Below are 72,089 nucleotides of genomic sequence, written 5' to 3' on the forward strand. Positions count from 1 at the left end.
CTGTTTGTACACAGTATGTGTATGTCATTCATAATGTCTATGACTTAAATAATGGACATGAGATGGCCTAACAGACAGCCCTGATGTATGGACCTGATAACTGGACCTGACATATAAGTCACTTCACACATATCAGCATGTTCACATGCCACGTATGTAATCCACTGGTCTACCCACTTGGTGATTTAGGTGTTTATGGCCACATATGACAGTGTTGAGTGAATACCTCAGCATGGATTTGTGTCACATGACTTGGCCTGGTCAAACTGCACAGGATGATTGTGTTGTCATCATTTATTACCTCAATGGCCTCTTTGAGGACATCTAACAGATGTAACAGGCATAGATGTAGCATTAACAACTCACACATGTATGTTGCCCACAGCTGGGATATTACTAGTGTCCATTTAGAAAATGTCCATGATGACATGTTGGTCTACCTCACAGATGAGTTGAGTCAGAATATGTCTATACATGTATGCATCAGGTGCTGTCCCCCACAACTCAGATGGATGCATTTTGATGTACATCCTTCTAAGCAAACATAGTTTGTGTGGAGGGTGTGTTGATGCCTGTATTTAACTTTGTCAGGAAGGTGTATATGTTGAGTCACACTATAGGCACTCTGTGATGTTGTCACAGCTCATTGATTCTGTGTGATAGGTCTGGACGAAGGTAAGACAGTGCATACTGCCATTCTTAATATGGCCTAGGGTTTTGACACAATCCTCCACTCAGATATCATTAAGAAACTCTCACAGCTGGGGATTAACCCTTGTGTCACTAGATGCTTATCCAATTGACTCACCGACAGAATACATACTGTGAAAGTTGATGAATCAACCTCTAGCAGTAGAGCTCTCACTACTGGTGTACTCCATGGATCTGTCCTTGGCCCATTATGTTTTGGAATATATTTTGCAACAGTCCAGGCTAACTTATACTGCCTTTGGCTTACCAACTATGCTTATTCTTGCATACTGGGTGCAATTACTGAGTCCACCAATGATGGTGACAAAATACAGGAGGGGCTAACACAGATAAATGATTGGTGCCAAAGCCTCACATTCTACAAATAAATGCAAAAATGTGCATTTATTTTGGCCTTCTGCAAAGTGGAACTCCCTTCTAATTACAGCATTGAGAACACTCCCTTATGCTGACACCCAGTCATGCAAGACCTGGGAACACACATAGATAGCAATATGAACTTCAACCACCATGTGTCCACAGTGGTATGGAAAGGCTATCATATTCAAGGCTGAAGATTATATAACTGCACTGTACTCAAATTATCAGAATACTAATATACTAATATGCTTCCTTTGGCATGTACATTACCAGATACCTGCAGCAGCTGGAGTGACCACAGGAATTTCTCACTAAGAAAATACAGGGCCTACAAACCATGCCATGATCTATGTGGATAGACTGAATACCTGGTCACTGTCATCTGTATTGTGTAGGATTAGATGACTTGTGTCCGGCCTGCAGGCCAGTCTCTGACCCTGCCCTGGTGGAAATACTGCACATCCCCAAATCAGCTACAGAGGATGACTTCGGCAGAGTCTGATGAGATGAAAATGCTAATAGCAGTGTCCCACATGCTGGTGTAAAATAAACTCTGTAATGCCAAGCAAGGACACAAATACACACACACACCATTGACTGAAGTGAAAACAGAACCCCTACCTAAGTACACCAACTATAGGTCTCGGTATTTAAGGCAAGCACCACAGCTCAAGTCTGATTTGAAGAGTGTCTGACAACACTTTATAGGGGATGATATTAGCAGAGTCTGGTGAGAAGAAAATGCTAATAACCGTGTCCCACATGCTGATGCAAAATGCACTCTGTAATGTCAAGCAAGGGCACAAACACACATGCACACCAAAAATGACTGAAGTGAGAACAGAACCCTTGCCTATCTGAGTACACCAACAGAGAACTCTATATTTAAGATAAACACCACAGCTCAAGTCTGACTTGACAATGTCATACAACACTTTATAGCAGATGACATCAACAGAACTCTGGTGAGGAGAAAATGCTTATAGCAGTGCTCCACATGCTGGTGTAAAATGCACTCTGTAATGTCAAGTAAGGAAAAAATACACACACACACACACACACACACACACACACACACACACACACACACACACACACACACACACACACACACACATCAGATGACTGCAGTGAGAACAGAACCCCTACCTAAGTTGTGCAGACTAGAGAACACAGTAGTTTAAGCAAGCACCACAGCACAAGTCTGACTTTTGTAATGGCTGCAGGACAACTTATGATGGATGACATCAGCACTAGATTTTTGAGAGAAGATGTTGTGACATCTGCATGAAACAGATGTGTAGGCTTGTGCAAATGTCAAAATGTTGTCAATGCATGGAAATGGAGTGGTAACTGTCAAACACACACTTATTTTCTTCTAGCTAGATAGACATACACAGGCACACACCCCAGTTGACTGGACTGACAACAGAACCCCTACCTATGGAAGTACACAGACGACAGAACACAGTACTTTAAGCAAGTTCCACAGCACAAGTCTGACTCTTGCAAGGCTGCAGCACAACTTATGCTGGATCACATCAGCAATGGATGTTAGAGAGGAGATGTTGGCATGCCTGCATGACATGGATGTGCAGTCTTGGTGCAAATGTCAAAATACTGTCAATCCATGGAATTGGAGTGGTTACTGTCAGATGCACACTTATGCTGTTCTTGCTAGATAGGCACACACACACACACACATACACACCCCCTGTTGACTGCAGGACTGCAGATAAAATCTCTATCTATTTCAGTACACATACTAGAGAATACAGTACTCTAAACAAGCACCATGGCACAATTTGATTCATACCAGGCTGCAGAACAATGTATGGTGGATGACTTTAGCACTGGATTTTGGAGTGAAGATGTTTGGAGTCCTGCATGAAATGGAAGGGTAGGCATATGCAAGTGTCAATATAGTTCAAGTTCTGCATATTACCTCAATGACTGTGCAATGAGTAGTATTTGGTGGTTGCATTTCAATGTGCAGGTATAGTTTAAGAAACAGCTTTACAAACTATATGCAAACAGGTGTCCACATTACTACAACTATTTAAAAATCTGAATGTGTATTATCATAATAAAGATGTGCATGGTATATCACACAACATTTCTTATTAATTTATGTAGTGCAGTTGATATATTTGTGAACAAGTATTTAGAGACCTGGGCTGCACTGCATGGCGGAGGTAACACATGGCTGCATTGCAAATATCTTACATATTTTTAAATAGGGCCTTCATTTTTGTTATGTTTCCACAGATAAGTCCATGCCATGATGACTAAGTGCACAGTAAACATAACTAATACATGCTAATATTTAGTTTGCATAGCACAACAGTGAGCAGCAGGTTTGTGCCATGGCTGGCAAAGTGTTTGTGCATATGTGCTAGATAGTTCTACTACTTTCACTGTGCATAGTTAAGCAATGTGCAAATGAGATGCTCATTGCTAAAATTCTGAGAGTTAGTATTGAGTGTATGAAACACACCTACTGCTTACCTGACTCTGTGGCAGCAGGTGTAAATCCATTGACACATTTCTTTTTGAGCACAGATGATACTGGGTGTCTGTAATACTTTTAAAGAAGTAGTGATAATGCAATGTAATTATTGTTATACTATATTCACAGTTTGTTATTATTTAAGTAATTAGTGATAATGCAATGAAACTATTCCTATACTGCATTCACCTTGTGTTACTATGTTTTGCTTTAGTGCAGCATGTTGAAGTGGCAATGCACAAAAGTAAACCATACCACAGAAGAGCCGTTTACCATTGTTTGACATTGGTGCACACTGACCAACTCCCTGCAGCCATATAGGCAGGAAAGTAAACTGTTCCAATGCTTTTTTTTTGGTACTTCTGTGTGTTGTGTGTGATTCTATTTTTTGACCAGATTATAGCTGCTGAAATGGGATAGATAATAATGTGGTGAAGTGGGAAGCAAGCAGGGGGAAGAACAAATGGAAAGAAATACAGGAATGTGCAGGGGGGAGGTAGAAATGAACCTACTTAGAATCTTAGCTACAGGTACCTTTCACAGTCCAACAGGGGGCATGCTGGGGGAGTCACAGGCATCAGAATCTAGGATCCTCCATCAATTCTTGAATGCTATGCTTCAACATGCCAGTCACAATATATATTTTCCCCTGTACTCCTGAGATATGGCCAGAAATATGCAGGAGTTCTACCCTGTAGCACACTACCCTGAAATACTGGGTGTCATAGACTGCACAGATATAGAAATTAAGGCACCACATGGGGAACAGGGAAGGCTGTTCATAACTAGAAAGGGGTTCCACACTGCTAACTGCCTAGTCATGTGTAATGCCAAGGGAAGCATCTTGATGTGTGCTGGCAACTCTGGCAGAGACCATAACTCACATATCTGGCACACCTCCCAATTGTATCAGATGTTTGCTAAGGGGAATATCCCACAGGGGCATTCACTGTGGGAGGGGGTGAAGGTTATGCACTAGAAAAATGACTGATGACACGCATCAGAAATACACACACACACAAACACACACACACACACACACACACACACACACACACACACACACACACACAATGAATAATGCCATAATGAGACATATTTTCAAACTAGAAATATTAAAGATCATGTGTTTGGACTGCTTAAGTCGTGGTTCCCGTGTCTAGATACATCACGGGGAGCCTTGCAGTACACTCCACAGACATGTACTGAAATATTCACAGTCTATGCTATGCTATTCAATATCATACTGAGAAAACAGCTTCAGCAGGATCAACAAGGGAAAGTGGCACACATCCCACCACCAATGCTAAGGTCACCACAGCCACATGCATATAAAGAGTCAGAGAGGCAACCGGCAGCTGCTGTGGGTATAGGCAGATGTGGGTATGCTCAATATGCATGTGCAATGTGTGCAATGGCTAAGAGGGAACACATAGAACACTGCCTCACTACCTAAGGGTATAAAACCTTCCTTCTATGCACATACATTTAGTAACATCGATGCCAGACAACTCTTACAATATTTACCTCCCAGTGAGTTGGCTGTATACTACTTGCATCAGACAGAATCAGCTCTGAACTAAAACTGTTGCAACTGTTGGAATTACAATGTAAGTGTTAAACCTGGAATGTATTGTGTAATAATATGAATGACTGGCATATCCTTGCATTTTGTTATTTGGTAGTGCAAGCAAGTAAAAGGTGGGAGATTTGTACGATAATTACCTTAACATGTGTCAGCAGAGACTTATTTGACTTATATGTGTCCATTATTAAGTATTAGGTCTCAGGCATCAAAGATTCAAAAAGTCATACATCTCAAAATTAATGATGGTCACTGTATGCCCTCAGTTTAGCAGCATACTTTTGTACTGGAAATCATTTAAGAGTGAAGTTAGAAAGTAATGATGCACATATCAGTTTCAGATTTCACAACCCTCACAAGATCATTCATAATAAAGCTGGAAATGTTGATGCTATCAACTGTCTAACTTTCTAAGACCAATATAAGTCAAAGGTACAATTACCAGTTCAACATCACAAATGCAGATAGATAGGCACTATATCAGCTACGCACCTTTATCATCAGACACAAAACTTATGTATTCCTGAATCCAAAGGATACAAAACATGGCTATGGCACCATTATCATCACTTGCACAGGGTGTTGTGTGCAGAGCATAAGAAACCTAGGCTGACATAAAATGTCAGTGAGAGTGAGTGACTAAAAAAAAAAGCAGACAGACATTTGGATAAACCAGCAAATGGACATTGTATGCAAAATAAGTTTTAACCAGCTTCCTGAACCATGTAACTGTTGTGTATGTGTGTATGTAGGGGTTCTCCAGGTGAGAATGGTGCGTGAGTGTCTGCATGAACACAGACAACTTCTGTGCTAGCTCCACATCAGTATGTCAGACAGGTATGAGCTGTGCATGGTAGAGGTGGCAGTTCATCATTGTCATCCCCAACCACAAGAACTAGATCTGTCAGGTGTTGCACTGACACATTCAGGCCCATATTCAGATGCACTGTTATTTCCTGAACATGACTGATGTCTGCAGGATGCGCTCCTGTCATGAGAATGCTTATGACCAGAACCCCATGGCCTGCCACATTTGGGTGTGGGCTAGTCACCAACTAATGGAGCATTGAAAGTACTGCCACTATTCAAGCATGACTGGACATTGCCATGTTGGCTAACAGCAGATGATGTGGCTGATCTAAACCTATGAGGATGCTGTCTCTCTCTCCCAGCAGACTTTCCATCACAGACACCACTCATCCCAAAGTGCCATTCATCTGATCCATTGAACTGGCAACATGTTGGAGTTAGTCACGCATGTCAGCCTGTGCAACATCTATAACCCTAAGCATTTCTCTGGAGCACCTAGGGAAATTTACCTGTGCCTCCATGATGGCTCTAAATATATGTTGACTGGCATGGGAAGAGACACCTGGATTAGGTAGAAGATGGGCAGCAGGCCTCCTCTGAGCACCCCTAACAACCTTCTTGTGTGGCATCTCACCTACACTTTCACTATGTGCAATCATGGAAAGTATTGGAAATGTGTATTTCACATGCACAAAAACTTTGCCAACCATTGTGCAAGCCCACTGCTTGCCATGCTTTCAAAAAGTAGATATTATTATGTATTACTGCCTTTTTACTGTCCATTTCCTGTCTATGACATGAAATTACTGTGGAAACATAACAGACTGAAGGCCCTAACAATATGTCACATATTTACAATACAGCCATATGTTGCCTCCTCCCAGGCACTGTAACCCTGGTATCTTAGTACTTTTTCCACACATATATCCCCTACACTACAGAAATTAATATCATATGTATGATAATGCAATGCACACCAGTTTGGTAACATGAAGAAGTAGAAATATTGACCCATATGCCTAAAAATCCTTATCTGCAAGGTTAGGGAAGGAACCAGTATGAACCTTATCCACAGGGACATAGCTGACATTCAACACACTTGACCCAATCCATTTTGGTTTTGTTAATTGTAGATCTTGCTTATTAAACATTTTGGACTTCTATGATAATATTCTCAAAAACCTGGATGAGGAATAACAGGGCATACCACTCTGTTGATTTAGCCAAGGCCTTTGACACTATCCCCATTCAGGTATCATAGAGAAAATCTCCCATCTGGGGATTAACCTATACATTAATAAATGGATACCTAACTGGCTCACCAATAAAACACACACTGTCAAAGTTGACGACAGCACCTTCACCACTAGACCACTTACCTGTGGAATACCACAAGGATCTGTGCACTCTTCTAAGCTCAAATACTGTGTTGTGAAACTTGGAAACAGGTGCTGATAGCAATCTACACTTCAAAAACTATGTGTCCATAATGTTGAGACACACATTCTACATTGCACACCTCCTAAATAAGGCCATCACATCCAAGACCAGGGAAGTCATGTAGACCACTAATTGAGTAAAATGCTCTCTTGTCTCTGTACCTCACCAGATAACTGCAGCAAATGGGGAAAACACAGAGGTTTATGACTGGGAGAATCCAGGGCCACCAAAACATGACATACATGAAAAGACTGGAAGATCTGTTACTGTACTCAGTATCATGCAGACTGCTGAGAGTTGACCTATGCCTGGCTTGCACAACAGTCTCAGGTCCTGTCTTACTAGAAATTCTAGACATCTGCAAATCAGATGTGACATAAATAACTTGCTCCAGGGATCTCAACCTAGCCTGTGATACAAAAAGCACATGCTGGGGAGACAGACATATCTCCCAATAATTGCCACTCCTCTATAATAGGCTCCCACTGCATTTGAAGCGGTGTTGTTCAATGACCCTATTTAAGTGCAACTTTGACAACTGGATGGTGATTGTAAATTCATCCCTGAGAACCACCTATGTCCTTCATGGACAAGGCCAGTTAGGGCTGATCATAAACTTGCTGTGCTAACAATGACCATCTAACTATGCTCAATAAGGGTACTTATGTTTTAACATGCCTAGGCTTGTAAACACCCTAGGGTCATTAGGCTAGAAATCTCCTATGAACTTGTGAAGTTATGAACCTATGCAGACCTCCCAGCATCTTCTCTCCAATGTGTCCTGCTGATGTCATCCACTATAAGTTGACCTGCAGTCTCAGGAAAAGTCAGACTTCTGCTATGGCACTTGCATAAGTACTGAGTTCTGTAGTCTGTATATTTTGAGAGATAGGGGTTTTGTTCTCACTGCAGTCAACTGTGTATATTTGTGTGTGTCTCAACAGAAGAGCAGAAGTGTGTATCCTACAGTAACTACTCCAATCCCATGGTTTGGCGGTATTTTGATACTTGCACATGTCTACATATTCATTTCATGCAGGTCTCCCAACATCTTCTCTCCAGCATACCCTACTGATGTCATCCACTATAAGTTGACCTGCAGTCTTGTAAAAGTCAAGTTTGTACCATGGCGCTTGCATAAAATACTCAGTTCTGTAGTCTGTGTACTTAGATAGGTAGGGGTTGTATACTCACTATCGTTGACTGTGTGCGTTTGCGTGTGTGTGTGTGTGTGTGTGTGTGTGTGTGTGTGTGTGTGTGTGTGTGTGCTTTTTTTTTGACATTACAGAGAGCCTTTACATCAGTATGTGGGGCACTGTTATTACTATATTCTCCTCAACAGACACTGCTGATGTCGTCATCTATGTCTAATCTGTGGATGCACACTATTCCCACACATACAGATACAGATTACAGTGGCATAGATTTCAGTCTATCAACATGCCTCATGGCATGGTTTGTAGGCCCTGTGTTTTCTTTGTGAGAAACCCTTGTAGTGTTTCCAGCTGCTGCATGGGTTTAGTGAAATACACACAAAATAATGCATTATACTCTGTTAGTGTTCTGATGAGGTTCGAGTACAGTGCTGTCATACAATTCTAAGATCTAAATGTGATGGTGTGACTTATGATTTGCAGAACATAGGTTTTCAATACCAGTGTGGACACTTAGTGGTTGAAGTTCAGATTGCTATCTACGTGGGTTTCAAAAGAGCAGGACTGTTGTCAATGCTGTAATTAGCATGGAATTCTACTTTTCAAAAAACAACATAAAGACACATTTCTGCATTTATTTGCAGATCATGTGGCTTTGTCACCAATCATTTGTCTGTGTTAGCCTCTGCTGTAGTTAGTTATCATCATAGGTGGACTCAATTATTACATGCAGTATGCAAGAATGAGCAAACATGGTAAGCCAAATGCCATATACTTTAGCCTGAACTATTGAGAAATAAATTCCAGACAGTAAGGGGACAAGCACAGGTCAATGGCATATGTCAATGGAGGCATCCTTCCTGATAGAGGGTGATTCATCAGCTCACACAGTATGTGTTCTGTTGGTGAGCAATTGGTTACCTATCTAGTGACTACTAAACCTCTCTAAAGCCTTTGATACTATCTCCCACAATTTACTACTAACTAAACTCTCCAAGCTTAACTTGTCACCCTCTTCTCTGAAATGGTTCAGTAGCTACTTATCCAATAGATATCAAGCAGTAAGATGGAAAAAAGCCACCTCCCCTTTCATCAACACCCCAACCGGTGTTCCCCAAGGATCTATACTGGGTCCCCTTCTTTTCAATATATTCATAAACGATTTCCACAACTCTATCCCTTTAACTAAAATTATCCAATACGCAGATGATTCGACTATTATCTGTTCTGCTACCTCCATCCCCACACTGCTAAAGCTTACTCAAGATGCATTCTCAACCACCGAACAATGGATGAAATCAAATCACCTTGTACTCAATGCCTCCAAAACCAAAGTAATGGTATTCACCCTCTCTAAAGCTACCTTTTTCAATCCAAGTAATTTCACTATTACTAGTCACAGCAATACACCCTAGAACTGGTATCTGAGGCCAAATTACTTGGGGTCCAAATTGATAGTCAGCTTAAATTCAATTCCCATCTTCAACTAAATATAAAAAAAAACACCAAAAACTTGGCATGTTCTACAGACAGAATCATTATCTTACACCCTCCACCAAACTCACCCTATCTACCACATTTCTCATCCTATCCCTCCTCTATGGAGCCCCACTTCTAACTAACCTACAATCTTCTCTCAAAACACAACTCTCCTGTTGCTATAACAAAATTGCCAAGTTTGCTACCTCTGATAAGTCCTCCTCACACCACTCTTCGGCTCTCCACAAACTAAAATGGTTAGAACTACCCAATCACCTCACCTATGTCCAACTGACTCTTGCACACAAGCTCATCTTCAATCCCTCCCTCTGCCCATCCCTTTCTTCTAACTTCAAAATGCACCTCCCTGATAGAATTCTAAGATCTAACAACCAAAACCTAATTGAACAGTATAAACCAATTCGTCCCCCTGGAAAAAATCTCTTATCCTACAGTCTTGCTCGTATCTGGAACTTCGTACCATCACAAATCACTTCTCATTCAAAAAATCCCTTCACTCACACCTAATTTCCCAGTGGGAATGCTCCTGCTCCCATCCAACATAATCTCCTCATACTGGGAATTTCCACTTATCCTCCCCTATTCATAATGGGAATTTCTACTTACTCTCCTAAACTCATAGATCTTGCTCTTGCTTGTAATAAGCTTTTTCTGAATACTTAAAGATACCTAAGTGTAAATATACCCTAAGATGGAAAAGGTTCTCTGTTTCTATATTGAAAAGGTTCTGTGTCAGCTCATATACCTTTCTCTTGCTTGTATTAAGCTACTCATCCTGAATGTATGAAAGATACCTCCAGTGTAACCCACCCTAAGTTATAAAATCTTCTCAGTTTCTATATTGTAAATTGTTTGCAGCTATACAAGATTGTAATATTTGTATATATTTGTACACTAGTCTACTGTATTTTCAGCTCCATAGTAATTGTATAATTGAAACTAAATACCTTATTGTAACCTTGCTAATTGTTTTGGAGCTTTTCACCCCAGGACTCCATTGAAAACAGGTTATTTTGGCCCAGTGGACTATCCTGGTAAACCAACTGCAAATAAATAAATAAATAAAATAAATAAAATAAAATGATGTAAGGGATAATCCACAGCAGGGAGAGTTTAACAATGATATTTAGGGGACTGTGTCAAAACCCTAGGCCAGATCAGAATAGGCAGTGTGCACTGTCTTACCTTTATTCAGGCCTATCACACAGAATCAATGGGCCGTGACAACATCATAGATTTTATATTGTGTGACTCAGCACATACACCTTCCTGATATAGTTAAATACACACTTAAGCACACCCTCCATGTGGGCTATGTTCCAATAGAAAGGTGTGCATCAACATGCACTCATTTGAGTTGGGGGGGTCAAAACCTGATACATGCATGCATGTATAGACACATCCTGACTCTCCTCAACTGTGAGGTAAACCAACATGTCCTTGTGGTTCTTTTCTAAATGGACATTAGCAATATCCCAGTTGTGTGCAACAGACCTGTGTGAGTTTTTAATGCTACATCATGTCTGTTTCATCTGATACATGTCCTCATAGAGGTTATTGAGGGAATGCATGATGGCAACACTATCATCATGTGGAACAGCTAGGCCAAGGCATTTGACACTAATTCAAACTGAGGTATTCAATCAGTGCTGTCATATGTGGCCATAAACAGCTATATCACCAAGTGGGTAGACCCGTGTATCACATATGTGGCATCTCACTATGTTAAAATATGAGAAGTGACTTATATGTCAGGTCCAATGATCATGTCCATATATCAAGGCTGTCTGTTAGGGCCTTTGCTATCCATTATTTAAGTGATGGACAACACAGGTGACATACACATCCTGTGTAAACAGCTGCCTGAAGGACTACAGATTGTGGGAAATCACTGTTTCCAACTGTGATATTAGTATAATACAGACAGTATCAACACAAACCAAAGATTGCTGCCACAGCCATAACAACACCTGCAATGATAAGAAAATATGGGGAGATTTGTTACATTATGAAAACAAACACACACAACCCAAGTATAATGTAAACATCATACCCTATAATCTGACCAATAGGTATGTGAGCTTTGTCCTGGGGAAGATGGTAAGTGGAACATTCACCAGCATATGGTCACAGTGCTGACTACTCCCTTGTATGTAACACAAGTACTGAGTATGTGAAGGACATCCACATCAGAGGCCATAACACACTAAAGTTCCCAGCCTTCATCACACCAATAACTGAGTACAATGCACCCTTCCTCATGTAAATCCTTACACATTTTCTACTGATGTGTAACTGAAGTGTACCAACTTTGTCACAGTGAGCTGTCACATAGCTTATTGGGCATACCTAGCTATTCATTCTGTTATATAAACATTATTATCTGATGGTACGGAGCCCCTATTAAGTTGTTACACCAGGTGCATGTGTGCTATGCACAGTAGTCAGCACTGTTGCCAGCCACAAAACCTCATGTATTTACGTTTAAATAAGGTGCGAGGCATGAATATGCAATGATCACTTCTGCTCACCAAGCATCACCATGAACACATGTAAACTCCATGTAGTATTTGCATGAAGCCTACATGGTGTTTATTGAATCCATGAAATTGTGTTTATCTGTTTCCCTTGTTTGCTCTAAGCTGCTGACCACACAAACACTGGCATAAAAATAAATAAATAAATAAACAAACAAACAAATAAATAAATAAAAATGTAATATTAGTTGAAATGAAGAAAAGCAATTTATGAAAAAAACACTACAAAATGTTGGTACACATGAAACATGTTTACACTGGTCTAAATTTAAACTATCACTCTAATGAACCTTCAGAACAGCTTAAGGGTGTCTTATCCCTCTTTGCCACACAAACAACTTTGCAGCAGAAAATTGAAATAAATCTGCATACAACCAATTGCAACATTATCCACAGTACTAACAAACCATATGACAATTGTTTGTACAGGCATTACTTTCAAATGTAGTGCACTGAGTGCGCAAACAACAATTTATAACTATTCATTGCACAAATGCAGCTTTGTCTTATCTCTCTGTGTTTGTTGTTATGTCTTGTCTTATTTGAACAGTAATCTGAGGCATGCAGTCTGTAAGGTGTTCTGTATCCATCTCCTTAAAATGTGTGAGGATATTAAATGGCAATAACATACAGTTGTCGAGAAATGAAGGGGAGGTTGGATGTTACTGATGGAAACTGTGAAATGTGTGCTTCTTACTTACATTTAAAACCCTAATACAGTTAATTCTACATTTTGTAAGCCAACCTGACTGACACAGCAACTGAAGGTATGGAAGTCTGCAGTGCTGTTGTGTTTTCCTTCTCCCTAGCAGTAATCCTTCACAGTTGCAATCCATTAGCAACAAACACTGAGGGAGTGTCTGCACTATATTTATATCTGTCACATGGAGCCAAGTAATTGGGATTCAGCAATTCAAATGAGTTCACACCTTATTGGCATCTTCACCATGCATATAGCCCTAAATCTATATCATAAAAAGGGAACTGTGTTGTTAGGGAAACTGAAGATGAGGAGACTTGTTTATATGGATAACATAGAAGAGGATACTACTTTTAGATATATCTGCACAGAAGACTATTGACCTTGAGAAAGCATGCTTGCAGTTTTCAGCTATATACTGCATATGCTGAAATGTCATCAAAAAATCTTTTAATATACATTTGTATTAGCAAATGATACGTTTATCTGTATGCATTTCTTAGAAGTGAAATGATGGCATGGGCATATTTGTCAGGGCATTTCACTTTCTTAGATGCACTGTCAAATTAACTGCTACAACTTTTTTACAGTGTACAGTCTTCTATTGTTATTTCTGTGAAATGGTAAATGTCCTATATTCTCAAGGACAAAGGGGTGTTAGCCTTCTAGGATGGACCATACACACCTCTAGCGGAGTGCTGGCCATGGGTGCACATGATTGGCAATAACTTAAAATGGAATGTTCTGTGTTAAATCTATAGACATTTTCAGGGACAATTCATCTCATAGCAGGTTTAGCATTTCACTGATAGTTTGTTAGCAAATTGTGTCATGTTCTTGTTCTTTTGGGGGTATAAAGATTGTTTTGGCACAAACAAGGATATGCTGCTATTGTTACTCTCCTTGTTTAGCATCCAACCTTGCTTTGTGTGTGAATGTAATATGTTACACCCAGACAAATCCTTTTTTTATATTTCAGTATCTTGACTGTTTTATATTTCTCCTGTGGGCAATAGTGAAATTCTACCTTTTATGTGTTATCTGGAAGCAGGACTTTTAGTTATATGATGCTTATGTGTATAAGGAGAGCAGCTGCAGTTGCCCATGATTGGATGGGTACCAGGGGGCTGCTACACAGTCACCACTAACAGCAAATGAGGAGTTTCTGTCCACTGCCAGGTCCCTGGAAAGTGCAGAAGATCATGTCTATGACATTGGTGATGCTGTTCCAGGGAGAATAAGTATGTCTCAAAAGGAACTTCCCAGGTAGGCTTTTGTATCTCAGTTGCTGCATACTCTTGTATAGTAATGTATTGATAGCAATACATAAGTTCTGTTTAACAATGAATTTGTTGGGGGGGGTACTTGTAGATTGCTACAGTTAAGAACACATTTTAATTGATTACACATGGGTTTAGGCTGGACTTGTTTTTCAAGTTCTTGTTAAAAGTATCGTTCATGGAGAAATAAAGGGCAAAATGTTTTAACCACTATGTTACTGTTAATTGTGATGATGTTGTCTTTACCTTTTATTTAACTTCTTCACAGACATTCATCCATGGGAAGCATAGCAACAACTGCACATGGTAAGCCAAATATTTTTTTGTCAGTAATGATGAGCAGTTCAAAGAATGTATTTATTTTCCCCATTTGTGTGATGTAAGTATCAGAACTGTTATGTGAATTGCTGCACTGTCTGTAGTACTGGCACCACTGTTAGTTTGTTAGCATACACTTGACTATAGTAGTGTATCTATTAATACCTTTCCTGTGTTTGTTGATTATTATCACAAATGATCCTGGCAGTGGAAGTGTAGGACTACTCTTACCACCTGATGACAGAGGATTGGCAGACTCTGATGATGATGGTGGCCAAACAGAGGCACAGTCATGGGTGCAGAGGTTGACTATGACACTGTGGTTGACTTTCTGCCATCCTCTGTAATTTCATCAGACACAGACCGTAGGCATATGCCAACCCATTCCAGTAAGCCCTCAGATATTGGACAGGTGGAGGGTGAAATACTCTATCAGGGAAGTGTGGTTAGTGTGGCTTCAGTGCCTGTTTACTCTGGCCATAACCAAAGTGCAAGTGAGGTGCCACAGAGGATGGTTGTTAGGAGTGATTGGAGGAGGCTTGCTGTCCATCCTCCACCTGATCCAGGTATGTCTTTCTGTGCCACTCCACATGTGTTTTGGGCCATCATGGAGGCACAAGCACATTTCACATGGGTCCTACAGTGAAATGCTTAGATTTGTAGATCTAGCACAGGCTGATATGCATGACTGCCTTCACCATGTTGCCAATTCAGTGGATCAGATGAAAGACACTTTGGAACAGGCAGTGTCTGTGATGACACATCTGCTGGAAGGGAGACAGCATCCTCATGGGCATAGGTCAGCCACATCGTCTGCTGTTAGCCAAAATGGTTGTGCCTGATCACACTGCCATAGTGGTAGTACTCACACTGCTCCATCAGTGGTTGAGGCGTCCACAACCAGATGTGGCAGGCCATGGAATTATCATCCTGAGTATCCTCATGAAGGGATCTCATCCGGCAGACATCAGCCATGTTCATGTAGCAGCAGTGCATCTGACAATGGGTGCAGATGTACCAATGCTACTCCTAGTTGTGCCAGTTCTTGTGGTCGGGTAAGACAATGAAGAACTGTAAATTCTACCATGCATGGCTCACTCCTGTCCAACATACCAAGATGTAGAGCCAGCATGGAGCTTGACTGTGTTCATGAAGACACTCACATAATAATTTCACCTGGGGGACACACACGGATTCACGCACAAATATTACATGGTTCAGCCATGAAGCTTAAAAGTCATTTTGTCTCACTGGCCATTTGTTACTTTATCAAAATGTCTTACTGTTTGTCTTTCTTGCTCACACACACTCACCAACCTTTTGTGTCAGCTTAGGCTCCTGTAACCCCCCCCAGCCCCCCCCCCCCACACACACACACACACACACACACACACACACACACACACACACACACACACACACACACACACACACACACACACACACACACACACACACAACACCCTGTGCAAGTGATGATAACTGTGCCATATCCTTGTTTTCTATATTTTGGATTTAGGGATACCTAACATTTGTATCTGATGCTCAGGGTGTACAGCTGACTCAGTGCTTAGCATATCTGCATTTGGATGTTGTTTTGCTAATTGTACCTTTGACATATTTTGGTCTTAGAATCAAACTTTTTTGCATGATTATTGTTAATGATCTTGTGAGGGTGGTGAAGCCTGAAACTGAAATATGTCTCATTACTTTCTAACTTCTCTCTTTAATATTTTTCCAGTCCAAAAGTATGATGCTAAACTGAGAACATTTGGTGACCATCAGTACTTTTGAGAGATATGAATGTTTAATGCCTGAGGCCTACTACTTGATAGAGGACAAATGTAGTCACATCAGTCTCTGTACAAATCACCCACCTTTTACATGCGTGCATTACCATGTAACAACATGCAAGGATATGGCATTAATTCATATAATTACACAAAGTACTCCAGGTTCAACACTTAACTTATAAATCCAGCAGTAGCAACATATTTAGTTCAGGGCTAACTCTGTCTGATGCTAGCAGTGCACAGCCATTACATGGGTAGGTAAAGGTTGTGAGCATTGCCTGGCATCAATGTTAGTATATGTATGTACATAGGAGGAAGGGTTTAGCCCTTTAGGTGGTGAGTTAGTGTGCAATGCATTGCCTCTTAGCCAATGTGAGAGCATATTGAGCATGTTACATCTGTCTGCAGACACAGCAGCTGTTGAATCACTCTCTGGTTCCTTTTAAGAGATAGGATGAAGGAGCATATCTATCATATGACGATATAGGATGAGGGAGCATATCTATCATATGAAGAGAGGTACATTGCACAATGCTCTAGCCAAACATATTACATTAAACAACAATGAACATTATTTTTTATTCAAGGTGCTAGAAGTTATTTTTCCTAATGCAAGGGGAGGTGATATCAGAACCTATACAGAAAGTAAGGAAATGCAATGGATTATTTCATTAAGGGCTGACAAAGGTTTTGGCCTGAATGAGAGAGCCTCTATAAGACCAAAACTAAAACAACGTAGAAATAATGTCAAATGAATTGTTATGCACTGATTATATACAGATGTATTTACTTTTTAATTTGTACATAGTTTTGTGTTTCTTAATATAATTCAGTCAATCACAATATTCTGAGCAATACGTTTGTAATTTGATGCTTAGCCATTACTTATCTTTCAGCAATGCATTTTATGAAGCTTTTATATCTTCTTTTTTATTTATCATTTTAAACATCATCTATATCTTTAAAAATGATGGGCAGTACCTTGTTTGCTAATTAACCATGAGTATGAGTCATCATCTGCAGGTATATAAGCATGCAATTAACACTTGGATTTTTGTATGGATCTGATGAAGCTACTTGCGAAAGCGCTTATCCTGTCTTATATATTTTTGTATTAAAAGTGGAGATTTTAATTAATTTTTGCATCGTTTGACTTCCTCACTGTCGCTCAGTTCCTGGCTTTATTTATTGATTTTAAACTTTTTTCTGTGAACCGGAGCGTTTACCTGTCCCATTGGATTTACTTTGCTACATTATTATTCTTTTTCACTTCCGTGGGCAGGAGTGAGTTTTTTATAGTGATTTTACACTTGATACACTCATGGCGAATATTGAACTGGATTATAACCCAAGAAGTGATGACTGTGGCATTCCAAGAGGTGAAGACCGTGGTTATGATGCCTTACAGTTAAGGTTTCAACAGCATTTGAAAGGAGCGACTAGTTCTTTCTGGTTTTTTGAGAGTGAGTCAGTCACTGATGATGTAACTGGAGCGACTGCCGATTCAGACAAACTACACACGCTCCTTGAGGGTATTGAGAAAAGCTTTATGAAGTTAGAGTGTCTTCAAACGCAGAGGATGCATTTCCAATTTTGTTTAGAAAAGAATATAATTCCACGTGGTTTGCGTGTTTTCACAATGCCAAGTCAGGGCAGAGATTATCCTGAACTGCTGGCACAGTGGCAGCAACTGAATATAGAGGTAAGTCGCAAATACTTACAGCTCCTTATAGACTTCTTCCTTCCGGAGGAAGCCAAAATAATAGACAATATTAACATGCAACAACAGACCTTGTTTAATGACTTTTCAATGCCATTTGTACAGTCATCGTTTGATAATCTGTTGGACAGTGTCTCTGCTTTTGAGCGCAAACTGTTGCAACAGAAACGACATAAAGTCATCAGGGATATCAACGATTTTAAGCAAGGCCATGTCTTTATGTGGCCGAGGCATGTCCAAGGACAAAATGAAATGGTACAACGACCAGCTAATCACAATAATAATGATAATAACTTTTTAAATAAGCGATCTGATTTGGAAAATGTAAGTCATAGAAATGTTACAGTGAATGAAACGCATATAGAAACGTGCATGAGAAGTGACATTTCTGGCTCTAAATACAATGATAAAGCCTGTAGCAATAATGACGCTCCTAATCTAAGCATTACTGACATGTGTATTGCCAGTAAAACCAGGAGCGTTGTTACTAGTGATTCACGTGGAATTGACTCCACTATGGACAATCATAACGACACTGTAGATGTCATACATATTGTCCATCCCAGCATGGGTTCTGATACGAACTTATACCCAGAAGTACATATTGTTAAAAATAAACCTACTTTTACTGACACTAATGGGGAGGTTGTTGTCAGACCTAGAGATGCCAACATGAATAGGTCTTTCACTAATGCTCTGTCTTTTCCCTTACCTGTTCAAATGGAGAAAGGCCCGCCAAGAGGATGCTCCTTAAGCAGAGGGAGACAGAAGAGGAAACTCTCAGAAGAGTTTGCAACACAAAAAACTCTCAAAAAAATATGGACCAACAAGCGTTAGTCTATAATCTATCTGACATTATACTCACCTCTGAGGACATTCAGCTTCTGAGTAAAGGCCTGAACTTTATTCCTAAAAATCAGAGTAGATTAGTTGATACTATTGTTAATTTAAGAATCTTTTGTAGACATGTCATGCTAAAGCTTCTTTACAAGGATACTAACGCTAGTGCTACACAGGATAATAAATTTGTTTTTAAGAATTTGAGTGATTTTACACCATTACACCACCCCCTTCTGGAAGCCTATCTTAAATTAACAGAAGATGAATTGTATAATTATTATGGTGGTAGAGACACTAGACAAATATTTAAAACCAGAGATAATCTCTCACATAAAGAAAGGCTTTGTTTGAATAAACTACAGAATGACTTTAGCATCATTATTAGACCTGCCGACAAGGGCGGTAAAATAGTCATTTTAAACATGTCTGACTACACTAACAGCATGACCACTATGCTGCAAGATAATTTCTATGAAACTGTCTCTCTAGAAAGTGTACATACAGTGACCAACCATGTGAAACAATCTCTACATGATATTTTTAAAAGTAAACTAATAGACAAGAACCTTTATGAATATTTGAATATTCTACATCCAGTCATTCCGACTATCAATGGCTTGCCCAAAATACATAAAGACCCTTATGATCCACCGATGAGACCTATAGTCTCAGGTCGTGGTTGGCTAACTGAACACCTCTCTGTATTTATTGAAAAGCATTTGAAACAAGTTTTATCTGATAGTATCACAGTATTAAAAGACTCTAGGCAATTTCTTATTGACCTTTATGAATGTATTAAGCATCTTGGTACAACTACTGGCTATTTATTCGTCACCTTAGATGTACAATCTTTGTTCACTGTCATTCCCAATGACTTAGAGCTGACTTATGTAACGGAATATCTAAAAGAACATAGTAATTATTCTATGGTTTTAATAGATTTGATGTATTTTCTGGAGTTGGTCTAGAGAATAATTTCTTTATGTTCATGACCACTGTTTATAGACAGAAGGAAGGCGTAGCAATGGGCACACCATGTGCCAACAGCTACGCAAATATGTTTCTTGCATATTGGGAAGAACATGTGCTTTTTCGTGAGGAGATGTTCAGGCAACATGTAGTGTTTTATCGAAGTTTCGTCGACAACCTTTTCATTTTATGGGATGGCACTATTGAACAACTAGAATCCATGCATTTCATGATGAATAACCTTACGACTTGCCTTAAGTTTACCATGCAACATTCCTCACGTAGGATAGAGTTCCTAGATTTATTTATTGAGAGATTACCGAATGACATAATCAATACAGGTGTACATCGTAAGGCCTGTTATAGTAATACCTTACTTTCTAGATCCAGTATGCACCCCCCTTATGTTTTTAAAAATATTATAAGAGGACAGGCTATCAGGGCCTCAAGATTAAACCCTATGAATGATGGCTTTGAAACGGAGTTAACTAGCCTGAAAAACAGATTGGTCAATAGGGGTTATACCCCAACTGAAATCAACTCCCATATGGATGATATATATGAACTGCATTGCACTAGAGCAGCACCTTATTTTGGTCCTAGGGAATTTGATAATTCTTTAGGTATTAACTGTAATAACCACAGTATTAGATTTTCAACACAATTTTCTTCTGACTACTTCAAAATCAAGGAAGTTATTAATAGGCATTGGGGTATCTTACATGTTGACAGTGATTTAAAACGGATCGTGGGTGAGACACCCACCTTCCTTTATAGGAATAAACATAATTTAAAAAGGATACTTTGTTACCCTAAAACTATAAAAAGTGATAATAAGGGTGGTTGTATGAAGCCATGTGGGCATTGCAATTTTTGCCCTTTTATTGACAGTAACACTCAGTTTTTTTCAATCAGACTTACAGAAAGTATTTATGATACAAGCAGATGCAAACTGTATGACATCAGATGTGGTTTATTTGGCTACTTGTCAATCCTGCCCGTCATTCTACGTAGGCAAGACTAATCGCCCATTAAGAGATAGGATGAGGGAGCATATCTATCATATGAAGAGAGGTACATTGCACAATGCTCTAGCCAAACATATTACATTAAACAACAATGAACATTATTTTTTATTCAAGGTGCTAGAAGTTATTTCCCCTAATGTAAGGGGAGGTGATATCAGAACCTACACAGAAAGTAAGGAAATGCAATGGATTATTTCATTAAGGGCTGACAAAGGTTTTGGCCTGAATGAGAGAGCCTCTATAAGACCAAAACTAAAACAACGTAGAAATGTCAAATGAATTGTTATACACTGATTATATACAGATGTATTTACTTTTTAATTTATACATATTTTTTTGTTTCTTAATATAATTCAGTCAGTCACAATATTCTGAGCAATACGTTTGTAATTTGATGCTTAGCCATTATTTATCTTTCAGCAATGCATTTTATGAAGCTTTTATATATTCTTTTTTATTTATCATTTTAAACATCATCTATATCTTTAAAAATGATGGGCAGTACCTTGTTTGCTAATTAACCATGAGTATGAGTCATCATCTGCAGGTATACAAGCATGCAATTAACACTTGGATTTTTGTATGGATCTGATGAAGCTACTTGCGAAAGCGCTTATCCTGTCTTATATATTTTTGTATTAAAAGTGGAGATTTTAATAAATTTTTGCATCGTTTGACTTCCTCACTGTCGCTCAGTTCCTGGCTTTATTTATTGATTTTAAACTTTTTTCCTGTGAACCGGAGCGTTTACCTGTCCCATTGGATTTACTTTGCTACATTATTATTTAAGTCAGCCTTTTTTATCAGATTGTTGGTGGTGTTGGTTAGGTTTCTTGTTGGGATTGAATATTTTTTATAAAGGTTAATGACAGCTTTTATTGTCTTAAAAATAAAAGGAATTAGTGTATTCACCTCTATGTTTGCACAATGGCTCAGTCATGAGCTGTTTACAAGCTGCTTACCACAGTCAATTGTTTTATTCCCTAGGTTCCAATTTGCCTGCTGTGTGTCTCTGAGCAAGACACTTAACCAGATGAAGCTACAGGGTCAGAAAAAAGGTTCAAGTGTATACCTCTCAATTGTCCAGATTTTTACAGAATGTACAGATTTTTGCATAATATTTTTGTCTGTCCCTCATAACATTTGTGATTTATGAGTATACCATTGAGGATTTAAGTCATTAAAAGGGTTCCCTTCAGAATCTCGGAATACTGAAATCCCGAATTTCAGTAGCCCGAGACCAGAAAGGGGAAAGTGCGGAATACCGAAACCCCAGAAGTGCGAAATTCAAAATCCCGAAGTTCGGAGATTTTGAATTAGCGGTTCTGCTGTTGCAGTGTGTGAATGGATGGTTGGAGATGTAGGTAAATGTTTGTGTTTTATGGGTTTTGAGTAGGGGCTTTAGTGTGTGTCCATGTGTTTTGTTAGTGTGGTGTGTGTGTGCGAGGGGAACGTAGCTTGCGTAGTGGTTTTTTTTGAGTGTTTGTCTGTGTAGTGTGACCTCTGAGCTAGTATATTTAAGTAGGGGGGGTGTGGGTGCAGCCCTCACATGGGGGGAGGCTTGCCCCCCTGCTTGCATGTCGGGTAGGTGTTTGCGTTTGTGTATGTGTAGGGAGGTGTGTGTTTGTTTCTGTGTGTGCGGTATGTTTAGTATAGAAGTCGCAATTTTAAATTTTCACTTTTAGGGTTTCAGCTTTATGGATTTTTGGCTTCATGGCTCGAGATACTGAAATTCGAGATTTCAGTATTTCAAGATTATGAAGTAAATCCCATTAAATAGATACACAATTGAGAGTCATACTTCATACCCTTAAAAATGCACACAAAGGCAACGCCTGTCATTTGATCAATGTTTGAAGTTTATAAGAGGAATATTTAAAAATTGTCCTTATTTTTGGGCCTATGCTTTCCCATTATTTCTGGCTTTGTCCAGCTTTCTTGTGCTAAAAAGTCAAGAGGTATATTCAAGTGGATTTATGAGAGTTAAATAATAAAACTAAATATGTACATGGCTACCGAGCTACACAAATAAGTGCTATATAAGCAATGCACTTGATGAAAAATAACAGGAAAAGGAATGCAATGTGTGTGTGTGTGTGTGTGTGTGTGTGTGTGTGTGTGTGTGTGTGTGTGTGTGTGTGTGTGTGTGAGACAGAGAAAGGGAGAGAGTAGAGACAGAAGGAGATAGAGTGAGAGCATATAGAAATGTATTTTTATCAATACCTTGGCAACAGTTGTATGTATGCATGCAGCTTATAAAAAATAAAATTTCTGCTGTGATACAGTGTAATAAATGTAATAATGTACAGTTCAAGAAATAGAAGTTTGTGAGAGCCATTGTTATTAATGTTCAGCCCTAAAGCTTATATGATACAATGTGAAGCATTTGAGAAATACTGACTTTGTATCTAACACATATCTGATCACACATATTCTATATTTTGGAAGGGATGAAGAGTCTTTCCCCAGGGTTTAAAAAAATTCATGTAGGCATCATGTAAAGCCTACATGGAATGTATCCATGTACATGGCCACAGCCCCCCACCCCCCTTCGGCAGCGTGCCATACATATTAATGATGGTTCACTACTGAGGAAGTGCATAGGAACAGGGCTATTAAATTGGTGTAGGGAGAAGTGTAGAGTCTATCTGTGGTTGTGGATGCATACAGAGAGAGGCACCCTGTACTGCTCCCCGCTACTGCTGAAATGATGGGAATTGGTTCAAATGTGTAATATTTTATTTTATTTTTTTTCCATTATTGTATGTTTGCGAGGTGCAGTGCAGAGAGAGCAATTCCAAGCTGTGCCCACATATCGGCAGCTGACACCTGCCAGAGATCTAAAAATAGAAACTGGATGTCATTAACATAATTACATATTTTTCTTATTTCAATATTTTTTCTTGTTTTTTTTTTTTTTTTAATTGTTTGCTTGGTGCAGTGCAGAGCACGACACAGCCCAGTGGCACTAATACATACATAGCCAACAGTTGCTAGACATCTAAAAATAGAAACTGGATGTAATTAATTATTTATGTCTGGGTCTCTTTATGTGCCCCGGTGCTTAGCAATGCTAACAGATAGCTCAGTAGTATATGGGAAGATATAGTTGGTTTCATGATATCCAAGTAGCTACATGGGTAGAGATGCAGCCTAATGCTTAGTAGATCCTGGGTCCGAGTCCATAGCAGTGATAACATGTCTGTAATTTAATTTATTATATATGTTTAATTTTAAAAACAAATCTGTGAAATATGGCACTACTGCACTGTGCTGAACACTACTTAAATATACTAATGACTACTTTTGTATGCATGATGCTAAGCTTAGCTAAAACCTTGGTAGTGGGAGTTTTTGTGCTGCTTAGCTCTGCGTAGCTGGTTTTCATGCTGCTAAGCAATGCAGAGCTTTTTTTAATGTTGCCCAATGACATGTAAGGGTGGGAAAACAGCCTATATTGGGCACAATAGGCAGGAATTCTGCAACAGTCTTTGGAGTCTGATCAACTGGTGATATGGCAACTGGTGCTGGTGAAGGTGCACACTTTTGGGCACAGAGATGGGGTGTTCAGGAGTCCAGGTTCTTTGTTTGGCTCTGGTAAAAAAATCATGAACACAGGCTGCTGCAGGGTGGTTTCCAGGGCTTGGATTGTAAGGCAGATGCATGGGACAGGTTGGCCAGGAACTCACCAGTGTTATTGGTATCTCCCACATAGGTGAATAGTGTTGTCACCATTATGATGACCTGAAGAGGAGAAAGAGCGGAACCTTGGAAACCTGGGTCCAAGAAGCCAGAGCTGGGAATGCCCCACAAATATATAAGTATGTTTTCCACAGTTTTACCAATATGCAATCTGAATGTCTACAAAACAGGTATGCATAGTGGTGTGCATACCGTTATGCATAATGGTGTGCCTCTCTCTCAACAGCTGCAGCTGAGATGGCTTGCTATGTCGAGTCCCATGCCAGGCGCCTGGCCAGGTTGCACCATGAGTGTGGTATGTATGCATTTATTATGATAACTGTAGTGCAATAAGCAAGAAAGAGTAAAACGTTTACTGCAATAAAGTATACACAATAAAAACTGTAGTGCAATAAAAGGGCAATTAGAGCTGTAGTGTAATAAAAGAACAATAACAACTGTATTGCAATAAACAATACCAATAACAGTAAGCAAAATGGAGTACAGCAGAACTGTGTTGTCATAACCATTGCAGAAGAGTTGTATGCATTTCTTGTCTATGGTAAGGTTGTTGCAGTCAGGTGTAACACTGTCATAGCTGTAGAATGAAAAACTATTGGCCTGTAAACTGCATTGTTTAACTCATAGTACAGTCCAATGCTGTCACCAGGCCAATATTGGTGACATAATGTTCTCTGTTTCTCCTACTTCAGGTAATAAAGGTATATGGGTGAGGTAGCCCACTCTATAAGCAGATATTGTGTGGACTTCACAGACATTTATCAGCAATACCAATAAAGTGTTAAACAGCATTGTCAAATCGATTCCTACAGAAATCTGTTTTAATAAACGCAGTATGGCCATATCCAATGGACATGTGCTCTACTGTCACTGCAGTCAAGGATAGCATGGTAATAATTCTAGAATGCAAAGCAAATTCAGCTGCATAATGCTCTTTTTTTCCCACTGCAGGAACAAATGGTATATGGTTGAGGTAGCCCATATTATAAACAGATATGATTGTGGTTACATTTCACAGACACTTATCAGCAACACCAATAAAGTGTTAAGCAACATTGTTGATTCCAAAATACACCTGTCTACATATTCCCAGAATGGCTGTATTCCTTGCATGTCTGTACTAAACTGCTAAAGTCAATGTTACATTGTTTGCAAATGTCCCCTGTAGTCACAGCTATTGGGTTCTATTCCAATACCTGCCAGCTAAGGCATGATGGATGCCTAGTTTATGTGCTGTACACAAACATGCCTCTCAAGTGTCACAATTTCTTGTATTGTAATTAAAACTGTCTAATCCATCTATCACAAGATTACCAAAAAACATTATTACCTGAATGCAATGTATTAGCAAATCCAGTTATAGAACACCTTGGTAGTTATAGAAGTCCAAATAATCAGCCACAGAATTCCAATGTATGTATTTATTTATTTATTTATTTATTTATTTATTTATTTATTTATGTATTTATGTATGTTTATTTGTTTGTTTACCAGGAAATTCCAACTGGACACAGGTCCTTTTTCAGTAGACGCCTGGGGGGAAAAGCTCCACAGAACAATAAATGAGCAGCAGAGTACATGAAGAACAATTGAATATACATACAATAGCAAATAATACATACTTCAGCAAGCATTAGCTATACATACAATATGAAACATAGTAATGAACAAATATACCAATATCTAGCTAAAGGCTAGAAAGGTAGGATTTATGTACAGATAGTACTAAGCTCAAACAGATACTGTTCTAAACTCATAAACCAAACTCTTATATACAAATATTGCACTAAACTCAAGCAGGTATAAAGTAGAAGCTCCACATGAAGGTGGAACAAGCTAGAAGGGCTAATGGGATGGAAGGTGAAGATAGAAGAGTAAGAGAGGAGACTGAGTGGGTAGTATACATGGTAGTGAGAAGAAGCTAGGTGTATGTCAGTTGGATATGTATTTGGGGTTGAGATGAAGTGAGGAAGTTAAGCATTTAAAAACAGGTTTGAGAGATTGAGTGAGGAGGGGAAGGGGAGGGTAAGAGGGTGTTCCAGAGCCTGCAGAGGAAGGAATGCAATGATCATATGGTGTGAGGCAGGGTGGGTAGGGGAGGGGAGAGGAAAGGGAGGAAAAAGGAGGGTCACTAGTCAGGACTGGTGGATGGGCATAACCAGAGACTTTTTAAGTGATTTTTTTTAGTGCAGTCCTGAAGTGATTGGAAGAAGGTAGTGTGGTTATAGAGGGAGGAGATTGTTTTATAATCTGGATATGATGCAGGGAAATAGTGCTTCTCCCGCGGAGTTTTTGGGTTTGTTCAGTAGAAATAGATTTTTGCTGGAGCATAGAGGTCTAGTGGAGCAGTAGGGCTGGATAAGGTTTTGAAGGGATGGGATGTTAAGAGGATGGTTTACTAATGTGTGGGCAAGGGAGAGTTGATTCAGGTGATGAAGTTAAGGGAGTTCAAGCCAGTCAAGTTCTCTAAGTGAGATACAGCGGTGGCTGCGATAAGATGCACAAGTGACAAACTTAGCAATTTTATTGTACAAGCCTTGAGCTTGTTTAGGTCTGTTTGTCTAAGGTAGGGAAGTATAGAAAAGGCATAGAGTAAAGTGGAAATTATGTGTGAATTGTCAGCAGAAATTTTGTCTGTCTTGGTGAGGAATTGCTTGTTTTTGTACAATGCACCTATTTTTTTGTGAAAATAGCAGATACATTGAGCCAACAAAACACCAGGTTTATTTTATATCTACAGAGCTTTCGGGTGATACCCTTCTTCAGCATGTAAAAAAAAAACATTCTGATAAAACTTAGTGCAATTTATACAAGACACAGCCCACTCAGAATCAATTACTAACTGAACTATCAATTATAGTTCAAAGTCATACTGTAAAATAATGCACATATTCAAAGCATATAAAATACAACATGTTGACAAATATATAAAAAAACAACATATAAACAGATATATAAAATATGTATAAAAACATATAAAACTATTTCAACATCTGTTGTTTTTGTTTAAGTACTGGTTTAATACTTATTGCTGTATTCAGGCCAGTTTTCTTATCTGCATCCAGTACTGTTATCCACTATATTCACATAAATCAAGAGCATTGTTTAAATCACAATCCCTTCTGTTCTTAACCAAAATATCTATGACCCTAAATAAAAACTTATGCTCCTGTCTTTTCTCTTCTATATGTTTAGCTAAGGTATTTGGACTAATTTGTCTTCTAATCTCTGATTTATGTTCAATAATTCTGTCTTTGAATTTTTTGTTACATTTACCTATATAATATGCAGAGCATGACAGGCAGTTAGCCAAATAAACAACATTTAAAGTATTACATGTTGCAAATGTTTTAAAAATAGATTTCTTTCCTGTGACAGGGTGTGTAAATGTATTACTTCTATTTATGTCATTGCAGCAAGTATAGTTATGGCAGGCAAAAGTGCCTACCCTATTGCTTATTTCCTCTACTTTATCATGTTTCATATCTTTATAACATAACCTTGATTTCAGGCTAGAACATTTTCTGTATCACCTAAAATCTTTTTGATTTTTGGCATTGTCATAAGGATACCCCAGTTTTTCATATGCACCTAGGTAACCACATATGTATACTGTCGTACATTACTAATGTCATTTTTCTGCTGTGCTACCATGCCATCCTGTGCCACTGTATTGCAGATAAGTCTCCATAGCTTAGCCACACAGACTCCTGGAACAGAAACATACACAGGTCTGTGAGACACCTGTCATTCTGTAACACTACTGCCAGTCTAACATCATGCAACAAAGATACACAATGTTTGCTGTGTAGTCATGACACTTGCCAGCATACAGCACCTGTCATGGCCCACAACACCTGCCATGGCATAACAATACCAGACTATACAAGTACATGTAAAGTGATATAGTCACCCTGTGCATCAGACACATATTTGCATTTCCCTGCATCGATGGCATGGATGGCATTGATGTGGCACAGGTATCATCACATGCACAGGGTGTGGTGTGGGGATGCCAGAGGCATATGCTGTGCCAAACAGTTGACAGCATGTGTGTGAGTCAGAGAGGGGGTGCTGGTTAGATGGGCCATGGAGAGGTGCCATGCCCATCTGTTGGTGACCTGCATGTGGCAGTAATGTTTGAGTGTGTGTGTGTGTGTGTACACAGTGAAGCACAGTGCTAGCCCTACATGTGTGTATGTTGGACTGCTGTGGAACGTACATGGCAGAGTGGACAGTTCACCGTCTCTGGCCAGGAACATGGGAACTGGCTCTGCTAGGAGAGGCACTGGCACTACCATGTTCAGGGTCAGATGCAGTGCTAGTAGCTGAAGGTGAATGCTGTTTGTTGGGCCCATGTCCCCCACGGGACCTCCCAGGACCACATGCCCATGGCCTGCCATGTTGTGGTGTGGACAGCACACTTCCTTCTGTAGTGCTTGAGGTACTGTCACTATGGGAACATGAGTGTGCATGGCCATGTGGAGTCTCAGCAGATGGTGTTGCTGACCTATGTCCATGTGTCTGATACCCTACTCCAACCAGATGTTCCAGCATGGACAATGTGCAGTGAAAGACTGACACTGTCTTAGCTCACCATCTGCCCACTACATCAGTGAAATGATCCATGTCAGACTGTGCTGCATCCATAATGCTGAGTGTCTGTCTGGTGTTGCATTCAGAATGTGTCTGTGCCTCCATGATGGACCGAAACATGTCGTGAGAACACTTGATGCGACACCTGTGACAAGTTGTGGATGGACAGCAGTCCTCCTTTGAGCACCCAAATCACTCTGCCTGTGAGGGACTTCACCAGCTCTCTGGCTATGGCCAATATCTACATTCACTGATGCCATAGTTGCCTCACTGTCCTGTTCAATGTGCCACCCATTGACTGTCTGATATCTGTGGCCTCAGGGAACTGGGTATGTGTAGGCATACTGACTATGTGCAGGGACAATGGGGGAGGAAGTGGGATGTCAATCCCTGGGACAGATTCAGACCCCCAATTACCCCACCTGTGCTTCACTATGGCCACCGTCATCATCAGAGTCCGATGAGACACTGACATCAGGTTGTAAGGGGATCAGACTCTAACCCCCTCATACAGCTGTGAGGAGGTAGACAAAATCAGTACATTACTACCTGATTATTATGTATGGTAATCCACACAGACACATACAGGTGAGGAGCCAGCACTGTATTACACATCCCACATCTTTTTTCTGATCCCATGCACAACACACAAAACACACAATAACATACACAGATAAGACAGGCCCTTTATAACATGCACTGCAGCTGCATCCAGTTAATGTTGCCAGTATAATACACCTGTGAGGTAAGCAATATGTTAGTGTACCTGATAGACCTTCACCTGAAATCCAGTGCACCTTTCTTGAGCATAATATGCTAATTGTAGTATCACTGCCTCAGGTATGTACTATCTCCCTACTGTGTGTGAAAAGGCATTTTGGATTGATTGCCTCCTGTATAGCAGGCTGCATAGTACTTCTCAACAATAAGTGAAACTATGTTAATGTCCCTGCAAGTATACAGCTGTGATTACCCATTCTATGCACTTCAGTTAACTGCTCCGAAATGGCACATACAATTATTGTACTCTGGCTAATCATAACAGTTGTGCCAAGGGCAACATGGAAGACCTTAACATTCTTAGTGTATATATGAACTGTAAAACAACAGTATGAAACTTGCCAGGTACAGGACCTCAGACTCCAGCTACACCTGACATACCTATGAAAATGTACAGGAGAAGTATTGTCAGTAATACCAAATGTTACATTGTTACAAGGTAATATGTGCATATATCCGTATGTACTGTAGCTAATGTGTTAATGCCTACATTTCTGACACTCTGAGTATGTGTGCACATCTCTGCATTAACCCCCCACCCATGCAGATAGACCTGACACCCATGTACTGGTATGCAAAGCCTACCACAATGACTGATACAGTATTACACTGATGAACACAGTAAGCTTACCTGGATGCTCCTCTGATGTGGATGCTGTGGCAGGATGTATGGGTGATGGATGTCTGGGAGCTGGTGGTTGATTCCTTGCTTGCCAGAAATTCCTCTGTGGCCGAGAGTGGTTATTCTGTTGCAGGCCCTCCACTGGTGGCAGCATGGTCCCTGGCCACTGCAGCTTCCGTTTGCCATGCAGCATTGACCATATATGTGGCCTGGTGTCGGACCTGCTCATAGGTCCTGTACTGTTGGACAATTTGATTCACCACCATTATGAGGTCAGTCCACAGTGCTGCACATTGGTCACAATGTTAGTGACTCCTGCACAGCAGAATGTGATGATGCAGCCTGAGGTCATCCAGGGTAACATTATTTTCTGCAGCTGTAAATGGTGGATGCCTCCTGTAATACATAATTCCTGAAAGACAACAAAAGATGACCACACCACAGGACCAGATACACGGACATCCACTATGTACAGACCCTGCACAGCCAAAATGGGATGCATTATCCACCGCTCCCTCACACGTCATACCTGGTAGTCTATCAGGACACTACATGTGTGGCTATCACCAAGATAATAGCAATACCGGTTATGTCCCTGTGTGCCGTGACAGAGTCTGCTGTATGTCTCTACACCCATCACTGCAGTCTACTGTGGTGTGTCCCCTATGGGCAAATTCCCACCACTATGTCATACAGCCACTGTCAGAGAAATGGTTGTGTGCTATTACAACAACTATATGTGGGCAGTCCAGCAACACTAGTTTGCCACAATGACAGACAGCATTGCAAACACACTGTAATATATCTTCCCTTTAGCCATAATACCTCTCCACTGCATGGATGTTTCTGGAATGTGAATGTGTGCCTCAGGGATTTGATCCTTTTGGCACACACATGAATGCCTGACAAATGGTTAGCCAATCATTGATGGTTGTTGTCAGAATAAGGAGAATATGTCTGTCACATGCCAGACCCCTCAGAAAACACTTATGCAACATTAATATCTGTTAGTCTATTCATAGTCTTACTTTGTATGGCCAATATGTATACTCTGTCACAGAGTTTGGGTCTGTGTCCCCCCACTAATTATACTCTGTCACAGAGTTTGGGTCTGTGTCCCCCCAATAATTATGGTTATGACCTGAATTCTTGCTTTAAGGGGTTGACAGGTATGTTAGCCATAGCTCTCAAGCAATGAGGTACGAATGTCAACAAAAGAATGACCTAGCCAGTGTACATCCGGGACAGTCAGGGATACTTTTACAATGTCAGAACTATTTGTGTGTGACATTGACAGACTGAGAGGAGGTGAATGACGGCACATCATTTGATATTACAGCTGTGTACACCCATACTTACAGTCAATATGTCTAACTCATAATCCACTAACTTTAAAACAATAGCCAACCATTAAGAACAAGACAAGCTAGTTAAAAACAAAAAAGTGGCACGGATCTTCTGCAAAACACATTTATATTACAATAAAGTGAAAACCACATAGGTCTGATGAAGTTCACATATTGTTTGTGTATGAAAGCACTTACTTGTATATGTTTTTAACTTTATTGTAATATAAATGTGTTTTGGAGAAAATCCATGTCGCTTTTTTATTTTAACAGCCAACCATTGTAGGGGGGAGTAACAGTGGCAGAGCTGTGATTTGATTCAAAGCATGGACAGTTGAGAGGCATTCCTGTAGCTGTTGGATAGCAGACTATGACCATCATATCAATACCACAGATGTACTAAAGGCAGACTGTTGTAATCCCTATTCCCCATACCTCCATCTTCCCATCCGCATTCCATTATATGAGGACATGTATTACATATGTGATAGAGTGAAGTAACCATATTTTGACCAGAACATCTGCAAACAGCTTGAAAAAAATATTGTCTGTCTGAATAAAGCAACATACAGACCTATTCCCATAGGCGGGTGATTGTCTTTTGTAGATAATGCTCATTAACAAATAATTGCCTGTGCACCAATATGTGGCTCAGACTTGGTAAGTGCATCTAAAACAGCTGGTTTGCACTTTCATTAGCCAATGACATGGCACCACAGTGCCACATTTAAGAGCTTCATGTAGGCCTTGGCCCCTTTCTTAGTCTTTGAGATGGACATTAGTGAGGTGTGGAGACTACAGCAACACAGAGGGTAGGTACACATATTGTACAGTGTTGGGATTTATGAGGTATGGCCACAGTTTTGCATGATATGTTTGGTCATTGTCCCATGACATTGTGCTTGTCTGGCAGTTCAGTGGTAAACATTGTGGGTTCTGGTCAGTAGAGAGAGATAGACATGTGAGCGTTAGACATCAAACCCATCAGAATGTGCATGCTGATACAGTAGCTGCTATTCTATTAGCTCACTATCTTTGTAGGGAAAAACTGTGAGATATGTCCCTGTCGCTGGATTGTTGCCCCCCCCACCCTGTATGTATTGTTTTGTCTTGATCACTTGTTCTAGGGGGTTGTGAGGTATGGTAGGTTTGTAGCAGATAGCATAACATACAGCTGAGTATGTTCCAGGCTGCAGATAGGACACATAAGGGGAGTGTGAGCACTTTGGAGGACAGCAAGTTGTATGTCTAACTGAGGCAGTCATTACAACAGAGCCAGGGTAATGGTACACTTTATAGTCCAGTCAAGGGATGTGCTTATGGTATATATGTTATGTAACAATGCCAATCATAGAGTAGTAGGTGACATAGTGTTAGGCTATATGAATATTAGCAGTGTGTCCCTACCTACAGGCTTTTGACTTGGCAAACATGGGTAGCAGTTAATTCAGTAGAGCAACTTGTGTGGGTTAAAATTAGATGACTCAGTCATTATTTGCTGTGTTTACAATAATGTAACTGAAGTGCAATACACTGGATTCGAGTGAAAGACAGTGGGTGGCAACATGTAGTACATGCAAGGCATTTAACAGACTGATTTACTGAGTTAGTGCTGCAGCAAGTGTATTTGCAAGATATATGTGCATACATACAGTCTGTGACACACGTTGTCTGCATCCATTTTTATGTGCATGGTTGTCAATGGCAGTTGTTCTGCAGCAGGGTCCCAGTTGTACACATGTACTTTGCCATTGCTGCCTTAGCAGGTGTGTTTAAAAATGTTACTGATAAAAGGGTACATTTACCTGCTATCCCAGGTCCCACGTGCACCCATTATTATTTATTTGGTTGTGTACTGGTGTACTTTTTTCATCATAGTCCCAGGGACATTCCCATTTTTCCCAGTAGATGTACTTTCAGTCTGTCAGTGGCAATCAGTATATTTTGCTGGAAACAGCTGTTTTAATTAAGACCAGAATGGCCTAGTAGGCTAAAGCATTATGCTGTTGTTGGGGCCAAGTTCAAGACTCGGCAGGGGTGATTATTTTGCAGATGTGTTTAACACTGTGAGAAACACATAAGATCAATAAGGTACATTAAAGTACTTTTAAGTGGGCTTTAGTGGGTTTGATTGATGTGCTGCATTGCAGCATGCTGCTTATCTCTGCACAAACCGGACTAAAAATTTAAAAAGAAAAGAAAAAGAGAGTGACAGGACAGTAGTGAAATGGGAGGAAGCAGGAGGAAAACATACTGAAAGCAGTTAGGGATGTGCAGGACAGGTGAAAGGAAGAACCATAGCTTTCCATTTCTTGTACAGTGACAGTTAGTTGTGCAGTTTGACAGAATTTGTGGATGAATTTGGGCTCTCAGACCCCAGAGAGAGAGAGGTGAGGAAAATATAAATGTGTATTTAAGCCAGTTGGACAAAATTAGTTTTGTCTAGTGGAGATGTGTGTGAAATGGAGAGCTATGTATGGGGCAATACTTTTTTTGTGGGACAGATGTCCTTTTTATGGAGAGAGTGGAATGTTGGGGAAGGGATATAGATAAATGTGGTGAGGTAAGTTGGGTAGGAGAGGATGCAGTTGCAGACAGACATTACAGCAGACAGGGGCAGTGTGTGACACATGGGGGTTAACACCTTCGATGGGGAGGGTGCTGTGGAATCTGGGAAGCATGTGCTTCCAGATGGCAGCAGCATGACTGAGATCCTCATCCATGGGCACTCAGCACTGCTCCTTCACTGACGTAAAGGTGGCTGTGCTGGAGGCTGGGAGCCAAGGTTGTCGAGTCTGCCTTCAACACGGCACAGGCATCGTTCATAGATCCTATGAACTATCATGTGCACCATGACTGGAAGTTGATCTTGGGTGACTGGTACCCCTCTGCCACCACTCTCAGGGGTGGAACAGGCCCCGTTCCCTTAGGCAGTTCCACCCAAAGGTGCTGCATGGCCAGCAGTGGGGGCACCACTGGCCTGAGACCAAGACACTCTGGTACCCCGTGCCACAGCCGGCTGAGTTAGGGTATGCAGATCAGCAGGAACCAACCTATCCTGACATTCTGTGGTTATGGAGGTGAAGCAATACATTTAGTTTAGTTATGAACAAAACCATTGTTAGTTATAACAATATGCTAGAACATTAGAAATAACCTAATCACATTTCAGTGCATATTATAATGAACACAACAATATATAGCATAACAGTCAGTATATGAACAGCATGCCAGTAACAGTTATGGCATAAGGCCAACAACGTAGGTATTTAACAAGATATGTTAATAAGTAACCATTATAATACATAACAATAGTAAAACACAAGCCTAAAAATAAAGTTTAATGTAACAGCAGATGTTAATAGTAAACCATAACCAATCGATAACAATAATAAATAAATGAAGATGAGGGGTGGGCAGAGACAGAAATACACAGTCCACTAACACCATTATAGTCTATTTCATGGAGAACAGTACTGCTATCTACTCTACAGGTCTGTCTTTTCTTTATGTTTACAAGTGGACTATAGCTGCTGTAGCACATACAAATCTCGCAAGTTATCCACATGGGGCAACATGGGCCAAGCCGTAACAACTGGGGGTAGTAAACTACGCACCACACTTGCACAACAGGTGGACCTATATAACTACCAAGGGGTACTGCGGGCTGATGTAGTGATACATTCCTGGTTAGATATCATTAATTTTACATCGGAAATCGGACTTACTTATTGCACCCATTGCACCCTTTTCTTTGGAAGTATGGTCGTTAACGCACAGTGTAATTTGATCCAACAACCTCGCCTCCCAAGATGCTAGGATTACAGGCGTATGCCACACACCCGGCACATACTCATGTAAATGGTAAATGTGTGACAGAGGGATTATGCACTAATAATTACATTCTGTGACATTGTGAGACTTGAGAAACATGTATGTTTTTAGTACAAAAACTATACTACTATCATACCTTGCTTGAAAGGCATGGGGAATAGAACCCAATAGCAGTGACTGCAGAGGACATCTGCATCTAATGTATTGATTGATTGCAGCAAGCTTTAACAGAGATTCCAGGTATACAGCCATACCAATGATTACACATTTTATTTATTTTATTTTATTTTATTAGTATTATATTTATTTCCTTTATTTTATGCTGTATATTCACATACCTGGTAATGATTTTAACAGTCTGTGACATCTAAGCACACAATTATTTACCAAGACTATGGCCTAACTTCCCCATTTTCCTGTAGTTCCCATGGAGAGAAAATATGCAATGATTTCATGACTGCTGCTGTACTATATTGTGCTGCAGTGCACTGGATTTTGTCTGTGTGTGGTAAAATATACTTCAGACAGAGCATTAAACAAAATGAGCTACTGAGTCATTGCTGCATGTTACTGACTGATATTTGCCTAGAGCTCACCTGAAACCAATGTATGACCTGGTATTAGTAGTTCAGTTTTATAATAGACTGCAGAGACATTTGAACACACAGGCATGAAATTCAAGCATGACAGAGATACTAGGTAACTTATACATTACTACATAGACTGCAGGTTAACACAATATATTGTTAGTGGGTTGAAATATCTGTGAAATCTACAAACTATATAAGATTATTTGGGTTGGTTAGCTCTCCCATATACATTTGCAGACAGTATATTGTCAGTCTACAGCTATTACACTGTTATACATGCCTGCAATGTCATACCTCAGAACCTGAATGTATATAGCTGAAATGCAATGGTTAAAACAAAAATAATCCTGATATACACAGTATACCTTAGATGTTATTGTTGTTGCTTCATGTGTTATTGCAGAACATGTGTCATAATTCATTTGTTGTAAAATAGCTCTGAATCCACATTTATTGCACAACACCCTTTATTAGATACACCTTGAGGCAGACACTGGTATTGTTTTGTGTTTTTATTGCAGAATAGTTGTCATAATTGATTGCATGCAAAACAGCCCTAATTACACACATATTGCACAACACAGCTTTATTAGATGTACCTTCATGCATTTACTGGAATAGTTTCATGCATTTATCGCATAGCAGTTGTAATGCAGATGTTGCAATACAGCTGTAATTTCACACATTGCAGTAGAAACTTTATTTCATTTTATTTACTTTAGCAAAGTTAATACTTTATTTTTACCTGCTTATTGCACTAAAGTTGACAGTAGTCGCTTATTGAAGTTCAGGTCTTTGTACACATTCATTGCAATATCATTTTTACTGTATATACCTAGTGGCAGGTAATGTTTTACTCTTTCTTGCTTATCTGACTATAGATTGCAAAATACACACTCATGGCACAACCTGGCCAAGCGCACATCATGCACCTCAACATTGTGAGCCCTGTCCTCTGCAGCTATTGGGAGAATAGGACACCATTATGCATCCCAGTTTAACAGACATTCAAGATTAGGTATTGGTGAAACACAGTTAATGGTACTTATGTACATATGAGACATTCCCAGCCCAGAATTCTTGGACCTAGGTGTCCAAGAGAGCCCCCTTCCTTCTTTTCAGGTTCTCATGCTGGTGATGACACTGCTCACCTGTGCAGGGGATACAGCTGCACTGGTGAGGTTGTTTGCAAGCAGTCCCAGGCCTCTGTCTTTCACCCTGAGCCCTGGTAACCACCCTCCATCAGATGGCCTTCATGTTTTTTTACAAGGAGTCCAACCATGACCCTGGACTCCTGAATGTCCTAACGCTCCACTTGAAAGTGTGAACCCTCTCCAATGCTTGTCATAGTGCAACTCTCAGTGAAAGCACTCCAATCGATTATGCTGTATTCCCGCCTGTTGAACTTAATATAACCTGCCCCCCCATGCATCATTGGGCAATTTTTAAAAATGAGGCATGTCACTTGGCACTGCACAAACCAGCACAGCTGAGCTGAGCAGTGCTTAAACTGGCAATGCTTAGCAGTGTGTAAACCAGCTAAGCACAGCCAAGCAATTCAAGCACTGCCAAGCAGTGCGTAAACAGTGATTGCTTAAGCAATATTTAGTAGGTGTTAACAGAGCTTAGCTGAGTGCAGCAGATCAGGATTGAAAAATAATCACAATAATTTGTCTTTGGAAAATAAATGCTTAAATTATCTTCCATGTATTCAAATCCTGGACCTACTGCACATAAGGCCGCAACTCTAACCATTTGGCTACATGGATATGTGGAATGCTGCTATACTTTTACATATGCCTCTGACCTAACTTTAAGCACTGTTAAGCACAGTGCAAACCAACTAAGCTATGCTTTAACTTGACCTTTGCATTACAAATGAAATGCATCTAGTTTTTATTTTTAGATGGCTGGCATGTGTCACTTGCTGCACTCCACACCACTTGAAAAAAAAAATTAAATTAAATACATTGATATAATGTGCTTGGACAGTGCAGGGGGTGTGTTGCTGATCTGCAGATACAGTTAGTCACACACTCCATACACTGATTCAATTACCATGTTCCACGGCTCTCACTCAGCAATGCACTATCATTAATATGCATGGAGGACTACCGAGGAAGAGCTGCTTACACGGACATGGTAACTTCCATGTAGGTTCTACACTATGCCTACACATATTTCATTAAATCTGGGGGTATGACAACTAGATAAATGTATTTTTATTTAGATATAACAGAAAGTTGAATGACTGCTCGAGCTTTGATATTAATTGGTAATATGGCATATTTTCTTCAGTTCTTGTGTTAAAAGAAATATTTCCTTGTGTCTTGCATTTGAATTATTTAATTCTCTACATTTATTTATGCTGTAAGTATTCTGCTTCCACTTATTTTCTTCACCATCCTTCATTTATCTTTTCATAACTCTCACATTTTTTGCACATGGGAATGGGGTGACTCATCAGCAGTAATTATAATCTACAGTCAATGTTCACTCTGCTGGGCAGCTAACTCTGCCAAAGTTGTTTTCCATACCTCACACACAACACACACACAAACACATGCATACTTAATCCTATGGTCAAATTGCAGTGTTCAGTCTACCTACTGCATGTCTTTGGAATAAAGAAGGAAACCAGAGCACCAGGAGAAATCCCATGTGATAACTTGGAGGACTTACAGACTACACACTGAAAGCACCTTAACTGAGAATTGAAATGGGGAACCTCTTGCTTTGTGTCTGTGTGTGTGTGTCTGTGTGTGTGTGTGTGTGTGTGTGTGTGTGTGTGTGTGTGTGTGTGTGTGTGTTTGGGTAATTGCATTTTAGATGGCATTAAGTCTCTCAAGAAGGAATGAATATTATTCTGCAGCTTACCAATTTTAACAAAATACACACTCTAAGGGAGCAAATGCTATTTAGAGAGGAAACAAAAATTCTGGTATGTACAGAAAAATGAAATAAATACTTTAATATTCAAAGGCTGTTTAATAAAATGGCATGCTTTGTAGAGTGCTGATGACCATTTTCACATTGATAACTAATTTATTATCTGCATCATTCCAGAGTGAATTATTTGTACTTTTTATTGTATTTAATTGTTGCTCTTCAAGCACACCAACACATTTCACTACCTTTCTTTTACTAATGATTTGGCAGTCTACCTGAAAATAAAAAATCAAGTCCTTTTTATTTAAGTTCTGTTGATTCATTTATCCCTGTCATTGGCATCTATTCAGGGGAGACCCAAGGTGTTACTCATACTGTGGAAGGAGACGTTGTCCGGTTCAGTAAAGCATTTCCCCTACTCTTTTCAATAAGGGTGGTGGGATTGTTTACATCTACTTGAAATACAGCCAATTAAAGAAGATGAGACTGCAGTTTAACATCTCATCTGAAGTGCAACACACACACAGGGGGACAGCATCTCCTTTATACTACACTACAATGTCAGTATTGGATAATTAATCCACGTACCTAGGGTGAGTATGGAAATAATCTTAATATTTTCTAGCAACAAAGGCAAATATGGTACCAAATAAGTCTCTGAAGCATTTATCATGTCTTTCTTTTGCTGCTGGCTGAAGATTATAAGACCCTTATCTAGTTTCCAAATGAAGTCAGAATTTAGAAGCATTGTCAGCACTGTGTTGGAGCTAGTTCATGGAGATGGCATATGTACTGGAAAACAACTATCGTATTACTGCACACTAAGCAAAGGCTTTGTGTGGCAGTATTGTACAAGTGTAGCTGTTTGCAAATGTAATATCCATTGACAGTCTAAATACTCCATCAGTAAGATGCTGTCAGTCAGTTGTGACAATATAATCTTGGCCTTGACAATTTTCTTCCCCCAAATAATTAAATCAAGAGATTTTTTTCCAAAAAGTGTTTTGATAACATATTCTGTGTCCAGTGTTAGCAGTTATAATGATCCAACTCCCACAGAGACTATAAAAGATTTGTTCAGACATCATAATAACTCAATAAATCCAAATATAATTAATTTTATATAGTCTTCAAATAACATTTAGAAAGCAGATGAATATTTCTTATGTTGTTCTTATAATGTTTTGAGATTTTTTGGTATCATGGCATGCATAGTACACAAATCTATGAAATATTTCATATGAAAATCTATATGTGTCCCTTTGCAAAAAATGCTGATATAAAGTGTTAAGATAAATAGATATTGCTGTCCCACTTTCTTTTTCTTTTGCCTTGTTATGTTTTTTTCTAGTGACATTTATTTATTGTGGTATGAACTCTACGTAATGTGCTCAGTCTTTTTTCTTTACTCCTGTTTTTGCCAATTGCTGTAGCTCTTGAGTACACTAATTCTTGGATTTCCTACAGGTGGTAGAGTGAGAAGCAGATAAGGTTGCAGTCTGGAGATCAGAATCAGATGACGTACAATATGTTTGTTATTCCTCACTGAAAATTATTTCCAGGGATGTTTCTATTATAGGACTGACAGAATTTTTCTCTTTTATAGAGATTTTTAATTTCTCCATCATTGTATGACCACAGATTCAGTATATATATATATATATATATATATATATATATATATATATATATATATATATATATGGGTCTACTTCTAATCAATGAAAACTCATTTTTTTGAAGATTAGAAAGCAGACACCCACTTTCTTGAAAGTGTACTTAACCAAAAGGGCATTTTCATGAAAGTCACGTAAACAAATCACGGTACAGCGGGGATAAGGAAATATATCCTTTATATAAGGATATATAATGGATAAGGAAATAGATCCCCACCGTATCATGGAGTTAGTGTATATATATATATATCTATATATATATATATATATCTATATATATAGATATATATATATATATATATATATATATATATATATATATATATATATATGTAGTGGGGGTGTGGGGAGTGCAGTCCCCCACATTGGCTTGTGCCTGGGGTCTTGCCTCCCTGCAAAAATGTATAGTTCTTTGCCAGACATACCTCTTGTAATTACATATACCAACTCTGAGATTGCACAGCAGTGAGGAAAAGGATATATTTCCATATCCCTGCTGTACTGTGATCCAGTTAAGTGACTTTCGCAAAAGTGCACATTCAGTTAAGTACAATTTCGTGAAAATAGGTGTCTGCTTTCTAATCTTCAAAAAGTGAATTTTCATTGATTAGTAGGCACATACTATATATATATATATATATATATATATATATATATATATATATATATATATATATAACATGGGGTAGTATGCTAGGAGGAGGTTGCCCTGAGTAACATGCTTATTTCAGATTTTTTTTTTATCTGAAGATTCGACCAGTTATGTTTGTCAAAATGGCCCCTCAGATATATTAACAATTGTGTAGATGACAGTTTCAGTTTGTAATTTCGAAACACTGAAATCTGGAAATTCAGTATTTTGAACCTACAAATCCACAAACTCACATTTTTGAAACCGGCAGAAGCACAAAATTCAAAATACCAAAGCACGGATATTTTTAATTTCTGCTTCCGGCCATATGGTGTGTGGATGTTTAGGTTTAATTCTGATAAGTTTGTATGAGTAAGTATGCTGGTTAGGGGTTTAGTGTGTGTAAGTGTGTGTTGTGACTGTTATGTGTGTGTTTGAGGGACTGTAAGATGTGTGTGTGTGTGTGTGTGTGTGTGTGTGTGTGTGTGTGTGTGTGTGTGTGTGTGTGTGTGTGTGTGAGTTCTATTTGTGTTTCTGTTTGTGCGATCTTGGAGTTAGAATATATAAGTAGGAGTGTGTGGGGACGCATGCAGTTTAGATGAGTTAGCTTGATTGTGGGGGGGAGTTTTCTGTATGTTTATGTGTGTGCTGTATGTTTAGTGTAATTACGTGATTTTGAATTTCGCAGTTGTATGTTTTTGAGTTTGTGAGTTGTGATTCGGTTTTCAGCTTTGTGGTTTTGAAATACTGAATTTCAAGATTTCAGTATTTCGAAATTACAAAGTGGACCCCTAGATGACACATGGTGCCTACATGATTTAAGCATGGTAGAGTGATGGGAAGCAGTGCTAATCAAATATCATGCCGCTCGTCATGCCTGCATGGATGCAAGCACTTTTCTATGGCCAGCAATAGTGTTCAAGGCCATGGAAAGGTGCTTGCAAGCAGAAGCACACAATGTAAACAAAACAGATACCATATATCCAGTGCTCACATACAAAAATGCAATTTAGTCCAGACATAATTACAGGCAAGTACGCGGACACAATATAGGATGAAAGAAAGTGAAATGGAGGATATGGTACATAATAATGTATTATAATGATGTGTGACTGCTGAAGAGGGGAAATGTTTAAACTGGACTTGTATCCTGCAGGCAAATATAATGCAAAAATATATAAGAAGCATTTTGGGCATAAAACCTGTAAGACTGATGTAGTGATAATGAGTTTGAATGTCAATTCCACAGGTACATACATAAATAATAATGGACATGCTGATAAAAAATGTGGATAGGGACAAAAAGCTGCATTGCAACAAAGTGGAGTGAAGTTGCGATATGCATGTTAATTAAGAGGCTGCCTTGAGATAACAGTTTGTAAAGATCAAAAGATTCATTATGGGATGAATGCATAGAATGCATTCATAACATATAAGAATGTATATATAGGGAATTGATGCATGAAAGCTGACAGCACCTATGTGTTATCCATCGCACCACTAAACAAAGAACAAATGGACCTTACAGCTGTAATGACAGGTAACTCAGAAATGGAAACGTTTTTGTAAAGAAATTACAGTGGCACAACAGGAAAGAGTTTCCTCACCTATGAGCATGCAATAGACAGGCGTGTTGTAACTTCATGTAAATGATATATGGCAATCTAATAAGAAACAACATGCATTACTGAGCAATGTTAAGACTAAACGGAAAATGTGTCAGGATTCCAGTTTTGTAATTGCTAATTTGCAGACTTCTGACATGCGAATACTAGGCATGCTCAAATACAATTATAGGGAACAGTAACAGAACAGCAATTCAACAGTGCAGCAACACTAGAATGTGTTGTAAGAGAGAACCAATCACATTTCCTGATAGTCTCCCTGCATTCCATATGGAAAGATATGTTTATGGAATCACACATCTGCCATTAAGTCATATATTGTCATAGAAAAAAATGAAAGTATTAAATACATTTCTGGAAAACGGCATGCAATACAGATCATAAATATCTTGTGAATAGGTCATGCATATGAACAAGAAAAGACCTAAGAAACATTTACAGTGTGTCATTTTAGAACACATTCCTGAACAGATATCAAAGAAGTGCATAGTAATCATAGGCACCACAGACATACACATTTTAATCACGTAATGCAAAACACCCCTGAAGAAAGTACAGTGCTATCATATCATATAAGCTGTACTGATGACCTACCTGGTATGAATATGTATGAAAAAGCTGGCCTTGTGAGTGTGTGAAAGCTACTGTAGTCTGACACATTTGTCTGAAGAACAGACAGATGTTACCGGATTAAAACTTCTGCTTATTATACAAGATGCTCTCCAGACCCTTGCATTGACTGCATGTGACACATCAGATAACAATGGATGTTGCCACAAATAACTAAAATGAATGTGTACGACAGCACTGGAGGTGTGGATGTAATATGAATAATCAGAGTTAGTCAGAATGCCAGAAAGGAGCTACACATGCTAATGTGCACACAACACTGAGTATTGCAGTATGACTGATTATTTGACAAGGAAGCTGCTTCTTTCATGTAGGACACACACTGCCCCAGAAGTGAACACCAGTCTATCTATCTAATACTCAATGCCCATACCTCAGGAAGACTCACAATGCGACATGCCCTAAATAAACATTTCAGTACCATGCAGTCACAACCTGTGATGATATATCACTGTCCAACATAAAAATGGACAAAAATAACAGGATACAATAATGCTTATGTAAAGTCAGTACATCCGTATAATGCTGCCCCAGTCAGGGATTGAACAGCAAGCCATGTGACTCTACTGACTAATGATATTTGGATGAACCACAAGTGCCACAGTGAAATTCTTTCAACTAACATGACGATCCACCTATGCTAAATTATAACATCATCTGTATGTGTGGTAAACAATTTCTGAGATGAAAGGGATCATAGAGGTCTGTCACAATGTATACAGACAGATTATCACTGTGGTACATGTCAATTACACATTACAGTATAAGGTCCAACAATGCTAACAGACAATGAATTTGGATGTTGAACACACGAGCATCTGACAGCAGACAATATATGATATTTAACAGGATTAATGTACGACGGTAGACATGTCACTACAAGTGTGATATATGTGGTTATGTGAAGACATTACATCATATTATTTATGCAAGGGATATATGTATCTTTGATTGCTATAGTACATCAACAATTGACAGCATGTTGTCTCATTACCCTCTTCCAGAGGATAACACTATTTATGTTATGTAAGTAACAAGGAAGCAAGTGTCATCATTTCTCTGAATAAAAACATTGCTATGTGACAAATTGTCATAGCTTTTAGTAAGAGGGATCAACATCTATATGTGTACAAAGCCAATGTGCTTGACACCAGGATATAAAGGATATAATTGCCTAACCAGACACCACCCCCTGGCTCTGTCTGAAAAAGGTCCATGGAGATCAAATACAATACATTACCAAAGTATTTTCTTTGTTCTACACAGCCTTTGAAGAAATATAAATCCCACATACCTGCACTGTGAAGGAAGGTGGTGACTGAATGGAAGAGGAGACAATAGTGAGGGGAGATTTAGCAATACATTCTACTACCATGATGGCCCCACCCTCAGGTTAGTTGTTAAAAAGAACAATCATCAGTTTATATCCAGTAAAGAGTGATTGACAAGAAGGCACAAAGTAGAGTAGGTTTTCTTTCATTTACTGAACACTAGAAACCATGAAGGTAGGCAAACTGAGTAACTAGCATATACAGTATAATCTGTTGGTCACAAGAAAGGACAGTGCCCAATGTAGTATGTGGTCCTTTATCTGCAAGGACTAGTCCTTTGGGGAAAATCTCACAGTCGCTTTCCAGCTCAGAGCAGTAACATATTTTACTAGTTAAGGTTAACACACAGCAAGGTTCATTTTAAACTTGCTTACATTGCGCAGTCACCATAGTCTCAGCAAAAAATTTCATGTAGTGGGCCTTTTGGCAGAGCTCCTGTAGTCTTGGGAAAAAGGACAGATTTAGTGACCCCAGGCTATTGCACAATGACAATATTCTCAGTGAAAACAGAGTTGAACCTTGTGACAGTGCTTCTGCAGTTTCAGCATCAGGTTATGGATGCAACAACAACTATTGCACAATGACAATATTGTCAGTGAAAACCTATATGGATATGTTTCTATGTAAAGGCATTATCATGGAATAAAGCAGATAAAATAAGTTGAGAATGAAAGACACAGCTAAGGACTGGAAATTTGTATGGTGCAAGGAGGAAAGAGGTAACCAGAACAACTGAATATTGTGGTAGAGTGAAAGGTGATATAGGATTATGGATACATGTTGAAGCTAAGGTGGCCCTGGGGCAACTGATCTTTGGAAATAGGGAAAGTCAGACATAAAAAGCAAAATATTACAACAATAAAATAAATGAATAGACAGGCAAATAAAGAAAGAAATGAATAAATAAAGAAATAAAAAACAACAGTAGATCAAACCGCACTGGATTTGGATCAGAAAAGTTTAATTGTCAATGCAATGGCTTGCTACCTTTGCAAGACTTACAGCTTTCATGTTGTAAAATAAGAATTATGTAAAATTATTAGAATGCATTGCTTGGCATGTCATATAGACTGTAAAAAGTGTGCCAATAGTTGAATAAAGGTGTATCTGGTTCTTTTACTCTTCTCTTCAGAAGCTGTTGATGGATGCAAGGAAGAATATGGCCAGAAGGGGCAAATAATTATTTGGAATAAAGAGTAAAAGAATAGGTGGAGGAAAGTTTTTAAGGACAGATAGGACAGATATAAGGCACATGATGTATAAGTGGAAAAGTGTTTTGAATGCTTAAATAGATGCTAATGAAAGGATCAAAACAAATAAGTCTGAATGGGTTAAGGATGAGGATATAGAAACACTGAAAACTTATTACTTAGAAGAATGTATAAAGTAATTAGTGGGAACAATTATAGGTACGACTGAGTGGCATACACAGAATGAGTTTCCCTAGAGCAATATAACAGAAAAAAGTCTGTCTATTCTGCTAGCTGCAGTTAAGTGAATAAGTCAGGTGCAATTCACCTCAAATTATAACTAATCGGTTAATGGTACTAAAAAACTGATTAGATGTGGTCAATTTTAAATGTAACCAAACCAAAAATATATATAAGAACATCCAGTGTTTGTCTGGCCTCAAGGAGGAGGAATGTATTTATTTATATGAATGTAATTACTAAATAATAATGTGATAATAACCAGTCGTAGAAAAATGTCCTCAATTTTTAAATAACAATGTGAATTTGTTGCCCTGGGAAGAGTATCGCATATTGCATTAAAGGAACATGAATGAAGCTTTTAAATATTTGAAAATTGTAGAATAATAACTATGCATTAATAAGGTAGTAACAGAAAATTGCATTTATATTTATAAATGTGTTCCGTTGTTGTTTTATTGTGCCTATAACAACAATAAGGCTGTTTATTATTTAAAAAATAATCTGATGAAACTAGTCAGATATCTGTGTACTGGAACACATGTATTTGTATGGAATTTATTTCTACTCAAAAAGATTGAATTATTTGGTAGAACCAGACCTGTCTTCTCAAGGATAATATCAAAACCATTACAGAAAAAAAAAACCGAGGAACACTATCAGGTCCACTAAAGGAGCCCATGAGCTTAGGCTGGCCCCTGAAGCCAAAGATAATCATAAAACCTTTCTACATCTATGTTAGAAAACTAAAAAAAAAAAAATTTTGCTCAGAGCTTATTTATAATGCAGCCTCCTATTTCGACCATGATAACACTGACAATATCCTTGCAAACAAATGTTGTGTCAAATTCTCCCCTAGACGTCTATTTGAAACTCATATGCTTCAAATTATCACTAAAGATCATTTATGGAAAGTGCTAAAAAAGACTAAAATTCGTCTTTCAGAGGATCCAACAAAATACCTGATTGCTTAATTAGTGTTACATATGCCCTTGCAAATACTCCTCAAAATGTTCAACTCAGGTTTATCTACCTGTTTTGCCCCTGATGAGTGGTACACAGTAGTGGTGATGCCCCTCCATAAAGGTGGCCTTACATCTGACCTAGGTAATTACAGACCTATCAGCCTTCCAAGCATCATCTACAAAGCCAGTGAAGGTATTATGCAATATTAAGAATCTTGTAAGACTTGACTCCCATTTTGTGAAAAGTAGAGCCTATCTTCTTAAAATGGTATTTTTTAAGAGTTACAGAGGCTTATACATGGTGGCCATCTACTACTTATAATGGATCTAGGACTGTTGAATGAAAGTTCAATAGTCTGAATCCACTATCACCTTACATACTTTAGTGAAAGCGCTATAAACGAAAAAGCACTTTCACTAAAGTGTATTAAACAAAAAAAAAATTAAATGAACGTTTTTGCAGGGGGGCAAGCCCCCTGCATCCCCCCATATGGGGGGTCTGTGCCCCCCACATCCCCCTACTTTAATATTCTCACTCCAAGATCACTTCAGTGGGGAAAAGGGAATTTTCCCTTATCCGCACCGTAGTACGACCTCTGCAACAGGCATACTTACATGAAGTGCTTCTTCGGTGAAAAGCACTTTCGCGTAAGTATGCCCAGCCGATAGTGATTCGGTGATGTTGTTGTTCGGGGATCTGTACAGATTCCCTTATAATATACCTTAACCATTGCCTATGCTGGCATCATATAAAAGTTAAATGTTTTAAAAATTGATCCATAAGTGGTAAGATGGATTGCAAACTAGATAAATGATAGTATCCATACAGTGTGAGTTGCAGGTGCGTCATCAAAAAGTATGAAAATTATCAGAGATGTCCAGCAGGACTTGGTGCTGGGACCCTTTCCTATTGGTAATTATGTCTCTGATCTCTGAGCAAAGAGCCATGACCTCTGGCTAACAAGGTCTGCATCAGAATTAACTTGAATTATTTAATTTGTAATGTACTAAAAACGGGCCCAAATTAAATCCTAATTCAATTAGTATAATTACACTTGGTAGACAGCCCCTCTTCTCACCATACTGTCTAGGCAACACAACTCTACAAAATAAAAAGGTAGTAAAGGAGTTAGGTACTTGGGCTGATAGTTCCATGTCTGTTGACCATCAACTGACAACAGTCATCAGGAAATACATTTATTTAGTGTTGTTAATTGCCAAAGGAATATCAGCAAGATCTACGAAGGTAATCACTCCCTTATACTCATCATTGATCAGGTCAGTTATTGAGTACAGCACTCTCTTTAGGATGTATCTCACCAAACATACTGAGCAATTAGGTAGACCTCAAAGGTTCTTGACCAAAAAGAACACAAGCCTACATTTTTCAGCTATTAGGAGAGGCTGGAAGATGTATTGTCTTATTCAGTGTTTTATAGACTTTTGAGGGGACATCTTTGTAATGCTAAGAGTGACATTAGAGACTTGATTATCCTGGACCTCCTGTTTCTCTGCAAGTCAAATATCTCTAACAATACAAGAACCAGGAACCTAAATCTCCACTAACATATGACAGGTTTATAATCTGTTGTCTCAAAAACCTTTCAGATAAAATTCCTGTATGTTAAGGAGTGCAACTCACTATCTTCCTTTACGCATAAATTAGATAACAGGATGGGTATCTAAAAATCTCCTCCAGGATTAACCAATATGGTCCTCCTGGAAAAAGGAAGTGCTGCCTGAGGGATGGTAGTGTCAAGGTAAAAATGGTCATGAGATACAGTGGCATTGGAATATTTATGGCTCTGTAATCTAAGATAAATAAATAAATACAAATAAAATAATATCACCATCATTTAAAATTTTATCTGACACCTGAAACAATCAAGCAGACTGCAAGGAAATTTCTACAGTAACCAAACATTTCTTCTTTGCATTATTATAATATTAAGGGACACGCAAGGTAACATACAGTTTTAGTGAAAATAAATATATCTAATATCCTTAAGCACAGAAAAATCTCTGCCATCACAACTGACTGTGTGAGGGACATTTCTGGTCATGCATGAATAAAACTCTTTTCATTTTTTTCTTGTTTTCTTTTTTACATTTTTACATTAAGAAAGGCACTTATGGGGTAAAGGAAGCTAAGCAGTAACAGTGACCCTGAAATCATCTTACATTTGATCTAATTTTTGGGGAAAACAGTAACATTACATATCATAAGGAGGAGCAATGAATTAAACTGGCTTCTGCTGTGTGCATGCAGACTGCTACAACCAATACACAGTCATAATTAGATATTGTCATTGACAAACGAAAAGCAATCTTGTTCTGGTACTCATCTGATGTAGGGTAACACAAACAGGAAAATAAGGAAAAAACAAGATGCAATTTGCTGTAATTTCTTTATTTTTATTTGTATCAAAAGAACAACTGCAGCAAGGCGAGCCACCTGATAGTGTGTACACTAGCTCTAGATGATTGTCACTGATGAACTGACACCCTAACCCATGAGCAAAAATGGGAAAAAGGGGTTATGGATGGCTGGATTTAGAGAGGCAGATTGGGGCATTCAGGAACATTTCCAGTCACAGCTTGTTAAAACAGGAGTGTAATTTATATTAACAGCAGCACAGCACCTCCAAATAAAATGTGAGAAACAGTGCAAACAACTGGCTACTGTATGTAAATGTTAAATAGCAGAAAATCTTACATTCAATAGTTAAACAGACATGTGGGTACATTATTTAGGGATGTACAGAAGAGCTTGCTTTTATACCATTATCATGTAGTACTTTGTGTGATGCTTGTTATTGGAGTTTATGTAGAAGATTGATGCTACATCTCAATGCCTAAGTACTCTGATGTAAAAAAATATATTAGGTGGTATTCATAGTCATTGTAAAGGTAAATCTGCACAGGTTGCACCGTAGCAATGCCTCCACATGATTCAAAGAGACCTGCTGCTCTTAGGAGCAGATACTTTGAATTAAGTTATGCAAATGAACAGTAAACAAGATGCAATTGAGAACAGTTTCATAACTTTATGCAAATGAGCCTTCTTTCTGCATGTTTGTGATTCACAGACTTTTTTTATATGTTTCAGTGCCATGCGTAGAAGCGTTCTAACAATGAAGTCATACTTTTTTTCTACTTTGTAATTGGTAAAGATGCTTGTTGTTGCTGCCAGCCTAATTATTTTTTTAGTTGAGCTACTTATCTAGGCCTAGACAAAACTACAGTCATCTAGTGGCATTCACTGGCCAAGAAGGCATAGATACAGATAAAGACTAACTCATTCTATCTTTGATAATCAAGAAAATAATGATAGAGTTAGAGTGGGCAAAGCTATTCTAAGGGTTTTAGTGAGTTTGGTATGCCCACAAATGGAAGTATGGGTTTACATGGCCTTCCTATGTCTGTGGATACTAAGGTATGCAAAGACTTCACTACACTACAATTGCCACAAGGACTTTCCCGAGACAGACTTGGGGCATGTTGAGTATTTACCAGGCTTTTACCTTGTGGATACTTCAGCCTTTCATTGACCTACTTTTGGCATGTGTGAATCCATATGCTTAACTGCCAATGTCACAACAGTATTGAACCAGAAACATACCTGCCTTCTACAAGATGGCACCTTTCCCAGAAGGTATAAGGTGCAATAGATTGGACTTATGATGCCATTCAGGCTCCAGCAGGTCTATGGGTGGAGTGATAGCAAAAAAAGAAGGACTACCTTTCCATTAAATTCCAGGTGGTGCGTGATGCATGGGGGTACATCATAAACATATTTCCCAGTGTCCTGGCAGTGCCCATGGTTCTCATATCTAGCACACAAGCTCATTCTACTGCCTCTTCCTGAATTGTAGAATGTCCTATGGTCACCTTGTTGGCAAGTGGAAAATTTAATCACATTTATGTAATTAGATATAGTTTAGAAAATGTTTAGTACTAAACCACTCTTCCCTTATGATCCCCCTTTTTGTCTTGTCTTTTCTAAGTTATAGCGGTGATCCACTCATACCATGGCTGGTGACACAGGTATGCAACCCTAGGGGAGCTGTTATACAGATGCTGCTCAATTGTTTCTTGTGATATTTTCAGTAGTAACAGTTTACACAGACTTATAATGGATCAAAAGTGTCATACATAATGTCTCCTAAGGATAGTGAGGGTGATGGTGCCCATGATCATGAAGAAGTGCTAGCATGTAAATTTGATGCTGACTTGCTCTGACAATGTGACGTATTAGATGCAGGTGATCTACAGACACTGATCTCACAATTGCGCATAACTGAGTTATCAGATGTGAGGTTGTCACTATGCATAGATGAAATCTGACAAGGCCTGCTTGCCTTTTTGTGCAAATTCAATCAAGGAGAGTTTTGACATATGATATTTACAGAAATCATGATATAAATACTCTAATAATATCAAACATCTTATTCAATTTCAAATAACATGAATGAGCAACCCACAGTTTTAACTCTAGCCCCTTTTGTTCTGAACCCCCCCACAAAAAACAGATAAGGAATCCACAATGGCAAATGAAAGGAGGGGGGTCAAAGAAGGGGAGAAGGAAAAGGAAGGAAAAACAACTAATCGATACCGGGGGCATTGTCAACTTAAGTAAACTGACTTTGGACAACAATCACGCTTCTGTTTTGTCTAAACGATTTTCTTTTATTCCCTCACAAACAGCAAACTTAACTAATGTATGAGTGGATCTTAAACTTTATATTCAGAAGTTACATTTAAAATATTTATTCAAAGATATTCAACATTTTAACAAAAAAGAAAAATACATTTCTTTTAAAAGCATTTATAACCTTTGTCTGCAAAGCATGCTACAAGTTTTTTATGATGTTTGTGAAAATTATTTAAGAACTAATTTAGGTTCCAAACAGAGGTTTCATAATCTTTTGATGAGAGACAACTTTGAAACAGCTTTCTGTAAATATATACAGGTTATGAAAGCTGATAATGGTGGGGCAGTAGTTATTATGAATACCACTTACTATGTAAAAGCCATTGAATAACTTTTAGCAGATGACACCTGTTATGAAAAAGTGTTACAGTGTGACATCAGAAAATAATTTTCTAAAATTGATGTAAGTTTGTTTGATCTACTGAGTCAATGAAATATTCAGCATGATCTTTACAAATATTTAAAAGTTGACCACCAAAAATGGCAAGACTATATGGTATCCCCAAACTTCATAAAAAGAAAAAGAACCCACCTTTTAAAACAGTAGTAGTAGCTGATTTTTATAAAACAGAACCCATTTCAGTGTTTTGAGATGATATTCTTAACTCAGTGGTACAAAAGTCAGAATTTTATCTGAAGGATTCATGGCGTTTATTAGAATTGTTAAGGGATATAAAACATATAGACAAATATTGTCTTTTTATTTCAATAGATGTGATTTTGTGTACACTTGTATATATAAAAATATTGGAATTGAATTTGTGAAAGAGTATTTGACAAAATGTATTGTGCTTGCCAATGAATTTATTAATGCCATATGTGTACTACTGGAGATAGTATTAAATAATATTTTTTTTCAGGTTTCAGAAGAAAGTTCACAAGCAAAAGACAGGAGTAGCAACAGAAGCCAGAGTAGTTCCTGTGTTTGTAATTTAGTCATGTCATGGTTGGAACAGAGTTGAATATTATTTTACAAACTTTTTATTGATGACCTGTTTTTCAATTTGGAAAGGAAAAAAATATGAAATTTTACTATATTTTGATTATGTTATTATGAGTACACCATTTCTGAAGTTTACTATTAGTGGCATAGGAAAATAACTTTTCTAGGTATAATTTTAGTTTTAAAAGAAGATACTGCTAGACTGACTTGCAGAATATTCAGAAAAGAAATGTTTGTAAAAATAAGCCAGCATCCATTTCATATGAAAAAGGGAGTTATAAAAGCTCAATTTACAAAACTTAGTAGATTGACAATGAGGATGATATTTTTCTAAAAGAAATGGAACAACCTAAGCCTCTTTGTTAGAAAGAGGTTATAAAGATGGCCTGCTGCTACTGTCAGGGGTTATAAATGAAGTCATTTTACTTTGATAAGATAAAGCAAAACCTAGTTTAAGACTCAGTTTATCGACTACCATAATAATCCATCAAAGTACTTTAGATGTGAACAAAGGGTCAGCAGAAATATAGTATAAGCATTCTTTCCCATTACCTATTTCCACTGGCATGACTGTTATTAAAGCATTTTAAGCAACAATTGGAAAATTATTGGAACTAGGAGATGGTTAATGCATTAGCAAGTAAACCGTTGTTCACTTATAAAAAATAAGTGAATATTAAAGGCATTTTAAAAATAACTAATATTTTAAATGTTGACATTAAGAAGTAATGTGGGAGATATAAGTGTGGGAAATGTAAGTATTGTAGGTTTTGAAGTAATAGTTCTAGCACTTATTTAAAAGGAGTCAACAAAGCAATAGTAGTCAGGGATAGATTTAATTGTGATTCCCATGATGTTATCTAGTTGGCTTCCTCTGAAACATGCTCAAATTACTATGTTGGGAAGGCCGTCAGGAAATTAACAAAAAGAATTGATGAGCATGTACTTGGTATAAAAATAAAGACAGTAATAATGTATTAGCAAAACACGCAGGATTATGTCAGGATTATAGAAAGTTTCAATTTTTTGTTTTAGCTACAGTTGATTTCATTGGCAATCACGATATGTTATTAGAATGTTATGAAGCCAAACGGCAAATAAGGTTGGCTGCAGACAAAAGTCCAAGGTTAAATGGATATATAAATTTAAAATGTTTTTTACTAGTCCAAAAGTTGTAATTTTTAATTGATTATTTATTAATTTGCATTTTAAATGAATGATATTTATTCTTTCATTAACATTATTTATACAAATGTTTTATTCATTAATTTAGTTTATACTACTGTGCTTTTATACGAGTTTCTTAGTCATCCATTCAAATTGACATTGAATATGGATTGGCTGATTCAGTCATGTGGTTTTGAGCTCTGGTTTTAAATTTACTATGAGGTTTTAGCATTCAGTTTCTGATGAGGTTCTAATAAAGACAGGACGAAAGTACAAAATATATCTGGTCTCCAGCTTGCAGTCCTTTTTAGAGAACTGTTTGTTTTGTTTTACTTTCTGTAGAGCTCCAGTATGGGACTCTATACTTATCTGCTGACCTCACCTGATTCAAACATAGTGAAAGTTTTAAAACATGAAGAAAAGAAGTCTAAGATGACATCCTTGCTTAGTTTAATAGAAATATTTCAGTGTAATGTGGGAATGGAAATCAAACTAGAAGAAGTCAAAAATGAGACAGTGACTAAATGTGCCAAAAAAAAAGAAAGAATATTTGGAAAATGACCAGATGAGAAGGAAAGAACATTTGAAAATCCATAAATATAGTGGCAAGTACACAGATCTCCTGGAATAACCTTATGTTGACCAAGGTTTGACACATGGAGGCTTAAGAACTGAAGTGAAACCAAAGAATGAAAGGCTAATATTAGCAGCCCAAGACAGTTGGTTTATAACATCCAGTGAACATGTGGGAAAAACAGACAAATACAGATTCAGTAAAAGAGAAATAGAAACAGTAATACATCTTCTTGCTGGGTGTGATACAGTCATGGCATAAGGCCTTTATACTGAAAGACACAATAATGTGGCAAGACTATTGAATTTGGGGTTATGCAAAAACTTCAACGTAGAAGTAGCTGTGAAGGACTGGAAAAATAAATCACAAAGTATTAAAAAGAATGATGACATTTATATTATAGGGGATCACCCATTACCAACAGTTCAAAAAATAGATGCGAGAAAATCATATATAGTAGCCAATGAAAAAAAGCCCAATGTAGCATTGATCATTGAAATTGCTACACCCAGGAATGTATCTTACATACAGAGAGACACAAAGTCATAACATACTAGGACTTGAAGGCATTAATGAGAACAATGCGGAAGAAAGGTATATAGATAGTTCCAATAGTAGTAGGCACAATGGGTTTCATAAAAAGAATTTACAGTAGTATTTAGATATGCTACCAATACCTGTAACTTCATATGAATTGCAGAAGGAATCAATTCTGGGCACATTGCAGGTACTGAGAAGAGTACTTTTGGCTAACATCAAATACTGTAACAATACCAATTTCTTGAACTTCACTTGTACCCTGACTTGGAAATGGTGTCCATTCCCATCATAGCACTTGAAATCCAAAGACCTGGAGAAATTTAGCCGAGAAAAACCATGGATTGTTCTGTGCAGTTCCTGTCTACTTATGACAAGGATCAATACTGTGGCAGTTATGGTAATCCAGGAAGAAAATCTTTGTAGAAGTTTGAGTGGCACATGTGGATCTTGATTATTTTTCCAGTAACTTTGAAGCAGAATTTGCAATGCATGCACACCATTACAGAGTGTGACTATGTATAGGCTATCTTTTCAATTTGTAGTAAAATATTTTACCACTGGAGAGGGAGTGTTGATATTTACAAATACTGGAAACTGTACCTCCTCTGTTGGCACTCTTAGCAAAGGCATACCAAAGGCATACCATAAGTATCTGTTTGAGGCTTACTGTTTTTCCCCTCTCTTTCTTAATGACTGTGTTGTGAATTCCCAAATATTAACTTAGTGATATAGGAAGATCTTATTCTGTTGCTGCAGTGCAATAAAAACAAACTGACATAAAATAAATTGCAAGGCAACCTTACCTAGCTTTTTAGCTGTACCACTTCTAACAAGTTACTAAGCAACCATAATAAAACCAATGATCTGATATTGCCAATTTTCATTCATTCCTCAACAATTGGGTTCAGATCTGATCCTCAAATCTGACTCAGCTGTTATTTTCAGCTCATGGCCACTAACAAACTCTCATGCTCCTCCCTTACCCATAATGCTCTATCCACTAACATACCATACCTCAGATCTCATTTGCCACTTTCATGTTTGGAAGTCGTCACTATGAGATCTCGAGCATAGTATAGGTATTGTATTTACACTTTTCTATCCTTATATCTTTAATGATATAACGTTCATATTTATTTTTTGTATTGTACTGCTTCACCTACCTTTCCTACACTTTTCCTACACTTTTGTGTACACCTTTTTACCATAGTTGGTAAACTTTTCCTCTACCATTTTTATACACTTAAGAGTATAATCTTGGTACCATTGTTAGTATCATTCTCTCTTTCTCCACTTCTTTCTTACAAACTGACAGGTTTTTAAAAAATGTCAGAAATATCATCACTAATGATATCACTTTCTGACTCTCATGCCTTATGTGTGTATTGCCTTGGCTTAGATCTCCTTCAATCAGATTGCAAAATTTGTAAATCTTTTAATCTTAGGACCATCGTGGACAGGAAAAACAAACAGATTTTAAAAGGTTTAGTGCCTTCCTCTTTCTCAGAAGCTCTGTCTGAGGTTCAACCCCCAGACCTAAGCAAAAGGAGCCTTCTTATAATCCATGGATATGATGATGGAACCCCATAGAAAAAGCCTAAGAATCTGGATCCAATGCCTGCTTCTTCCCTGAAACTGGTGTCAGAGTGAAAATCAACTTCCTTGGATCCTCTCCTTTCAGATCTGAAGTCAATACCAAGGACTCATTACTCTCCCTCCATAGATCAGATACCCTCTTGGGTACCTTCTCCATTTTTGGAATTCTGCCAGCATTTCGGGTCACCCTCAGTGGCATCATCTCATTCTCCCAGAAGCCTGACCAAGGCTGATGAGGATAGAATGATGAGGAAGTTTGACTTGATGCAGATTCAGATAGGAATTCTTCCAGCTCCTACTCCCTCAGGTCAGGAAGCCTCTGCTAAGTAATACACCTCCAATTTTGGCTCTTTGTCTGATCCATCTTGTTGTTTCAGAGACATGGATTTACATCTCCTGGATCTGTCTGGTTCAGATCTGAACATCATAGCATCTTCAGCTCTAAGGATTTCTCTGAGGGTTTCAGCTCTGAGTTCCTCAGAGCTTGATGACTCTAGGAGCTGAAGCATCCCTGTCAAATCTGAGGCATTAGAGTTGACTCTGAATCTGTTGGAGCCATCTCTGCCCCTCAAAGCTTTAGCATTGGATAGTTCAGTTCCAGCCTCTGCCTCAGGTGGATTGCTTTCAGGGCAGGGGAAGCCAATGGGTTGAAAGATTGACTTCTTGACTCCATCAACTTCCTTCTCCCTGTGGCATTTTGCCTTTGAGGTGGTAGATAGTATGTTCTTTGCTCCTGCAGGGCAGATAGTTCCTCTTTTTAAGACCTACCCTCTGGATCCTGTAGGTTTCTGTGCCTTGAGCCCCATCATTCTACTCCACAGAGCCAGCCAGCCCAAAGTCTCCAGGCTACCCAAAAGGATGTTACTATTTCTTCCAATACTTCTCCAGAACACCTCACTGAAGATGTTTCTGGGAAGAGGAAGTGCAAGCAGATGCACTTAGAATCTCCTCAGGAGTTCATCACTGAAGATACATATTTCAATGACAAGAAAGAGTCCCCAAGATCTCCACCCGAAGATGTTTCATTTGGTGGCATTGTAGAAATCCTTAAGCAGAAGGGTGGTTGGTCCACTGATAACCCTTTCAAAGAGAACTCTGCATTCCTGAAGGCCTTTGTGGATGGCCCATCTGCCTCCTGGGTGACACACCTGCTGATGAGCTCATTGATTTAATCTTTAAGTGGGAGTGGAAGGAACCAAACACAGTTGAGCTAGTCCCCAAAAGACCAGACCGGATTTTGGCACCACTGGCAGGAAAGGAATTTTGGAGCAGGGGAATTCCCATAGATGCCATGGTCATGGTGGCAGCCACTAAGAAAGAACTCCTGGAGCAGAGTTCTTCTGTCCATCCCCCTAACTGAGAGTCTAGGGTGTTGGATAGATTTGGGAAGCATGTGCATGCTCCATATACTTTTGCAGCATTGCTGAATTATTTGGCACACTTCACAAGAGTATAGAGGGATCTGAGTAAGTATCTTTCAAACTCCCTGTCTGGGACCAGTATTTCTGAGGCTTAGTCTTCTGTGGCCTTACAGTTGGCTACCCTTCAATCAATCACTAACTCATCCATGAGGATTACCTCCCATGTGGCAGTAGGTACATGAAGGGCAATGGATTCAGGCATTTCTGTTAGGAGGCATGCCTGGATGCACTTGTGTGATTTTGTGGTGCCTTCAAGTACTCTTTCATCAATGCTCCTTTTGACAGAAACTTGTTATTTGGTCCTAAAGTTAAGGAACACTCTCCAGGTGCAAATAGATGGAAAGACTCTCTCTATAATTGGAGTATGTTTTTCGACTCTTCAAAGGACCTTTTCCAGGAATCAATGAGGGTGTCAGAAAATGTGGTTCAGTAAGTCCCAGGTTCCTTCCAAGATTCCTGTGGAGATAGTTCCCCCAGGGGTAGTGGGAAGAACTCAAATGGAAGATGCCACCCGCACCACAGAGGAAGCCCACAGAATCAGGGGTACAGAAATTCTTTCTCTGACAGATCCTACCAGAGCTCCTGAAAGGAGGCTCTATTGTCCACCTCTAAATGCAATCAGAGGTCATTTATTCCTGCATCAGAGAGCCTGGTTAGGCATTACAAAAGATACATGGGTGCATAGGATTATTTCCAAAGGTTATATAATTCCATTTTCCCTACTACCTGCACCAGTTTGCAAAATTCCTGATGTTCCACCCAGTCAGAGGAAACCAGCAGCTCCAGAAATACAAAAGCTGCTAGAAAAAGGAGCAATCCAAGAAGTCTGACCAGACCAGATACGATTTGGAACTTACTCAAGATTCTTTTTAGTGCCAAAGATAACAGGGGATTGGAGACCGATTGTGGATCCCAGCAGTCTGAACAAATCAGTTCAGCACACCATGTTCGGAATTGTCATGGTTAAGTCCATTCTATCCTTTTTGGGCAAGGATGACTGGATGTGCTCAATAGACCTTCAGGATTCATACTATCACATAAAAATAAACAGACAATCCAGAAGGTATTTACTTTTCCAGCTGGGAGCCAGTCATTACCAGCTAAGAGCACTGCCCTTTGGCCTCATCACAGTCCCCACAGTGTTCACCAAATGCATGGCAACTAGTAAAAGCTCACTAGCAACTGCACAAATTCCAAGAGTTTCTGTACTTGAATGACTGTCTCATTATTATCCCAATCAGGTATCTACTGATAAGAGCTCAAGACCAGGTACTCCAGACTTGCTCCCATCTAGGGATAACCATAAATTACAACAAATCTTAGTTAGAACCATCTCAGATGAGTTCAAAGGAGCCATTTTAACACAGTATTTGTGACAGCTTCTCTTCCTCTGCCATGAGTATAGTCTATCAGATTCCAGATCAGAAAAATAATTCACTGCTTCACATTATCAGCCTGATTATTCCTACAGGCCTTGGGGCCAATGACTGCAGGTATAGTTCTTGTTCCACTAGCAAGATTTCATATGAGGATTCTTCAGTGTATGTTAGCAAATCAGTGGTCCTTTCTCAATGAACACGTCTGCTCAGATAAGAATTACACAAGTGTGCAAGATACCTTTGGTGATGGATTCACTCACATCAAGTTGTACAAGGCTGTCCCTTCAATCTTCCTCAACCCAAGGCCATAGTTACCATGGATGCATTGAAAATTGGGTGGAGGTCTCTTATTGGGAAATATCAGTCTAAAACACATGGTCCTGCAAAGAGGTCAATTTTTATATCAATGTCCTGGAAATGACAGCAGTGCTCTTAGCTTTGCAGACATTCCAAGACTGTCTCCCTTCTGAGACCACTGCAATTCAGACAGGCAATATGTCTGTGGTTTGGTACATCAACAAATAAGGAGGAATCAGATCTTACCCCTTATGTCAAGAATCTATAAGAGTTTGGCAGTCAGTGATCTTATCCTACTGATTTCTGATAGCAATGCAAATTCAGGGGAAATCCAGCGTGATAGTGGAAAACTGAACTGAGCTGGTACATTCTACTACCTCATGAGTGATGTCTCAACAAGAATGTGGTAGAAATGATGTTTCCCCAATGGGGCCAGCCATGCTGGGACCAATTTGCATCTCCTCTAAACAACAAGTGCAGCAGGTTCTTTGCTCTCATCCCTCCACCAAGGGAGTCACCAAGAGACACTCACCTACATGATTGTCTACCTGTCTCCTTTATGCTTATCCCCTGAACCCCTTAATCCCCAAATTTCTGCAGAAAGCATCCCATTTGAAGAGCAGAGTCATCCTCATTGCCCCTTACTGGCCTCGACAAATTTGGTTCCCCTTCCTTTAGCCTCATCTAAGCTACTCTTCATGGAGTATGAATCCAATTCCAGATGTTCTGCCTCACCCAACAGGTAAGATTCACCCAGATAACTCAAATTTAAAACCACTTCCATTGATAGCCAGACAACATACGCTGTCCTCCCCTGTTTGTCATATACTTTTGTCCTCCCACAAAGCTTCTACAGGTTAACTTTACAGAAGTAAATGGAAGAAATTTGTTTTTTTTTTGGGATGCAGCAGAAACATATTGACCCCCCCTCTTACAGCACCAGAACACAGTCTCCTTTAATTCTTAGCAACAATTTTCAACAAAGGAGCCAGTTCCTCAACTATTAGAGTACAACTAGCTGCTATTTCTAATTTTCACGTTGGGACAGATAGCTCCTCCTTGGCTTCACCTAAACTTTGTAAAGCCTTTTTAAGAAGTATCCTTCTTTTGAGTCCCACTTATAAAGATCCATCTCTGCCACGGGATTTACATTTGGTATTACATTCATTAACTCTTTCAATATTCGAACTAGCAGCTAAATGCGAGTTGAAATTTAAGACCTGGAAAACTATATTTTTGGTAGCCATCACTTCTGCTAGAAGACTTTCAGAGCTTCGAGCAATGTCTTCTAAACCTCTTTCCTTATTATTTCATAAGGATAGAGTGGCTTTATGAGATAATGCTTCCTTCCTTCCTAAGGTGGTGTCAGAACTAAACATTAACCAATCTATTAATTTGCCAGTTTTCTTTCCCAAATTTTACAAACAAAGGTGAATATATTTTACACTTACTGGACATTCACAGGCAATTGCTTTTTTATTTACATAGAACCAAAATTTTTAGAAAAACAGACTAATTGTTTGTTTCATTTGCGGATTCCAAATTGGGCAAGCCAGTCAGGAAAGTAAGCTTAGCCAATGGCTTACAGGTTGTATACCCTTTCTCTATAACAAAGTATGCCTTTCTTTACCAAAATGATTGAAGGCCCATTCAACCAAGTCCATGATCATCAGTATTTCTTCCCAGGGCATCAATGGATGATATATGTGTGGCTGCTACTTGGGCTAATCCACATACCTTTATTACTCATTAAGAACTGGATCTGATCTCAAATGGAAGACCAGCCTTCAGCTAAACTGTGCTAAGGAATATCCTTCCTTAGAGTTCTCCCAGGATTTCAGGTAGCTGGGGACTCTGTCCCAATTGTTCAGGAATGAATGAAAATTGATAACATTAGATAAAGAAGTTTTGTACTCACCATATAGCATGAAACACAACATGGCAGATCCTCTGGAATCACTATTTAACTATGGCTTCTAAACAGGCTCTGCGTCTCACAAATAGAGAATGGAAACTGTCATCCTACTGTACAAAGGTAGGCCATCAACATACCCTAAAAATTAAGGACCCGCAAATCTCATTAGTTTTATATTCAAGGCCATGGAAATAATTGGCGTGGAAATGATCTATTGTGACATAGGAAATGTCCAGTCACTTGAACCAGCCCAGTTTGATTTTGTCAAGGGCAGGTCATGCATATTCAACCTGGTGGACTTTTTGGAGAAAGTCACCAAATCATAAAATCGTTCACACTGCCTACCTTGACCTGGTTAAGGCATTCAACACAATTCCCCACTCAGGCATTGTTGACACACTCAGGAATTTAGGTATAAACCTTTATGGTACCCATTGGATGGCCAGCTGGCTGACAGACAGGACCCCGGAATTTAGACTTTGGGGCTCCACCTCTACAAAGAAACCAGTCACCAGTGGATCCCCTTAGGTAAGTCTCCATAACCACTAATTTTTTTTTACTTTATTTCTATGACATCAAGGCCAATGCCAAGGGTCTCTGGCTGAGAAAATGTCCATATAATTGCAAATTAGGAGCAATCATAGAATCCCCTAGCTACACTAATGTTCTCAAAGATGGGCTTACACTGACAGATAACTGGTGTCAGAGCCATGGACTAAAAGCTAAATGTCAAGAAATGCATAATAGTATCCTTTGGGAAGTCAGTCACCCCTGGTAACTACCATATTGACTACACACCCCTAAGAGTTGACGCAGTAGTCAGGGATGTGGGGACATACATAGACAGTAATCTAGCCTTCGACCATCACATGTCTATGGTAGTGAGGAAATCATTCTGTTTTGGGCAACATATAAACAAAAGTATGGCATCTGGCATCATTGTTCCACTGTATTCAGCACTCATCAGGCCTGTCATTGAGTACAAAACACCCTTTGGTATGTACCTAAGCAGGCATATCCATCAACTTGAATGTCCACAGAGATCCCTCAGTAAAAGAATACAAGGTGTAAATAACATGTCCTCTGAAGACTTCTCAAAGCACTATTCCTGTATTCTGTTTCCTATAGGCTGTTGTGGGGAGCTCTATGTCTGGCATAAAAGGCATCTTCAAGCTCCACTCTCATGGACCACCTTCATTTCTGCAAAATAAATAGCATCAGAATTACTCATTGCAAAGACTCAGCCATTGCCTGTGATACAAATAGGACCTGCTGGACAGACCAGTATGTATCACAGAGACTACTCCTTCTATGGAACAAGCTCACATCCATGTGAAGCAGATCTGCTCTCTAACCCATTTCAAGTGTAGCTTGGACAACTGGATAGGAAACTTTAAATTCACCACTGGTTTGGCTCCTAAGTGTCTAATGGACACAAGCAGCCTATAAATGGTTCATGTCCCATGCCCCTGCTTACAAATGTTTAATCTTCCATGCCCCTGCTTACACTACCAAGGGTACTAAAACTTGTCCAATATTTGGGGTGCATGGATGAACTTAAAAAGTCCCGAGTGGTCATCAGCCTAGTACACACCTATAAATACATTGTCACTGTTTAAATTGTGAACGCATTTTGAAATATTTATTATCCTTGCTTATTTACTGTCATCTTACTAACTTATATCGCTTCTGCAATAAACTATGTACATCGCTGCAGGCTTTAAATGTATGACAAACTATGTACTCCTTACATATGTAAATTCTGACTATATTTTTATTCTTTGCTGTATAACTACTGTATTTGCTGTTCGTGGAGCATGGGTCATGGCTAAAAAGGGTCAGATGACTAGTCCATCTACATAGTTATCAAATAGTAAATAAACAAAATAAAGTTAAGACTACTGTGCTATATTAAAGATGAGAGCTCTGTTATTCAAAAGAAATGGCCTATGGGCAGATCCAATGTGAAAAATGGAAGGAAAATTTAAATAGAAAGAGAATTAAAACTGAAAGCAGTAGGTAAGTATGGGGTCTCACTATGAGGGATTACTGTGACTTGGAGGTGAAGGCCTGTACCACAAAACCAGTACAGGGCCTGTCAAAGAGAGCTATAAAGATGGGAGCCTGAGACCAATGTATGAGTCTGCCCAAGAGAGCTTTAAATGTATGAGTCTGATACCTATGGAATGGACTGTTTAAGAGATGAATTCTACAAACACATAAATAAATAAATAAACAAATAAATAATACTCAGCTCATGATGGAGCTAGATGACTAGACTGGAGAGTATGCCTAAATGAAAATAAACTGAAGCAAGGCCAGAGCTACAGGCAAGGATGGCCTGTACATTTGGTGTAAATGAAACAGAAGAGAACTAAGTTTTTGTATCTTAGTAAAGTATACAAGTTCTGTAATTTATGTTTGAGAATTATTTATCTGAAAGCATTTTAAGGAGTTATCAAACCATTATATGGATGTGTCAAGTTTACATCAATAATGATTTAATTTGTAAATTGAGCCTTGTTGTCTTCTATAAATATTAAAGATTCATGATGGATGTCATTTATGTAGTATATTGGAAGTAATGGAAGTTGAAAAACATATATTGCTTGACTGAGATTTCACCTTAAAGGGTAACTCAACATACTATACTGTGGAAAACAAGTCATTACTGCAGTCACTATGGAAACTAATGGAAACAGACTGTATGTGAACTGTCAATCATATAGACTATTTCCTGTTAGTTGAGGTGTAGGAGGAGGAAGTGAAAGAACTTCAAGATTTGGATGAAAATATACAAATGTTTCCCAGACAAAATGTCTGTAATAGGCTCCAGTTAGCTGACCAGTGATGTACAGAGCTACTACTTGCTGACATTCTGAAGAAGGCCTAGTATGAAGTATGAAAGCTCACAACTAAAAATAATACAAGTGTCTACATTTCTACAATTACATCTGGTCTGGTTGTGCTATATGACTTGCCAATATCTGAGTTGACTGCTGTATGTTTTGTGGATGGCCAATGATGTACTTTTGGAAAGACTAATATTGTAACATCATATGAAAGTGAGAATATCACAGAGCATCTTTCACTGGCTTTTAATGTTCTACTTCAAGGCTTGAATTTTCTCTTCAAATCTCATATTTTTAGCAAAGCTGGTCTTTTGAATAGATTCATAGCTATATACCAGTCTAATCACCACGTGGCCTTTATAAGCTTAGTCATGCATCCAAAATGAATCCCACAAGTTTTTTTCAGCTTTATAGGTTATTGTAAAGGATGTTTGCAAGCTAGTCTATGACTTACAGATTGCATCTGTCCATTAGACTAATAGGTGCTAGACCTGGGGTGAATTTCCAGTTTACCAACCAATGGTCCAGGTTACTCTTGATTAGGGTTAGGGAAGATCTCTACTTTTCATGGATCGGCAGCCTGCAACAGAGGAGGGGAATACTCTAAGATACATACCTGTCCCTCCAACATGTCCTATCTATGTCACATGCATAGTTCAAGTCCCTAGATCTAGTAGTTCTGATGCCATTGGTATCGGTGGTATGCAAAAGGTCCTTTATAGTGGGATACTTGTATGCCAGGCACAGATCACATCTTAACAGTCTGTAAGAAGCCAAGTATAGAGATGGGGCTATTGGGTGATCTGCATAGCACTGTTATTCATGAGTTGTATTCTTTTTGTGAGAAACCTCTGGGGATATTCCAGTTGCACGTGCCTGGTACATATCAGATAAATACCAAAGAATAGGGTGTGTGTACTGTATGATGGGTCTGATGACAGCCCAATACAGAGAAACGGGGACCTTCTTGGACCAAGATGCCAAATCATTGTTTACAAGTTGAGCAACATAAAATGATTTCTTATGATTCCTTTACTGCCTTAGACACATATTGGAATGAATCTCTGGGCCTGCAAGTTTGGGGTTATATAGGATTCACAGTTTATAGATAGATAGTTTAAGTCCTTCATAAATATGGTATTGTGGTGAATGGTAAGTGTCTTCAGTAGATCTTAGTATATGCTTTGGGCTTTCTGGGTTACAGAGAGTTGATATATATATAACTTGAAAGAATATCCTATCCTTAAAAGGATATGATATGGGACTCTACTTTTGATAATTTGGACATGGGGAAGCTCAAGAACTTCACCTTGATTGACCAGTCTTGAAGTATGTTTGCTCTTGATGTAGATAGAGACACCTCCATCTTTAGTCCCTGCCTGTGCAGTAGATGATCATAATTAGTGGAAAGCATTTTATCTTTGCACTGCCAGGATACTTCCCACGGCTTTAAATAATGTGTCTGTAACTTCACAGATGTCTGCAATCTTCAAGGTGAGGAGAGCTTGGAGGGAGTGCAATTTCTTGTTTAGGTTCCTAGCATTGACCAGTAACATCTTCGGATACCCTTGGGATGATTTTGCTAAGTTGGAAGGTTTGTCAGTTTGACACTGGCTAAAAAGGAACTATGGGGGAATACAATGTTTTAGCCAGTATTAGAAAGCATAGCAGGGACAGGTCCAGGCCATAGTTGTCAATAGAGTGCGGCCTGTTGACCATATCCTTCCTTGCTGACAAATATTGCACCACTTTAGAATGGCATCAGAAGCTAAGCCAGTTGTTAAAGTCAATTATCTTCAATTGCTTTAGTGGTATCATCCTTGGGAAGGTATAATGCTGCTCAATGCTAGGCTCATACCATCCTGGAGCACATAATGCAAGAGCTCAAGTCTCTCTTCATATAGTCTAAGGAGGTATGTCTCAGGTCACTTATACCTACATGGACTGTGACTGATTCATACTGACATTGTGGCTCAATGACCTAATTGCATGAGTGATTTAGTGGATCCTGGCCCATAATTGGCAACTGACCATGATTTTTCTACTGTTTAGCCTGGTAAGTGGGGCATCTATATGTTTCACAATGGAGTCTCCCATAACTAGAGGATTGGGTAGTGTACTGGCTTGCGTTATGTGCTTTGTAGTTGAGACTCCAGGGGTGTGGCTGTATGTGGTGTTGGGTGTTGTTTTTGTAGAGCACTTTTGTGTTTACCAAGATAATTGATGTGAGTTGAGTGCCTGAGAGGTCTTTGGAGTTAGGAACATTGTTTTAAAGTCCCTCAGTATATGCTACTCTATGTGTCAGGTGCATACTATATGTGAAGAGTGGAGTCTGTTGCTATCAACCAGATTGTTATTTTGAGGACTTGTATATGAGAAAAAAAATACTGGTGATGGTACGAAGAACTAAACAACAGCCAAACTTCTATAGCGTATACTTTATTTTCACCGCTTTCGTCTTACGACTTCTTCATAACTAAAAACAGCACTTAAAACTTCCATACTTATATATATACGCATTAACACTTCATTACATCACAGCATTAACCAATTTCCATTTAAAGTGGCACAGTAAAATTTAAACTCTTAAGCCTATAAAAAACATTATTTATTTACACTTTCCTATATTTCAAAAAGCATTTATTAATAACTTCATTCAGTCCTGGTGTTTTATCTGCCTGAACTTGTATCTGCCACCAGGTTTCTTTTTGTTCTAAAAAATCCTTAAAACCACCTCCCCTTGCATCTAACTTAACTATTTCTAAGACTGAAAAAAGAAATTAGTGCCAGGAGCTCAACAATTGGCTAAGGCAATACATTTGTGGTGGTTTTCAAATAATTAATGCAGCAGCAAAGGACTAGAAAACAAATGCATTACAATCTTAAAATACAGATAAATACAATAAATAATTAAAAAATAACTGCTTCACATTTAAATAACAGAGAGAGGAGCAAATCTTCAAGAAAAAAGTATCTGTCTCAGTCTGAATGGCACTAGATGCAGTAAAAAGAGGATGCGAACATTGCTGAGGAAATCACAGTTCTCTTGGTTCATATGACTCAGAGCTGCAGGTCAATGACCCCAGGTAGGTTAAACTTTTAAAAGCTTTAGCATTTACAGCAGGGCAGGAGAAACAATGTGATTAGTGTACAATTAGTAGGGAGCAGCAGGGAGAGAGCACTTACCATATCAGTGGGGGCTGGGGCAGACACAATAATGGAAAAACAGCATTTGTAACCAATTGACATTGGAATGCAACTTTATGCAGGCAAATAATGAGCAGAATATAAGGCTTTAGTAGCAAAAGTGGAATGAAAACAGCCATAGAAGCACAGAAGCACAAATCATGCAGCAAAAATTATTTCAATTCCACTACATTCTAAGGTACACGACTTGCAGACATTTACCAGTAATACTGTTTATGGGAAAATGCAGCAATAATGAATAAAGGAGGCCATGATCTTGCAATAGTTCACAATTGTCCAACTATGAATGCAACTATAAGTCTAAGGCCCCAGACTAAGTTTCTACCATAACTGTGAAGGAAACTACAAGACATAGGCCCCAGAACAAGTTAAAAACACAAACATCTAGCTTTTTCAACTTTTTCTACTTACGAAGATAAAAGTGCAGTACAGTGAATAAACAATGGTCTGATTTTGAAGTAATTCATAATTCTCACAAAACTGCCAATAAGACTAAGGCCCCAGTACAAAATAAGAAATGCAAGCAGATAACTTTTTTAGCTAAAACACAGAAAAATGCAGAAAAAAACAAAGATAAATTAATAAATAATTGTATCATCACACAGGTCATTAAAAATGCAACTAAAATATTTAAGCAAGATTGAAATAAAAGTATGTTTTCTTTTCTTTTTGATGAAAAGCTTGATTGTCATAGTTCAAAACTTTCCTTGCTTGTTAGAGTCTTGAATAATTTCTACCTTTACTCTTCTACAGTGTCCATGTCCTTGCGTGCATGCAATAGTACTTCAAGTTGTCTCACTTTGCACCATACTGGAAATTTTGCTTAAGATACTTAATTACCTCTGGATCTCTGACTTTAGCTTCTCTACTTTCCTGAGCTATATTCACGATCTGAGCAGTTTACAATTGTACACATTTTTTTCATTCTTTCTTCCTTTAGAGATGTTTTAGTTTCTTCAAATACAGCTATCTTGATATATTCCCATAACTCTTGTGGTTGGTCTATGTTCGGCGAGCGAAAAAATATTAACTCAAACGGCTGTACATCAAACGTTAGTCAAAGTGTAGTACTTTAAATGACCAGGAGTGTCACTGAAAATAAAGTCATTGAATGGCCATAGTTGGCCAACATAAGGGACCACGATCCTCTACTAGCTTACCAGTAACTTAACCTTAACATAACCTGCCCTTTCCCCAATTTAGTGCGACCTTGGAGTTGGTATATATAATTAGTGGGGGTTGTGGGGGTGCAGTGAACATGGAACAATACTTATGTGGGGTGCTTCACCCCCACTCCCGTTATATATAGGGTTGTGCCCCCCATTAATTATATATGCCAACTCCGAGGTCACACTAAATTGGGGAAAGGCCAGTTTCTGTTAAAGTTAAGTTACCGGTAAGCTAGTAGTAGATTGGGGTCCCTTTATGTTGGCCAATTATGGATATTCATTGACTTTATTTTCAATTACATCCCTGTTCGAAAAAAAGTCCTCTTTGTTGACTAATAAAAAGTACATCGATACAGCCATTTGATTTAGTATTTTTCAATCGCCGAACATAGACACATCTTCTGGCATTCTGCCAATAGTGCATAATGCAGCAAACCAATTTTGCAAACTCTTTCAATTCTGGGGGTGTATTTTCAAAATTCTGTTTTACTAAGCACCTGGCCATCTTAGTGTTTTTCAGTTTTATCTTGACTTTGCATATAACTAGCTAGTGATGTATGCCACAGTTAAGCCCATTTTTTTTAAATTTACTTTTCTATCATTTTTTTATGCAGACATAGTCAATTTCATTTCTACGTACTCTCTTAAGTGAAATCTGCACATATAGATGTCACTTATCTCTCTGAATATATTTGCTTGAAATTGTCAGGTCATTGACTTGGAAAATTCTATCAAATGTTCTCCTCCTTCATGTTTAATACTGAATCCATATTTTCCAACCATTTGACCTTCTTCTTTGTTCCCAGCTTTAAGGTTCTAGTTAACCACAGTGGCAGCTATTGACTTCAAATCAAAGGGGGCTGCAGGAGACAGCTGAATGGGTGGGGCCAATGGGAAGGGGTGTGCCAACTAGAAAGGGGTGGGGCTATGCAAAAAAACGCAAAAACTGGGACTTTAATTAAATATGCTCCCCTGAGTGCCAAACTATCATTATGAGAGTCCAGTCAAGACAAAATGAATTGTAAAAGAAAAAATATTTCAGTGCATTAGCTACTCGACAGCTTACTTAGTATCGAGATGGAAACATAAAGGTTGCGAGGCATGAAAAAATAAATTACTTTTTAAATACATTACTGGAATGCCAGTCAAAATCAAGTATTAAAAAACAAGCTCAAACCCCTTCTCCTTGCACTGCAGTTCTAATTATAATTTATATTTAGGTTTACAAAAGTACCAAGTAACATGCTGAAAGTAGGAATCTCTGTGATACCCCTACTTGTAAAAAAGTTTTCTTATCCAAAAAAGACCTGCTGCCTGACAACTATTTACTTGTTTCATGGGGAAAACATGACCAAAGTAAAAAATGAGCAGCAAACAAGAAACAAGCTCAAGATAAATTGCTTAAAGGATTATTGCACAAGTTATGGACCACATATGATAGATTGGCATTCTGTTTAGTTTAGGGCTAAAGCCTGCAATGATGACTGCAAGTCTCCAACAAATGTAATGAGCTTCTGAAAATACTGTAATCCTGTCCTTTATTACAAATACTTTCATATGCATTTCAATACCTAAGCCTTATACCCTATCTAGTTATGTAAATATTCTCTGCATGGCAACAACAAAAAGGCTTTCAATGTTGATAATTCTTCAACGGTATGCTTATTAAAGCTTACTTGCATCTTACAGTCTCAGACAAGGTTACCTGATGATCATTAAAGCATTGCTACTTAAACACAGAGCAAGAGGCACTGCAACAACATGCATTTTCTGAATAATAAGACGCATAAATCAACAGTATAAAAATATGACAGAAAACCAGAACATTCTGAAAAATCAAGGACAGATGAAAAGCCACTGTAGTACTTGTGTCTACCTTAGATGGGGAGATACTCTGCACACTTACACTGCATAACTGATCCTTGCCTTGCTTGGATGCATCCAGAGTCACTACATGGGGGAGTGGGGTGCAACAAGTGGGTCTATATTAGATAATCAAACTTTCAAAAGTTTGACTGTCATATAGTCGACACCATATGATTGAACTTTTAAAATTTGATTATCTAATAAAAAAATAAACAACACAAATAACCTACCTGAATGTTTTAAGCAGGGGGGGCAAGCCCCCTGCACACCCACACCCCCTGCTCTTTAAATATACCAACTCCGAGACTGCACTACAGTGCAGAAAAGGGAAATCTTCCCATTTCACTCTCTACAGAGATCGCCATTAAAACATTCGAACTTTCAAAAATTTCAATCATATGGTGTCGACCATATGACACTTGAGCTTTTGAAAGTTCGATCATCCACTATAGACCCATAACAAGTATGTCAAAATTTTAAATGTCTCTGGCTGATGGTGACGGCCCTGACACATTTGTCATACCTCTCAGCCTCAGAGCAAGATATTG

This window comes from Protopterus annectens, chromosome 1.part0 (genome assembly GCF_019279795.1).
Source record: "Protopterus annectens isolate FY-2018-M chromosome 1.part0, PAN1.0, whole genome shotgun sequence".
NCBI lineage: Eukaryota > Metazoa > Chordata > Ceratodontiformes > Protopteridae > Protopterus > Protopterus annectens.